Source organism: Trachypithecus francoisi, unplaced genomic scaffold, assembly GCF_009764315.1.
Source record: "Trachypithecus francoisi isolate TF-2019V2 unplaced genomic scaffold, Tfra_2.0 Lachesis_group1, whole genome shotgun sequence".
NCBI classification, from domain to species: Eukaryota; Metazoa; Chordata; class Mammalia; order Primates; family Cercopithecidae; genus Trachypithecus; species Trachypithecus francoisi.
This window is the reverse complement of record NW_022681454.1, coordinates 62,967,841-63,039,929: the sequence shown is the minus strand read 5'-3', so window position 1 is coordinate 63,039,929 and position 72,089 is coordinate 62,967,841. Positions and strand designations below refer to the sequence as shown.

General features: G+C 37.5%; 2 protein-coding genes across 3 annotated transcripts; both read left to right on the top strand.

Moving 5' to 3' along the window:
- Positions 1-15,702: 15,702 nt before the first annotated feature.
- Positions 15,703-22,422, top strand: SMR3B (submaxillary gland androgen regulated protein 3B). The gene is made up of 3 exons (XM_033214517.1): positions 15,703-15,784; positions 17,057-17,124; positions 21,845-22,422. The coding sequence occupies exons 2-3, from the start codon at positions 17,071-17,073 to the stop codon at positions 22,028-22,030; spliced, it is 240 nt and encodes a 79-aa protein (XP_033070408.1). The 5' UTR covers positions 15,703-15,784; positions 17,057-17,070; the 3' UTR covers positions 22,031-22,422.
- A 13,089-nt stretch (positions 22,423-35,511) lies between these two features.
- OPRPN (opiorphin prepropeptide) lies at positions 35,512-48,062 on the top strand. Of its 2 annotated transcripts, XM_033214516.1 has the most exons (4): positions 35,512-35,610; positions 36,840-36,905; positions 37,081-37,136; positions 47,246-48,062. In XM_033214516.1, exons 2-4 carry the CDS (start codon positions 36,855-36,857, stop codon positions 47,520-47,522), a joined length of 384 nt encoding a protein of 127 aa, XP_033070407.1. In that variant the 5' UTR covers positions 35,512-35,610; positions 36,840-36,854; the 3' UTR covers positions 47,523-48,062. The 2 variants fall into 2 exon arrangements, with proteins under 2 accessions (XP_033070407.1, XP_033070406.1); XM_033214515.1 differs by lacking the exon at positions 37,081-37,136 and having other exon boundaries at positions 47,246-48,058.
- Positions 48,063-72,089: the final 24,027 nt, after the last annotated feature.

The window sequence follows — 72,089 nt, the reverse complement described above, 5'->3', positions numbered from 1 at the left end:
GTTATCTAATTTTCCAACCTTTCTCAAAATTTCTCCAACCTTTCTGGAAGGCCAGAAGTCAATCAGGAAATACATGTAGCAAGTATTTTTAAAAATTGAAGTTTTTAGCTAGCTATTTTACACATTTTAGCTCTGATAGTTTTCCCAAGAATCAGAGATCATGAAAGTGCCAACAGTTATTGAGCTCTGACTAGTGGTTGGACACATTTGTATTTACATTTAGAATAACATTTGATCTTCATGATACCCTTAGAAGGAGAAATAATATTATTCTCATTTTAATAAGGAAACTGAGTCAGAAGAGCTATTCAACATGCATGCACCAAACTTCATAGTTAATATGTAGCAAAGAACGCTTTAAACCCAGACAGTCTTCCTCCAGAGCCCATGCTCTCTTAATCACTACACTGTATGAGCTCTCAGGTTTAAATACAAGAATGTTGGCAAACTCTTACACTCAAGAATGTGATTTTATATGTTCATAAAGGAGAAACACTGAAAACAATCTACAATTGTAGTCACATGTAATTAATTACACTTCTACATATCCATATGAATCCATAGTTTGCATCTTTTTTCTAATAAAGAATATTTAATCAAATGGAGGACATTTTCACACAACTCTTTAATAAAATCCACACAGTGGCATATATGCAATATATACATACATACACATACACATATATGCACACAGAATGTTGGCTAGATTATAAATATCACAATATATTAATAGTCATATAATCTCTAGGAACAACTGCAGGTGGTTTTGTTTCATTTTCTGTGCTTTTGTGCATTTCTAAATGCTCTGCAATCATTCAGAACATAAACTGTACACAGGAGAATATGAATGCTTGTCAACTCCATTCGCCAGAAAACTTGGAAGCCATGCTAGGTCTCTCTCTCTTCCTTACTTCCTATACCCCATAAAAAATATTAGCTAGTATTTTGAGTGTTTACTATGTGTCAAACACTAAGTATTTTATTTTTCATTCATAAAATATTTATTAGTCACCTACTATGTTCCAAGCACCATGAAAATGTTTTCAGAAACTGTCGTGAATCAAATGACACTATCTCTGCCTTCATGGAAATTAATCTACTAGGAAAGACAAATTTTAGACAAACAATCTCAATCACACAGGTAGAAATATCTAAATACAAACTGTGGTGGGTGTTTCAAAGAAACAACAAAAGATTATAATTGCAGATGTCACACAAATTTAAAACCAAGAAGTTGTCTCTGAGAGAGTGAGATTTAAGCTAAATACTGAAAAATGTGGAGACATGAGGAAACAACATCTCCAAATATCTGAGGCTAGATTTTTCAAGGATATGAACAGACATAGTATCAGCTGAAAAGTAAGATGAAACTAGAAAGGTAGGCAGAGACAAATTATATGGTGCTTGTTAACCATCCTGAATCTTAACTGTTTGGAAGCCATTAAAGGTTTTAATTATTTTATCCTCAAAATAATCTTAGTACCGAAAGTAGTGGCAAAGCTGAAAAGCAACATTATTTTATAAACTCCAACTATACTTCTTTTCAAGGAATTTAGAGAAATAGATTGATAGTCCCCTTCACGTGGAGGAGACAGGCTCTGAGGCATAAACTGAACTAGAACAGTTAAAAAATTAAAAAATGTGCCCTACAATGGAAGGTAACAGGAATTTGTGGCTAGGGCTTAGAAATAACAAGGTGAACAGAGCACCTTGGCAACTGGTTAGAGACCGGGAAGATGAGTGGCCAGTGAGATTCCTGGTGGTCAATGAATATTTTTCTAAGAAAGGGTGCCTAAGTATCAATTTACATTGTGCTATTTCAAAGCAAAATTTCTCTTTCCCTGAAGTTTGATTAAATGTGAGACACAAGGTCTCGAATATGAAATTCTTGAAAAAATAAATATAGGAAGCAAAGAAGAGACAGCTGAGATGAATAATTAGAGAATGAATATGAGACAGAGTCTTTATTCTCAAATATTCTAAATAGTGATGACCCTAGGAAGGCATGATAGACATACAGTGGGTGGATATTTAGGGTAGCCACATTTCACAGATAACCAAAGTGAAACTGAGAAAAGTCACTGGCCCCAGATAATGATGCTAGTAACTAACAAAGCTCAGTTCCAGAGACCTGAGTGGCTCCAAAATTCAAGTCCAAATCACATTGCTTTGTGTGAACTGTTGAATAATGAATCATTCTAACTCTTTATCTTAACCTCCTCCTTTATTCATTCCCATTGCCACTGCCTTGGTTTAGCCTAACAGCTGTCTTGTAGCTGATTATCTCACCCCTAGTCTTGCATCTTGCTGGTTAATTATGCCCCTCAGCACCCATCTCTAAAGCTTTTGGCTCATTGCCTGCTCACCCTGTGTCCCACATGCCTTGCCAGTTATGTAGAATAAGCACAAAAACCAGTCAGAGGAAAGAGGACATGACAAGGTGTTTTGGAAGGGTTCTGGGGAATAAGCTTCAGTCTGAAGACATTTAGGTCCAGAAGCTGCTACAGCCAGCCATCTTGGGATGACAAAGAAGGAGTTTGCTTGAGAGTAAAGCGAACACTGAGGAAATTTGAGACAAAAAGTACAAATATAAAATAATAAAAGAATTGACATTAATCATACCATGTATTAATAGCTAGACTAAAGAGTCTGCTTATTTACCTGAGATAATGCATTCTCTATTCTACTTAAACAAGTTTGGGTTAAGTTTTCCATTATATGAAACCAAAGCATCTTAATAACTAACAACCTAAGTTACTTCAAGTCCCTGTGTTTTGGGTTTTTTTTGGGGGGGGCGAGGTGGTGAGGGAGAGAAAGGGTCTTGCTATGTTGCCCAGACTGGCCTCAAACTAATGACCTCAAGCAACCCTCCTGCTGCAGCCTCTCAAAGTGCTGAGATTACAGTGCCTGCTGTACTCCCAGGGCCACAGTCTTATGTGATAAATATCATCTTTCATATTCACCTCATATGCCATTAAGACAGCCAAGTATAAAGGGGTCCCTGGAGAAACCCCAACTGGCCTGCACACTGGGAGAATGGGTTGGAGCTATGGAAGTTCACGCCATTTTTAGGGGGAGGACCCTGGTCCCTCCTGTTCCTGTGTGGAAACCTGGGACTCAATCTGGGAGATGGGAGCCTGTCAATAGGAACTCCTCTCACTTTGCTGAGTTTTCTCCTTTTCACCTGATAAATTTCATTTTTCTCACCCTTCTGTGTGTCCTTGAGCCTAATATTTTCTGGTCCTGTGACAAGAACCTGGTTTTTAGCTTAACTAAAAAGAAAGACTTACAACATTTTTGACATCCAGTGTGGGGCTTGAGAAAGAGTGAGCAAGATGCAAACCAAAGAATCTTTTTCTCTTTTGTTTCCAAGCCTTTTTTTCCGCAGACTTTTTCTGAGGGTAAAAGAAACTGTGCCCACACCACCATTTCTCCCAGGTGTTAGGAATGTCATCCTCGGTCCAACCCAGCCTTTCCATGGTCTTTCCTTCCTTTTTCAGGACAGATGGGTAAACAGTGTTTCCCCAACCGCCCTCCCTTCCCCGATGTGGCTGGGATGCATGGCCCAAGGGCCCCATGTGGCTGGCTGGCATTCTCCATCCCATGTCCATGGAGTCTCCCCCTCCTCTCCCCCAGAAGTCCATCTCTGTTCCACAGCAATGAAATGTCTCTCCCTGGTGGAGAAACATTTGCATAAGAATAAGAGTTTCTTGCCCCAAGCATCTTTGTCTCCTCTTCACCCTGTCAGCAGTGTACTTTTAAATAAGGTGTTCCCCCCCCCCTTTTGGAAGATGTTTTACTGAGCTGGGAATGATGGAAATCACTGTTTATATTTTCTGTAGAGTTTTAATTGTGAGAAAGGATTTGTGAGGTTAGTCTTGAGGGAGTTGCTTGTAGCCCCATGGCAAGTCTTTGTTTAGCCTCCACTTGTCCCAGATTCACCTTGGCTTAGGGAATGATTCCCTTCTGGTTTGATATCTGCATGACCTTTTGCTATTTGTTGATTCTGCTCCCCTCAATGAACCACCTTGGATTTTCCTTTCTCTTAGCCTTTAGTAAAGTTTGAAAGCCAGAAATATTGGCCACTTGGTACAGCTAAAGTCCAATAATAAGGGAGTTAAAATGATTTTCTTAAGGAGTGTTCAGCTTAATTAAAAGTAAATATCCAAGTTACAGGTATATTTAAGAGGCCTTTATATTTTTTTCTCTTCTGGGATCTTGCTTTGCTGGAAAAAAAATTTTCTCAGTAACCTGAATTATTTTTCTCAGTTTTTGCCTTACCTCTTTTAATGCTTGCATGATACAGGAGAGACCTCTGTTTTCCTCATGAGACCCCAGGAATTAAAAGTGGATAGATCCTTCTCAAAATCTGTTTCTGACCCCATCTATTCCTGTTTATTAGGCCTTATGTTTTCCTAGCCATCTCTGAAAGGGTTCCACCCGGAGGCCAATAATCCAATTAGAAGATTGGCAAATGAAAAATCTTATCACTGTCAGGTTTTCTTCTGCCTGTCTGTGTAGTTGTATATGTGTTGTGAGTATATTATCTATTAAAAAGAGCTCTAATTAAAGGAAGATGAGCCTAAAGGAAGATAAGCACTTGGATCAAACATTTTTTAAAGGAAAGATAAAAGCTGAGTTTCCTTTAAATTCACATGACTTTATCCTCTGAGCAATAAAAACAGCCTTAAAGATTATTGATAAAAAGCAGGTGTCATCAAAATATAAATAGGTGGACTAAATAATGCCAGTTAGGTACTAGGTTTGCTAAATGTTTCAAGGTTATAAACCAATTTTGGGTTTTTGAGAACTATTCAAAGCTGCCAGACAGAGTTGTTTGCATCTGCAGAGGTTTCTGTTGCTTTTTGTTGTTGTTTAGCTGTGCCCTGTCACCAGAGGTGGAGTCTACAGAGACAGGCAGGCCTCCTTGAGCTGTGGTGGGCTCCACCCACATCGAACTTTCCAGCAGCTTTGTTTACCTACTTAAGCCTCAGCAATGGCGTGCGCCACTCCCCCAGCCTTGCTGCTGCCTTGCAGTTAGATCGCAGACTGCTGTGCTAGCAATGAGGGAGGCTCCACGGACGTGAGACCCTACCGGCCAGGTGTGGGATATAATCTCCCGGTGTGCCGTTTGCTAACACCCTTGGTAAAGCACAGTATTGGGGTGGGAGTTACCCGATTTTTCAGGTATTGTATGTCTCAGTTCCCCTGGCTAGGAAAAGGGATTCCCTTCCCCCTTGCACTTCTCAGGTGAGGTGATGCCTCGCCCTGCTTCTGCTCTCACTGGTCGGGCTGCAGCAGCTGACCAGCACTGATTGTCCGTACTCCCTAGTGAGATGAACCTGGTACCTCAGTTGAAAATGCAGAAATCACCCGTCTTCTGTTTCACTCGAGCTGGGAGCTGGAGACTGGAGCTATTCCTATTCGGCCATCTTGCTCCACCCTAGATTTTAGGTTGTTCTCATTGTTATTAGTTTATCTAAAAATAATTTTTAGAAGGTATAAATAAACTGAAAATTCAATAGCCAAGGAGATGAAACCACCATTGCAAAATTGTAACTGAGACAGTGAAAGAGATCTGACCTAACCAACTCCATCTTGCTTCTAACTTCCAAACTGTCCTTGTTCATTCATGGGCATAGGCTGAACTAACTTTAGAAGGAACTTAGTTGATAGTTTAAAACAAAGACGATAACAGCCTTTTCCCAAAACAAACCTCCTTCTTGCCTGGGGACTAGACTGCCTTTGTAGGACTAACAAATTACCACAAGATTAGAAGGTATGGTTTAGAAGTCATGCAACTGGAGGCTACAAGATTCTAAACCTCCCTAAACTGCTCCAAAGATCAGTGCTTGAGAAATTTTGCAGACCCTGCACTTGATGGATCAGCTGGTACCACCCAGATGGATTAACTGGCTCATCTGATCTTGTGGCCCCAAACCAGGAACTGACTCACCACAAGAAGATAGCTTCAACTCCCTATGAATTCATCTTCTATTTAACCAATCAGTGCTCCTGGCACATTGGCTTCCCCCAACCCACCAAGTTGTCCTTAAAAATTCTGATCCCCAAATGTTAGGGAGACTGATTTGAGTAATAAGAAAACTCCAGTCTCCCATACAGCCGTCTCTGTGTGAATTACTCTTTCTCTGTTGCATTTCCCCTGACTAGGCAGTGGGCTAGGTGAACACACTGGGCAGTCAAAAATTTAGGGACTCGCCCAGAATTGCCCTTGTAGCTACCTTCCCGTGGTTCAGCAGCCTCCCCTCCCCACCCCAGGCAATGGATCCAGAGGCCAGCCCAAGTGGCCACCTAGTTCTCTTGGACTAGGGGCTGGCTCTGATACTCTGTCTGTAGGTGGGGCACTGCCAATCCAATGTGCAAGGATTTAATGCAATAAATAATCCTGGGGAGACATCCCTTAACTGTAGCCCTATCATAGGATGTCTGTCTGTAGCCCCATGTTGGGGTGTCTGTCTGTAGCCCCATTGTGGCATCTCTGGGTTGCTGAGTATCCTAGGTGCTGCCAGTGCCTCCTTCCTTCTCCTTTCTGGTTCTGTTGTCCCATGGTGGGATGTCTGTCTCTAGCCCCACTGCAGGACTTCTGTTTGTAGCTCTACCCTGGGGTGTCTGTCTCAGTTCAACTTCTTTGGGGGGCTCAGTGTGTCTGAAGCCCCTTGCAGGGTATCTGTCTTGGTTCGGTTCCTGAAAGGGTCTCGTTAGCTCTCCCTAACTAGTAAGAAGAGTCTTGGTTCAGGAGACTTCTCTTCAATCAGGAAGATTTTGGGGAGATTTTGCAGACAGATGATAGCAGGATAGCTTGGAAGGGATACTTTTGGAGTTCTTGGTTAGGGATCTGATTTGGAAGGCCTTGTGTCTGGCTTGTCATTGTCTGTGTTTGTATATGTGAAGAGGATCTCAGAACGAATTGCTCATAGAAGTCCAGCAGGCCTAACTCAGAGAATCCTCCTTTTTTGTCTGGTCACATTTGGTGAGCTCTAAAGAAAGCCCAACAGGGATATCTTGGGGTGACTGTCTGCTTTTCTACTTGCCCAAAGACCACCCATTGTAAATTGCTGGTTTGAGGTCATTCCTCTCAACCTGGAGTGGATCAAAGACAACAGGAACCAGCAGAAAACAGTTTGAGCCTTGCCAGGTTGACATTGGAGGCTGAATGAGGTGACTAATATCTGTTTTATGTGTATTTTGCTGGGATGGAAAATGTTAATTCAGTGCCCTGTGCGGCCTGTTGGGCAACATCTTGCAAAATTGAGAATCTTTTGTCCACGGTTTCATAAAACAGAAAAGTTTGATTTTCTTTTGTAAAGTGGCTTGAACCCCATAGCTATGGCACAGTGAGCAGGGTCATCAAAAGCCACTCTATTATTCTGAAAGCTGCAGGGCAAAGGAACCTGGAAACTTGGTATGCCAGCAAAAAGGGTAAGAAACTCCTACCAGCCAAGTTTCTGGCCTCTTTCTCTCTTGGGGTGTGTGGGTGTGTGTGTGTGTGTGTGTGTGTGTGTGTGTGTGTAAACGGTAAATGTCATAGTTTATCTCCCCTGCAAGGGTTTGATTAAAAATAAAAAGGATCTGTGAGACTCGTCTTAGGCTGTAGCAAATCTGGTGTACTTTGTGGTAAGAATTTGTCTTTCTGTGTTGTTCTGTAATGGAGAGAGGAGTATCACAGGATAAAAATGTGGGTTTAGGATGCCTATAAGCCCACTTTTCAAGCCAGCCTGGCAGGCTGATCAGTTACAAATTTTGCCATGGGTCCCTCAAACCAGTACCAGATGAAATTTCTCTGTCTTGTGTCCTTAAGAGCTTAACCTTGTGACCATGTGGGGCTACTTTTCTTGGTTTCTATCACCCAGAAAGCAGGAATTTTGAGGTTCAAGTCATAGTTAGCCTTAAAAATTATCTTGAGCAGTGAAAAGCCTTTACAAATTCAAAATTAATTTATTTAGGCTTCTTCTGGGAAAAGCAATAGAAACTGCTCAATGCTGTGTAGCTCAGTAGCTAAGGCTTTATCTTTTGACAATGGTGGCCCAGGTTTAATTCTTGACTTCTGGAATGATTCCTTTCTGGTTCATTATTTGTATAACTCTGCCATTTATTAAGGCTTTTCCCCCATGGATAACTTCTGGTTTCCTGTCTTGAATTTTCCTTTCTCTAAACTACCCTTGGGGAGATTCGAAATCTTATTTTAAAAGAAAAAAGAAACCGCTTGCCATCTCTTTGAGACCCAGTATGCATCCATGGTTAAGGTATAATCTTAGTTTAAACTTACTGATTTTATGTGGGAAGTTACCTGTGGTAGAAATCAAAAGCCAGAAATACTGGTTATCCTGGCTAGAGTCTGTTAATGAGGTTTAAAAGGATTTTTGTTTGTTTGTTTGTTTGTTTGTTTTGAGATGGAGTCTGGCTCTGTAGCCCAGGATGGAGTGCTGTGGCACAATCTTGGCTCACTGCAAGCTCCACCTCCCAGGTTCATGCCATTCTCCTGCCTCAGCCTCCCGAGTAGCTGGAACTACAGGTGCCCACCACCACGTCTGGCTAATTGTTTTGTATTTTTAGTAGAGATGGGGTTTCACCGTGTTAGCCAGGATGGTCTCAATCTGCTGACCTTTTGATCCACCCGCCTCGGCCTCCCAAAGTAAAATGATTTTCTTTTTTTTTTAGAAAAAAGAGCTCTATGGTTAAAATCAACTTGATTAAAAATGGGTAGATCTAAACTATACGTATTTCAGAGGGCTTTATCTTTTTTCTCTTCTTGAGCTTTGTTTTTCTGAAAAAAAGTATTTGTCTTCTCAGTAAACTGAATTGTTCTCCATTTTGTCTTCTTGCCACTCATAACACCCACATGCGAGAACCTAAGATAAATTCTAATAGCCTGGGACTCCTGGGGAATAGCAGAGAAGATACCACAGACCCCATTCTAGGAAAGACCTCTGCTTTCCTCATAGAAGCCAAGAAATTCAAAGAGAATAGATCCCTCTCAAAATCGAAGGCTCCGTTCTGTTTTCTATTGTGTTCGCTGATGGTTTTGACTTTTGTGGGCATCACAAATTACTCTGCATCATGAGAGAAACTTGGCGCATAATAACTAGTTAGGAAATATACTTTTGGGGGTGGTTTATGGCAGTTACGGGGGTGTGAATCCCAAATGTCTGAGACAAGACTCAGTTAACTTAGAAAGTTTATTTTGCCAAGGTTGAAGATGTGTACCCGTGACACAGCCTCAGGAGGTACTGACGATATATGCTCAATGTGGTAAGGTTATAACTTGGTCTTATACATCTTGGGGAGACATGAGACATCAATCAATATGTGTAAGGTATACATGGGCTCAGTCTGGAAAAGTGGGACAACTTGAGTCAAAGGCAGGACAGGCCAGAGGGAGATAAGAGACAAATGGTTCCATTCTTTTGAGTTTCTGATTAGCCTCTCCAAATGAAGCAACCAGATATGCATTTATCTCAGTGAGCAGAGGGGTGACTTTGGATAGAATGGGAGGCAGGTTTGCCTTAAGCAAACCCAGCTTGACTTTTCCCTTTAGCATAGTGATTTGGGGGCCCCAATATTTATTTTTCTTTCACATTTTCCCCTTTTCTTTTTAAAAATATTTTGGAGAAATAATTTCGGGAGAAAATTAGTCTCTGATCTCAGGATTCATCTGATCTATCATGGCTAGGATGGTTTATTCCTAGAAGGAAGGTCCCAAGTTCTTAGGAAAGTTCATATATAGCAGCTTGTGAAGTCTAATGTCCTATGAAGAGAAAATAGGGTGAGGAAGAAAAACAAAAACAAACAAAGAACAATGCTGGAAAACTGATATAAGCTACATTGTTCTGAAGTTCATACATCAATAGGTAGGTATAAAAGTTGCTTATGTATATTAATAGGTTGCTGTTATTTTCTTCTGAAGTTTAAGTTGTCTGGCTTCAGTTTGCAGAGTTTTACAAAAGCATAGCTTAGTTTTCAATGACTCCAAATTAGGAAAAATGGGAGAAAAAAAGAAAGAAAAGAATGAAAGCATTGTTTTGAAGACTTGTAGCCAAGAAAAATTAGAATTTTGTCCAAACTGTAGAAAATAATAAAAATTGAAAAACATTAGGCAATAATGGAATCTAACAACAGGTGTACTACAGTTTTTGAAACAATTTTTCTCCCTCCAGTTTCCCATTTTTACTGAAGACCAATCATGGTAGAACAGGTTTACGTTATTATAATTGGCCTAATTATTTGTATACAGTGCAGCAAGAACAATTATTTTTACATAGGCTTTTAAATTCACTTTGATGGAACTTTGTTCCATAGAAGGAATCTCAGATAAGACTTTTTTAAAGCTAAGCCCAGCCATGGATTGGATGAATTCCTCTTCTCTTGAGGTTCCATGACAAACTTGGGGCTCCTGTGCCTGTCAGAAAGTGGCATTCTTTACTTACCATAGGTCACAAACCATGTATAGGAACTGTGTAGACAAAGTATGAGGCCAGTTTTCCCAAAGGATTTTCATTGGCTCCAAAAGTCAAGTTTGATTCCTTGAAGGGCAGCACACTATTCCATTCAAAGCCTTGGTAAAACAACCAGTTTCTCCAATTGTGTCCTGTTATAAATTAAAAGAGATTCTTGTTGCACTTATGCAAATAACTGTATTGCCATAAGTTAAGAATACTCACCAATAGTTTCCAAATTCTGGAGAAATCAAGTAGAGAGAAACAACTATTTCTAAATTATGTTTATAGGAGTATACTAAATTTTTAAAAAGCAGTCAATAGCTCAAAAGAAACGTTTCCTTGACTCTGGCAAAAATGAAGGATCAGCAATGTTTTAAGCAAAAAGTCAAAAAGACCACTCCAGTATTCTATTAGTTCTATCCATGCATTTTATTCCTATTTTGCTTGATATTCATGAACATTTCGGTTCTCCACGCATCCTGAAAGTTTTTCTTCTATTCTGATGTCACAATTTTCAAAGTTATCAGAAACTTGTATTCAAGAGTACCTGTTAAGTGTTTTATAGCTGATTGTAAAACCACCTTCGAAAGAGGACCAGAACAAGACAACAATTGTCCATGGATGACAACAAGCTCTAGCGCAGCTATAGTCAAAGACACTATTGACAAGGAAATTTGTTACCTCTGTGGCACACAATAATTTAACATAATATTTATAATTATTACTGATAATGTACACTAAGTCATATCAGAATTATGTTTCCCATAATTTTGGAACACATGGAAAATGTATAATTCTGACATGACTTAGTGTATCAGAATGCAGTGTATCCGAATGGCTACATGTTTAATGGAGCCAGCAATTCAACACAACGTAGATCACACTTTGACTTCAAATGCCATTTCATATTTGACAATGTTTCTTGTATAATTTTTATACCAAATAAACCAAATTATGTCATTTTTGGACTTTAGGGAACCTGATATCTTAAAGGATTAATTAGGTCAGAAACAGACATAATTTATAATTTGATTTTGGAATGTTTGTCAAATATCAAAGGTTTAAAACACCTGAAATCACAGTTCATTGTAAAATAAGTCATTCATTTTGCCAAAGTCAGTTCTGATCTTTTCATTTCCATTTCAGAGAACAATACACAGTTTTCCTCCAAAATATAAAGCTGTAATTTAAGGCATTTGTACTAACTTTTAGGTTAGAATATGTGCATCTTTCATTTTTTAAACATTTTAATCCTTATTTTTAATAGATTTTACTTTTACAGTCCCTCATCATTTTTAATTAACAAATTCTTACCCATAGACTATACATAAATTTTAGGAATAACTTTATTAAACAAGTCCAACATGATCTTAGTACCAATTCTGCCCCTCTCTGATGTTCTTTCTTCATTTAAAACACTAAGACACTGGCCAAGCACAGTGGCTCATACCTGTAATCTCAGTACTTTGGGAGGCTGAGGTGGGTGGATCACTAGAGGTCAGGAGTTTGAGCCTGGCCAACATGGTGAAACCCCATCTCTGCTTAAAAAAAAAAAAGGCTAGGCATGGTGACTTCGTGACTATAATCCCAGATGCTCAGGAGGCTGAGTCAGGAGAATAGCTTGAACTTTGGAGGCAGAGGTTTCAGTGAGCCTAGATCATGCCACTGCACTCCAGCCTGGGTGACAGAATGACTTCTTTCCAAAAATAAATAAATAAATAAATAAGACATTAACATCTTCCTATGTCTCACAGTTATTTTGAATATTCAATGAGAAAATAAATATAGCATGATTAACCATACAATAAATATATTACACTAATAGTTTAAAATTTTTCAAGTACTTGATGTCATTTACAGAGAAAACATGTGTATGACTAGATTTGCTTTTGTAAAAATAATATTATAGCAAAGAAAATATATTTTTAGAATTAAGATGAATCCAGGAATATTCCCCAAAAAGATTTTGAAAGGGGAACTGAATTTATGTGGTTACATGGTTGAGGTTATCAATCTAGCAAAATTCTGATTAAAGGGCAATTGTATCTTTGTTTACATTCACAGTCTGGGAACAACAATTTGGCATTTACTGTAGAAAAATAGACCTCCTGCTTAAAAATATTGGGAAATTTTCCCATGACTCTCAGTGGAAAGGAAAGCTACTTTTCTCAAGAAATTACCATGATTATATTTTATGGACATTGTAAATGTTTTACCTGATTTCTTCTTTTTTTCAACTTTGGCTACTTGGAAGCTCAGGGCAAATTTGTTGTCAACTTCCAGAAAGTTTACAGACCAAGGTGATGTGGGTGTCTTGCAGCATCCATGCTGCACAAGTCAGAGATATTAACTTTTCTTCAGTCTACAAGTTTTATTGTTAATTACATTTCATCATGCTAAACTTCAATCCAAGAGAACACATTTTCTCTCAGAGCTAAATGGCATTATTGATATCCTATACAACAATATTTCCACAGAAATTTTTAAGGTCTGTAAGTTCTAAAGCATGATAAATATTTCAGGTGGCATTACCCCAGAAACAATATCATCTCCTTCTGAATAATTAAGAAGAAACACATACTTTTCATAGGTCCAAAGAAACTATGATGATTGCTATATTTCAGTGGAAACGAGTGTAATACAACAGGAAATCAGACTTCAAATATGTTGCTGCATGACTGAATTTAATTCTGCAAACCTACCTCTATTAAGAAAATATTTTCCATCTGTCATGTAAATCTCTGCACTAACAATAATTTTTCTCTACTGTCACTTTTTTAATTTCCTGTGACCAGAGACATTATCTCTTTTATGTATTGTTCTAGTAAGTATTGAGTCAGGATCTTTTAAAGCCATAAGTTAATTAAAGATTAATTTGAGTGACTGTTTCTCTTTCTTAACAGACATGTGCCTCCATTTGTTTGTGTTATTCACATTCTTTCTGGTCACAACCGACTCAGAAATCATCTTTTGCTTTTGCCAGTGTTCATCCTAAGTCCCTCAGAGCCAATGATCCATTACAACGTAGACCACACTTTGACTTCAAACATTTGGCTGATGAATATGTTGGCATCAAAACAAGAAAGGAGAGACATTCAGCTTTTGACAAACTGAATTACCATCAAAGAAAGAAGTGGAAATTTCTTTATTAATTAGGAACAGAACCATCTTCACTGATGTTGGGGCATGTAATCATTCAGCAACATATTAAGGGCTAAGATTAGCAAACTAGGAATGTATTGTGTTACACGTAATTATGTCATCAGAATTTTTTAAAGGTAGTGAAACTCCAACAAAGTAAATGAAATTAAGTCCAGTTATTCAAAACTAAGATCAACTCTGGAAGTGTAGCTTCTTTATTCCTATCTCACCTCACAAAGGACTTTTAAAACACTAAGCACTTAGATATGCTGTAAGTTCAGCAACTTGCACCATGTCTTACACCCAGCAGGTATTCAATAAATGTGTGAGAGAGGGAGGGAGGGAGGGAAGGAGGGAGGGAAAAAAGGAAGGAAGAAAGGAAGGAAGGAAAGAAGGAAGGAAGGAGGGAAGGAGGGAAGGAAAAAAGGAGGGGAGGAGGGAGGGAGGAAAGGAAGAAGGGAAGGAGGAGAGGGGAGGGGAGGGGCGGCAGGAAGGTTGGTTGTAATCTTCACGATCTAAAAATTATAAATATATACATCTTCAAATGAAGAAATTGAGACACAATGAGATAAAATAGCTTGTCTTATATAACCCAGCAAGGAATTGTTAGTATTTGGCTTTGAAGTAGAATGACCTGACTATTAAGTTCACTTGAGTCATCTCTACAATGTACTGTAACATAAAGTTAGTTAAGTGTATGGTGATTATTAAGATTTAGGGAGCAACATGGAACACTGGTGAAAAACTCACTCAGGCCCAGTGGGAAGACTTAGGTCAAGCCCCACTCAGCTAGTTAGCATCTATGTCATCTATGTGTACAACAGAGATAACAATAGAACTCATTTTATCCTGCCATGTGGAATATGCTAAAGGTTTAGTAAGTAATAGCTGTTATTCTTATATAATAATGTATAAAAACTACAGATTATAGGATCATCTAGCTTAGGAAAAATTATGCTCAAAGCCTAGATTTATCAAAAAGACAAGGCTATGATTTTCCATTAGACATTCACTTCAAAGCAAAAGTGTCCATATAATTTTGCCATAATCAAAAATTTTGCATGTCATTATATTTTTATTTAATTAAATGTCTCAAGTTAATAATGGCAAGGACAACATGATTTTTAAAACACAGTTGTTCTCATTTAGTTCTTCATTGGCAAAAGGGAACTTCCTAAAAAATGCATATATAAGGTCTTGTAAATAGTCTACTACCTTAAAATAATCACAAAGAATTGAAATATAGTTAAGATTGAGAAACTGCATGAACCTTCTGACTATTATCCCTCTTCTACCACTAGATTTTTCTTTCCTGCTTTTTTGAAACTTAGATCCAAATCCTAATAGCAGCACTCATTTTCATCATCCTTCAGAAACATCTACTCAATGAAGACAACTGTGAAAAACCATACATGGGATAAGATACATACAAACTTTCAAGCACAAAACAAAAATACAATGTCATTATTCCAACTAAAAAATAGAAACAAGAAACTCACAACATATAGCACAGTGATCCAAACAGTCAAGCAATATTTTAGATATTCTTTACATTACTGGCCCTGCATCGTACCTGGGTGTATGTGTGTACATGCAGTATTTGGCAACACTTATTTAATTAGGTAATTTTAATTTCAATGATCATTTTTGTTCCTATATGTTCTCCTGATCATGTTAGAATTCAAAAATATTTGTATTTCGCACATATGTAGGCCTTTGAAATAAAATAGAAAATATGATGAGACTAACAAATAACAAAAGACGGCCCATTAAATTACTTGGAATAGAAAAAGCTTGTGCCAGCTTTTCCTTTGAAATAAAGAGGAAATGGTGCACCACAGGCCCAGATTGTTTTTCTGAGATGATAGGATATTATGATTTGTTTTATCTGTTTCCTCAGGAAACAGCAAATGTCAAACATGTCAATGCTTTTCAGGAATGAAAAAAAATCCGGAAAAAGACTGCCAAATTGGCAAGGACAACTTTCCTATCTTTGTTTGAAGAGCATCAACTCGGAAGTTATTTTATTTCCGAACAGCCTTTCTCATATTGCCAACAGAAATCCATTACAATATATAAGAGCTAAGATTTCTTGTCCCTTTTCACCTTTCTTTGCCATCTTTCAACTGGCAAGAGTCATTTTGACCACCAGATTAATCAACTGTGAGACGGATCCTCACACAAAGGTAGGTACTTGGAAATATAAACTTAATAATTTTTACTTTGAATATTAACATTTTTCTCAAAGATATCATTTTCAAAGATAGCATTTTATGGGCTTTTCATAGAACATTCATTATCAGCAAAAACATAAGCAGGTGACATGAAACTATAAGTCATTACATGCATTAAATTTTGAAAAATTCTGGTTTTTACAGGTCAGAGTAAAACATTCATGTTGGGCATTTGGGCCAATCAGTCCATCCAAGTACACAATTGGCTTTTCCTCCTGATGTACCTTAAAGTTCTTGAAATTTCATAAGGATAGAATACTCTCAGGTGTACTCTAAAAGAGAAAATTGTTCTACAGAATATTTTTATTATTGGTTTTTCTTTTGTTTTTCAAACTTCTTTTAAGAATGGATCATAGGAAAAGTAATAGTTGAAGGAATAGCCACACCCACATATATATAATTGAATATTCAGTGAAATTTTGTCCATAGAATTCTTTCAAGACTTGCATTGCTCAGACCACACACTCAACCTATGTGCAGAGCTGACTATCAGGAAGCCAGTTTGCTCAATGGTGCATGGAGTTGCTTTCCCAGAACTCAAGCTATCATGTATTTGAACTATATTGTAAAATTTGAACCAATTGAGAGTAGAATACCTGGACATCTCCATGTTCTCTGCCTTAGTCTCTGATATATGGATTTTTGGAAACACTTTGAGACCACTCATCACAGACTAAATTAATTTGGTAGAATGTTATTAAAACTAGGAAATAGATTATGTGACTCTTCTCTTAGACTATATCCAACAGGGTGATTCCTTTTTTTTTTTTTTCTTATTTTTAAGCTGTTCCAAGAAATTAAATTTGTAACATAAGATCTAGTTAAAATGTTAATATCTCAAACCCATCTAACTATTTTAAAAATATCAAAATGTTCAAATATAAATAAGTATACATTTTAAAGTCGTTACTTCTAAGGGAAAAACCTTAATTATAAAAACTTCTATTGCTCAGAACAATTTATGAACAACTCTTTTGCATTATCCCGAGGATCAGTTTACAAGTCAAAAATAAAAACTACTTCCACTATTTTGAAGTCAAATTTTATAAGCCTACTAATATTGCCCCACAGTAACTCTGAATTCAAAATAATGTTAGGCAAATTCCCTAAAAATGCTATAGTAGGATATTTGTATTACATTATATCCAAATGTTGAGACATTTTAAATACTACTTTTTAATTAAAAAAAAAATCATACTGATCACCTATTGTGCTTACTTTCAGAGGCAACTGAAAGGATGAAATCACTGACTTGGATCTTAGGCCTTTGGGCTCTTGCAGCGTGTTTCACAGTAAGTGTCATTAATCACGGTCACACATCTTTATACTTTTCTCATTAACTATTACTTCAGATTTCTTTTTACATTAATGATGTTACCTTGTCATCAATGGTTAATAACCATTGATGAAACACTGTTTAGGTCTTAAATTTTAAATTTAAAATCTAATTTAAATAGACACACATGTCTGATGGCTGCCATACTGGACAGCTCAAGTCTGTAATATCAGACTGCATCTAGTCAGTTACACAGTAGGTAAAACTCTATAAAAATAAATAATTAAAATAAAACTGTTTTTCCCAGCATGTAGTTTATGGATTATTTACACCAGAGTCACCTAACTCACTTATTAAAAATGTAGTAAAGACCTCATCCAAGCCTCAATAAGAGTATCACGTAATGGGAAAGATGCATTTTACCAAGGATCTACAAGTATCTTCGCATGCTAAATTTTGAGAGAATGCTAAGCATTTATATATAAACAACTACTTTGTATACAAAACCAGGTTAAAGACAAATGAGATACTAAATATCATACAAAATTACAAAAATGTTTTTAAAACACACATATTTCAAAGTAGTAGAATCATACTTGATTTCAAAGTAGTGTTAGATTAACTCTAGGGACAGAAAAAGAAGATTAATTCCAGAGTAATTTCCACCGAAGTACTATAAAATCTACTATATCAAATGGAAAAAATATGAAGCTTTTTTTTTTTACATTATGACTTCCACAAATCAAGCAACATAAAATTATATCATTGTGAAACATGAATCATAAAATAATTCCTCTTTCATCTATTTTCAAAAAGGAACAAAAGCAGGAAATTCTCAGGTTACTGAGGTAGTCTGACCTCTGCTAAATTACTGAGAGCATTATATGTTGACATAATTTTTAATAAACCAATAAAATATATTGACATATTTTAAGGCGATATCTTAATGGCTTGATTATAAAGCTGATTTTCAATATTTTTATGCCCTCAGAATACAAAAGAAAAACATTTTATAATTTCAAAGTATCAGGCTTTTGTTATACAAAATTTTTTTATAAGATTAATTTGAAAAAGATAACTTTCTGGGCCGGGCGCAGTGGCTCATGCCTGCAATCCCAGAACCTTGGGAGGCCGAGCCGGGCGGTAACTTGAGGTTAGGGGTTCAAGGCCAGCCTGGCCAACATGGTGAAATACTGTCTCTACTAAAATAAAAAAATTAGCCAGGTGTGGTGACATGCACCTGTAATTCCAGCTACTCCAGAGGCTAAGGCAGGAGAATCGCTTGAACCCGGGAGGCAGAAGTTGCAGGGAGCCAAGCGAGCCACTGCACTCCAGCCTGGGTGACAGAGTGAGGCTCTATCTCAAAAAAACAAGAAAAAGAAAAAAGAAAAAGATAGTTCTCTGATAACATAAGCAGTATAAGTAGATATAAACCTTTCTCCCAACTTAATTATATGAGATTCATGATGATTGATAATTATGTGAAGGGTAGCATGTCATTTACATGTGTGTGTATATGTACACACACACACAAATAAAGCAAGTCTAACTACTATTAGTCCCATTAAAATACAAATAAATTTAGGTTCAAAGTATCCATGTCTTAGATGTACTGTTCCTAAACAAAGTAATGTAGGAGATTAGTGTCAATTATAGCCCTTTGAGAGTAGTGTTTCTTCTTAACAAAGTATTTTCATCATTTTTCTGAGTTTATTACCTTTAGAAAGTTGTGGAAAGGGAGCCAATCAACGTGATTGGGTATATTTACCACAAAGATTTTTCATTACTTAATATTAAGATCAATATCAGGATATCTTTAGGAGGCAAAGATAGTTTCAGCTAATTTTTTACTTGTTTCGACAATAAAAGTGAATGGAGTATTTTCCCACACTAAGGATTTGTTTTCTTGACAATTAAAAATCAAGTCCTGAACTTCCATATATCCTAACTAGTCTTTGGTTAGGCAGCACTTGGGTCAAATGCCCTGCATAATACCACAGAATGTCAATAGCTAGAAAAGACAAACATGAGGCCAGTTCTACAGAAGTGCCTTGGCATTTTTCGTTTGTTGTATTAGTGATCCTAATAAAACTTTTACTAGCACATTAAGAACAGAAGCCAGGTTGAAGAGCAAATGGGAATTGAGAAGTAGAGTTGGCAAATCTAGAATACCCTTTCATAGAGCTTCGCTTTGCAGGAAAGACATGACAAGAAAGTCAGCGACAACAAGAGTACCAGTGGTTGATACTGAACCTTTTATAAGCAGGGAAATAATAAAACTTGATATTTCTTTTGCAAATGATCTATTTAAACTTTCTGTATATTTTAGGTGAAAGGGTAAGAGTAGAATCAAACAGTCAAATCAAGGTGTCGTTACAGTAACTTGGGTAAAAACAAATGTCTTAGGTTAGAGTGGAAGTAAGAGAAATGATAAGAAGTGGTTAGAATTAGAATTCAGGAAGGGAGATGCAAAACCAGTAGGATTGTGGGGGAGAGGGGTGAGTTGAACATAAATGGTAGTTGTTTTCTGAAGAAAATGAGTCAGTTTATAATTCCTGTCATTTAACTGTCTCATTTTCCTCAGAAAACAAATTGCAATATTATAGCTACAAGAAGTAAAGGGAAGACTGACAGAGCCAAGTCCCTGAGAAGACACTTCTAAAGAAAGAGAAAATTCCTAGCTATCAATGACTCCATGGTTGTGTGGCCAGTAAATCAGGGAAGTTCATTTCTAATTGCCTGAAATATCTTGGTGAAGCAGGAGAAAAGCCACTTTGGTGGGGGTAGATGAGAGCTCAGGATGAGGTGGAGAATGTTGATAAAACTGGCATCAACTTGGAAAATTACAGGCTTCTGGGGAAGTGGGAAGAGATAATCTAAGATAAGATACTCAAAAAAGGATTTCAGGCAGTGCTGAAGGACGCTAACTCTGATGGTACAGTGCTTGTGATATCCTCTAGCGTTGTTAAGAACCTGGAATTAGGAATCCAGGACAGGGATGCTTTACCGTAATACTAAAGTTTAGGATTAGCAAGGATAATGGCCAAATAGGTGAAGGGACTGAGGACCACAGGAAGTAAATGTAGTTTTGTGTCCAAAAAAAGCATCTGCTCTAAGCAACCTGGACTTCTTGCCATCAGTAGAGTGGAACTTCATTCTTACCCAAGAGCATTTGTGTATTTTCAGTCTATTTGGCATGTTTCCTCCTTATTTTATATTCTTTAAGCCTCTTTTCAAATGACTTCTTCTCACTAGAAAAATCCTTCATCATTTTCCTATCCAGAACTGATCGCTTTAACTACCTAATATATTTGTTCCTTGCACTACTTTCCAGCTTTTGTATCTTAATTTTTTAAAATGGAGACAGAATCTTGCTACATTGTCCAGGTTGACCTTGAACTGCTGGCCTCAAGCAATCCACCCACCTCAGCTTCCCAAAGTGCTGGGATTACAGGCATGAGTCACCATGCCCAGCCTCAGTTATTTTTATTCCTAAAAATTGTGCTCTATGTATACCATACTTGAGCCAATCATTGCTCTAAACATTTTACAGGTAATATTTCACAACAAAAATCTGACTATAACCAGAGGAGGTGGGTCCTTTTATTAACATCATTTTTCTGACAAGAAAAAGAGACTCAAAAAGTATCCCACACTCACGCAACCTCTATGTGCCAAAAGCGGAACTCAAACCCTCGCATGAAACCCCACAGACTCATTCCACTCATTTCACTTCCCTTTAAATCATATTTATCCTGCCTTGTATTGTAACTCCTTGGCCTGTAGATTCATAGAAGATCTGTTTGTAACCCTGGCTCCCCACCACAACTCCTACATTAGCTCATTGCACAAAGTAGGTGCTCATGATGTTTTTCACAATTTATTAGTGTTCAAAGTCTGAACAGCCCTGAACTCTTGAATTAGATATAAAAAGACATTTTTCTCATCCTGGAAGGGCATTTATTTCCACTTACAATTTATTTAAATGACAGATTCGACTATAGGCAAAGGGTAAGATTTTTGCTCATTATATAAATATATATATATATTTTTAGTCAATACTATCCCTGCTTTCATAGACAGCCTAGGTAATCAGAAAGCAAAAGAGAAACTTTTTTTCTTTGATAATAGACTTTCAGACTATGTGACTTAGATACAATGTAATGATTTTCTATTGCTGCATAACAAACTACCACCAAATAGTAGCATTAAAAACTCATACATATCTCAGTTTCTTTGGCCATAACTCTGAATTTGGCTAGTTGGCTTCTCTGTTCAGAGTCTCACAAGGCTGAAAAGGTGTGTCCACTGCTGTATTTATTTTTCTGCAGCTCAGCGTCCTTTTTAAAGCTTATATGGTTATTGGTGGGATTCAGTCCCTTGGTTATTGTACTGAAGCCCCTACTTTCCTGCTGCTTGTGAGCCAGAGGACACTCTCAGCTCCTATAGCAGGTCTACAATGTACCTCCACGTGGCCCTCCCCACAACATGGCATCTTGATTCAAAGCACAGAGAAAAGCATTTGCTGCAGCCTCAAATCTCTCTGATTTCTTCTGTCTCTGACATTGCAGAACCTTTTTTAAAAGGGCTCACCTGATAAGGTCAGGCCAGCATGTGCCAGCAGGGAGTAGGAATCTTGGGGCCATCTTAGAGTTCTGCCTACCATAGAAAGCATTCACCCTTATATTTAACTGTGAAATAGGTGAATTAAAATTATTTACTTCTTTTTTCCACAGCCTGGTGAGAGTCATAGAGGCCCCAGGGGACCATATCCACCTGGACCACCGGCACCTCCTCCACCTTTTGGCTCAGGATTTGTTCCACCACCTCCTCCTCCACCCTATGGCCCAGGGAGAATTCCACCACCTCTTCCCCAACCCTATGGTCCAGGGATATTTCCACCACCCCCTCCTCAACCCTAAGGTCCACCACTCCATCCTGATGGCCCAGGTTATCCATAGCCTCCTTCCCAACAAAGACCCTATCCACCTGGACCTCCATTTTTCCTGGTAAATTCTCCAGCTGATCCTACCCTCCCTACTCCTGCACCCCAAATATGAACAACTGCAGCAGGTGCCACCACCACCACAAAAGACACCACTACCCTCGTAACTACTGCTTCTACTACCCAAAATACAAATTCCAACACTGCTTCCAGAAGACTTTTATGTAAAATCGCTTCCATTTTTGAATGAGAATGAAAAATTCCAAAACTGTTGAGCTTTAGGGAGAAATAATCTTAGAAAGAAATTGTAGAAAAACCCCATGCAAACATAACATTTATACCAATGAGGTGAAAATAAAGAATTGAGCATCAATATGAAGTCTCCACTGTCGTCATCAGAGCAACATTTTTCCCCCAGTTATGTCACCTAAATGAATATTAGTGCTGCCAGAAGGTTAGTCTTGTCCCATGAGGCCAAAGGGTAATTAAGGAAAAATGAAATGAGACACTTGAACTCGAAACTTAAGGTTATGAAGTAGGAAGAGTAAGGAACAGGATTCTCTCTTCAGTATGACAACCCATCATACAATTACAAAGCCCAAAAGACGTTAATAGATACTAAAATGAAAGAATCTTAGCCCTCACCATAGCCTGCCCCCTGAAAACTCCTGAGTTCCATGTAATCATTGCTTATAAATAATTGCAAAGAAGAAACACCTTTTAGCAAATCTAAATATCTGAGATGTGAAGCACAAGTCTTAGAATTTGATATGAAAAATCATTTTCTAAGCTGAGACAGAGATAGGAGATGGTTTCAGATACCAATAAGAAGAGGCTGATGGCTAAGATTTCCAAGTTTCTTCTGCTTCTAATTATTAGTTGATGTTTTAATCAGAAGTATTATGATATGACTATTTAGGAAATGGCCTCATGATGTCATGAGAGCTTTATCTTTCATGTTTGACTTTTTCCTTCAGAACACTTAACTTCCCACATTGCCATCAAACACTTATAAATTAAATCTTCTCAAGATACCTAAAGTAAGCAAAAAATTGTATATGTGCTCAGTGCTTTCTTCACCCCCACCCCAGAGACAAGATCTCACTCTCATCACCCAGGCTGGAGTACAGTGGCGCAATCACAGCTCACTGCAGCCACGACTTCCCTGGCCCAGGGGTTTCCACTTCAGCTTCCTAACTGGGACTACAGGTGCACACCACCACTCCTGGCTAATTTTTTTGTAGTTTTAGCAGAGATGGGGTTTTGCTATGTTGCCCAGGCTTCTCTTTCACTTTTGAGAATCTAACAGGGTACAGGGACAGTTTTAGTAGCACAATAACAGCAATATTGAAGGTAGTCAAAGGAACTGTCCTCATGGAGCTTCTATCTAGTGAGATATAAACAAAGTAGACACATGTCAATAAAATGTAAGAAGTGAGAGTGCTTTGAAAAATGATAAATAACAAGTAGGGAGACACCAAGTAGTGTGTCTGACTTTTATGGGAGATAATCAGGGAGAAGCTCTCTGATAAAGTGATATTTGAGGAATGACTTTAAGAATGTTAAGAAGCAAGGTACTAAATGACCTAGAGAAAACATGTTCAAGGCAAAAGAGATCAACCATGTAAAGATCTGAAGCAGCAATGGATTTTGTGTATGAAAAGAGCCAACAAATGTTAATGTGGTTCACACTCAGAAAAGAGGAGAGTGGAAGGAGATGATACGAAGAAGGCAGAGAAAAAACACATTGTAAAGAGATTTGGATTTTGAACTTTATTCTACATGTGATGGGAAGTCATTGCAACTTTAAATGAAGAAACAGCATTATGTGATTAAAATTTTCAAAACTTTATCACTCTGGCTGTTCTATGGATAGAAAACTGTTAGAAAAGCAAGAGTGGTGGCTATTTCGGGAGTCCTGATTAGAGAAGACATGCATTAGACAAGGCAAAGATCAATGGAGATGGAGAGAAGAGGTCAGTTGCAGGGTACAGCTGAAAAAAAAAAATCCAATGAAGTGTGGAATATTGGGTTTGAAGGAAAGTGTATAATCTAGAAATAACTCTGATAATATTGGCCTAAGCAACTATGTGAATAGTGATGTCATTTAGTAAGTTAGGAAAAATTAGGAAAAGATCAGGGTGTAAGGGTTTAGAATATCATGAATTTCAGGACATGTTAAGGTTGTATTATCCATTTATCTTCTGTATTATTGTACTGCTATCATATCATATTATCACAAACTTAGAAGCAGAAAATAACACAAATTTATTATCTCACTATTCTACAGATAGAATTCCAGGTAATAGTATGGCTCAGATAGTTCCTCTGCTTAGGGTCTTGCTAGGTTACAATCAAGGTATTAGTAAGGCTGCATACCTTTTTGTAGGCTTTAAGGAAAAATCTGTTTTGAGGGCGATTTATCTCTTCTACATATCTATTCTTTCTGACTCTTGTTTGGTTATATCTCTCTGACTCCAACCAGAAAAATATATATATGTTTTTAAGAAAATTCATTCTTTGATTATTTAATAAAAGTTAGACTAGAGAAGACATGAAGTTTAATGCTTTGATTTTAAAAATTGGAGGCAATTCAATTGCTGGTAATGATAATGTCTTAGGGGTTACCATGAAAAAGGTTAGGATAAAATAAAATAATGTTGGCTTTTCAAATCCAAATGTTGGAAGTAATGAGGGAATTGGGAGGCCATGGATTGGATGAATCATTTATAAGGATGTTGAAGTCATCAAACCTGATGAATAAAGGGAGAAGACAGTGACCAAAGTGATAAAGTCTGTCAAAATTCCCAAGTAGTGGCTAAGCAGGAAGAAATTACTCCAATAAACAATAATAGTGAAGAAGTATGGCTTTTTTAAAGACTCTTCAAAGTTGCAATGATGGAAAAGAGATGAGATCTAGAAATAGCAATGAAAGAAAGGTCATCTACCTGACCTTGGTGTTGCTATATCCATATTATTTGTAATTGGCAGTGATGTATGATATCACAGTATAACATAACCCTCAGACGGCTGCTGTTATGACATAAGTGTTACAAAGCAGTGCTATCAGTAAATGAAATAAGGAGTACTTAAACAGAAACAAGTTGCTCTGAATTACTCAGCAAGGTCTTGTGTACTAGGCTGACATTTGGTGATGGCATGAGAAGACTGTATATACATGATTCTTCTTAATATTGTTGTTGCAGGAAGTCAGGGACCCCAAACAGAGGGACCAGCTGGAGCCATGGCAGAAGAATATAAATTGTGAAGATTTCATGGACATTTATCAGTTCCCAAATAATACTCTTATAATTTCTTATGCCTGTCTTACTTTAATCTCTTAATCCCATTATCTTTGTAAGCTGAGGATGTATGTCAACTCAGGACCACTATAATTGTGTTAACTGTATAAATTGATTTTAAAACATGTGTGTTTGAACAATATGAAATCAGTGCACCTTGAAAAAGAACAGAAAAATAGCGATTTTGGGGAAGAAAGGAAAACAACCATAAGGTCTGACTGCCTGCAGGGTTGGGCAAAATAGAGCCATATTTTTCCTCTTGCAGAGAGCTTATAAATGGATGTGCAAGTAGGGAAGACATCACTAAATTCTTTTCCTAGCAAGGAATATTAATAATTAATACCCTGGGGAAGAAATGCATTCCTGGGGGAGGTCTGTAAATGGCCACTCTGGGAGTGTCTGTCTTATGTGGTTGAGATAAGGACTGAAATACACCCTGGTCTCCTGCAGTACCCTCAGGCTTATTTGGGTGGGGAAAAAATCCCACCCTGGTAAATTTGAGGTCAGACTTGTTCTCTGCTCTCAAACCCTGTTTTCTGTTATTTAAGATGCTTATCAAGACAATACATGCACCGCTGAACATAGACCCTCATCAATAATTCTGGGTTTGCCCTTTGCCTTGTGATCTTTGTTCTCCTTTTTGTCCTTTGAAGTATGTGATCTTTGTGAACTACTCCCTGTTCTTACACTCCCTCCCCTTTTGAAATCCTTAATGAAAACTTGCTGGTTTTGTGGCTCAGGTGGGCATCACAGCCCTACCGATATGTGATGTCACCCCCGGAGGCCCAGCTGTAAAATTCTTCCCTTTGTACTCTTTCTCTTTATTCCTCAGCCAGCCAACACTTATGGAAAATAGAAAGAACCTACTTTGAAATATTTGGGGTGGGTTCCCCCGATAATTGCTATTTCACCCTGATTCAAGGTGTAATTGTATTTTTATTTGCAAAATTCGTGAGCCTCTAATATGCATATTTATAAAGATAAGTGATCTATACATTTGCTTCCAAGTCCTGTGGGACAGAGTATGGAGAAAATACAACTACCTCTACCAAGTACTGCAGTAGATGCAGTGTACTTGGGACACAGACAAGTTTTCAGTTTTGCCACACATTACTACAAACACACAGAGAAGAAACTGAGAATATAGAGGATCCTGCTGATGAATTTTCATGGGTTCAAGAGAGCAGAGTTGATGTTTGTGTATGGGGGAAAAAAAGAGATTATACAGCCCTCCAAGGATGATGGTCTGGATATAGGTGGATGACCTTAGAGACATGGAATCTTAGAGGAAAAAGATGAAGAAGTGTAAGACACAAGATTAACCCTGATGGCCTCTTAAAGAAATGTGGGTAATACATTTTAATTATATCCTCTTTCTCAGAATTGTTCTCTCAGGATGAGAGAGTCTTAACAAATGCACCCAGAGCTCAGAAAGCCTCTACCTCAATGCTTTCTTAATTTGTTTAACATCATTTACTGACCTCCATGTGTTATGAACTGTGGTAGTTACCTGGGATAAATAAGTGATCAAACTAAAATGTTGCTCTCCTGGAGGTTAGAGAGTATCAACGGGGTGAGGGTTATGTTTTTTCTGTCAACCCTGTGAAAAATCCTTATCAACTCAATTTCACCTTGATGTTATTTGACTGGCAAATGCTGAAAGTACCCACATTTTTGCTTTAACAGTTTTGGTGACTGCAGAGAAAGAAATATATGATTATCATTACATCTTTAAACAAACCCATTTCTCAAAGGTTTCTTGAAATTCATGAAAAATGTATTTCATTAAAACTATAATATCACCAACAAGAGCAGATATAAGGAATACCAATCTATATCCATCTGGGAAAAAAATTATTTAAAAAATAATGCATAATTCTAAGTGTCTGCATTTCCCTTGGAATGCATCACAAGTTTCACATAGGTTGTGTGTAAATACCACAATGAGAGCTGACTCTTTTTAAAATAAGGCGAGTATATGCCTGAAACACTCTCTGCCTCTGACTAGCATGAGAGAAGGACAGGAAACAAAAATTAGCTGGAAAGGTCAATAGATAGCAGGTTTATTGGAAGGGGTGAATAATTAAAGTGAGCCAAAAAAATACAAATAGGGTGGCAGAGGGTCGAATGTTTGAAACTGTGAGTTTGGAGGTCATGCAGAACCTTTGTTTCTCTCCCAAATATTGTCTCTAGGTACTATACGTATGTTTGGATCTTTTTTTTTTCTTAATTTAATATGCACATACACAAACATATACAAGCACCATCTCCTTACTTGCAGCCATTTTAACCACCAGATGTAGCACTTCCCTCATCTCCTTGTAAGCACATATATTGCCCCAAATTTTTCCCCCACAAGAAAGCTCCTTAATCAAAACTCAATTCATCTTACAGTGTTTGGCTAACACAGCTCCTGCACCAAAATCTCTCTGCTTCTTTTCCAAGTCCCTTCATAAAAACTGCTAAACAATTTTTTCAAGTCCATTCTAATCCTTCATTCAATTAGTTTTTGCTACATATCAGAACTTTACAGTCAATTTTGTGTATAAAGTTAATCAGACAGAATCCCTACCCTCAAATTGCTCATTAATTCTTCCTAGTCTGGCATCCTGTTCAGAGAGTCTACGCATTTCTGCCACTTACTGCAATATCCCATTTTATCCACTCCATCTCCTCTACATTGTGAACAGTCCAAGAGCAAAAACATAGATCCCTTATCTTTATAAATATGCAAATTAGAGACTCAGATATTCTGCAAATAAAAATAAAACTATGGGCTGGCCGTGGTGGCTCACGCCTGTAATCCCAGCACTTTGGGAGGCTGAGGCAGGCAGATCACCTGAAGTCAGGAGTTCAAGACCAGCCTAGCCAACATGGTGAAACCCTGTCTCTACTAAAAATACAAAAACTAGCCAGGCATGGTGGCGAGCACCTGTAATCCCAGCTACTTGGGAGGCTGAGGCAGGAGAATCACTTGAATCTGGGAAATGGAGGTTGCAGTGAGCCCAGACCCCACCATTGCACTCCAGCCTGGGCAACAAGAGTGAAACTCCATCTCAGAAAAAAAAAAATTAAGTAATACCTTGAATCAGGATGAAATAACAATATAAAGAAGACATCATGTATACCCATTCCTCTCATCTCATCCCCACACGTCAGCTAAGTACACTGGGCCCTGATGAGTAATTCACAAGGATTCACAAGTAGTTCACAAGCCTGCAGACGGCCTATTATGGGACCTTGTGATCCTGTGAGTTAATACTTAATATATGTATTCCATTAGTTCTGTCCCTTTAGAGAACCCTGACTAACACAGTGTCCTGAAGAGTTAAAGAAACCATAACTAACAGAAATTCTTAAGTTTACAAGATGGCAGATAAGAAAAGAAACAAGTTGCTGAAACACTCCCTCTGCTTATGAGATCAAAGAACTAGCTGAAATGGGTTGGAATCCATATGGCCAAATGAAGCCATAGCAGGGAATTTATTCTCCACCCCAGATAAGAAATAGCTTCAATGAAATATAATTGAATGAAATTAAATAACATAGGATTAGATGGAATTCAATGGAATGAGATTAATAGAATGGAATGGAACAATAGAGCGCATTGTACTTCATACCCCTTGTTCTGACAAATACATTCACCTTTATACATACTGGGACATGTTGTTCAATGTATTTCTTAACTGTTATTCATAATAATAAAAATTTTAATACCTATTTAGGGATGAGAAAGAATGTCACTTTAGTAATCTACTATTGACCCTATGCTGAATAAGGAGAGAAAGGTTAAAGAGAGTTGATGGATGGAGAGAAAGTCATTAGGTCAATCAACTGGTGTTTCCAGTGGGAACAGTTAAACTTGTAAACTCGAAGGAGAGGCAGTTGTCATTCTGGAGTGAGATGTGTGAATGAGCAATTTAGAAACAGGATATGTTAGTGTAATAGCAATCCAATGTGTGACTGCGGCAGTGAGTAGCTGAAATAGAGAAGTCACTGAGGTTACAAGATGTAAGATGAGAGAAGCTAGGGGTTGGATGGGACATCCAGTGGAAACAGACACATAGAACAGAATGGAGAACCCAGAAATAAAGCCACACACCTACAACCATCTGATCTTTGACAAAGTCAACAAAAGCAAGCAACAAGGAAGGGAGTCCCTAATCAATAAATGATGCTGGTATAACTGGCTAGCCACGTGAAGAAGAATGAAACTGGACCCCTACCTTTCACCATATACAAATATTAACTCGAGATGGATTAAAGACTTAAATTTTAAGAATAAATACTGAAACTGTAAGAATTCTATTTTTAAAAGTCTAGGAAATATCATTCTGGACATTTGCCTTGGCAAAGAATTTATGACTAAGTCCTTAAAACCAATTGCAACAAAAACAAAAGTTTACAAGTGGGACCTAATTAATCTAAAGAGCCTCTGCACAGCAACAGAAACTAACAACAAAGTAAATGAACAACCTGTAGAACAGGAGAAAATATTCTCAAACTACACATCTGACAAAGATTTAATATCTAAAATCTATGAGGAACTTAAACAATTGAGCAAGAAAAACAAACAACCCCATCAAAAAAAATAGGCAAAAGACATGAACAGATACTTCTCAAAAGAAGACATGCAAGTGACCAAAAATCATATGCAAAAATGTTCCATATCACTTATCATCAGAGAAATGCAAGTCAAAACCACAATGAGACACTATCTCACACTGGTAAGAATGACTTTTATTAAAAAGTCAAAAAATAACAGATGCTGATGAGGTTTCAGAGAAACAGAAACACTTAAACACTGTTGGTGGGAGAGTAAATTATTTCAACCATTGTGGAAAGTAGTGTGGTGATTCCTCAAAGAGCTAACAACAGAACTATCACGACTATATGTATACCCATAGGAAAATAAATCATTCTACCAGAAACACATGCACCTGGTATGTTCATTGTAGCACAATTCACAATAGCAAAGACATGGAATCAACCTAAATGTGCATCAACAGTGGATCAGATAAGGAAAATGTGCTACATATAAACCATGGAATACTACACAGCCATAAAAAAAAATAAAAATATGCCCTTTGCGTAACATAGATGCAACTGTAGACCATTATCCTAAGCAAATTAACACAGGAACAGAAAACCAAATATTGCATGTTCTCACTTTTAAGTGGGAGTTAATTTGAGTACAGTGGACATAAAAATGGGAACAACAGACATTGGGAACTATTAGAGGGGAGAGGGAGTGAGAGGAGGTGAGGGCTGAAAGTCTACCTATTGGGTACTATGCTTAGTACCTGAATGCTGATATCATTCACACTCCACCCTCAGCATTATCCAATATACCCAGGTAACAAACTTGCATATGTACCCCATGAACCCAAAGTGAAAGTTGAAAGAAAACAACAGAAAAGAAAATTTAAGTCACCCAGCCTGACTTCAAGCAAATAGCAATATAACTAACAAATGAAATGAGAATAGGTGATCACATAAGCAGACGTCAGAGTGTAGAACTGAATGGAACTGGCCTCAAAGGAACCTGTGTTATCTAAGGAGGTGAAGAAGAAATATTGCCAACTACGAAATTTTAACTTTTGTTTTCAGCACTCTGACTTTAAGGGAGTAACAGAAGAGATCACATTTATAAGGGGCATATTGCTGTAGTTTAGACTGGCCATAGTATTCCCATAGAAATATCCCTCTACTCTGAGCCTCTAGCACAGCCAGTAATGACTCATCAAATACATCAGATTTCCGTGCAATCCATATATCATTAAAGTTTCTCTGAACTGAAGTTTTCCAACCACACTCAAACTTGTTTCTCATGACCATATACATCCCAGGTTCAGAATGGCTGGGACATACATAGGAAGCTGTGCCTAAAGTTTACCAATTCTCCAGCAAGGTATTTGTCGGGTGTTCTATATTATTACCTGTTCTGTATACTTTCTAAGTAAATGCTAAATAAACTTGGTATGTGATGAATCTTTAGTCTAGTGAGTTTGGACATCAAGACTATTACTACTAGTGGAGCCTAGTGGGTGTTGCAGCCATCAGTCACTGCATCAGTTATGGTGCTGTCAGAAGGCAGCAATAATATCAGTTATTTTTAAAAGAATTTAATATCAAGTATCATTGACTAGGCAGCAAGAATTGTTAACTGGGTAACTGAAAAGGCAAAATGAGAGCACTGGAGGTACCTCATGGAGGTAGCAACTACAGAAAGAAGCTAAGACTCCTAGGGCTGAGGAAAGAAGGGTAATGTATGAAATTATTGAAATTTAGAAGCTTGCAAGAGAGGTCACACAGTATGAAAAGCAAACCTATGAAAAAGTAGAACTTCTTGGCTTGTGCTGGTCTCTCTATGTGTACAGGAATGGTCCTTTTTGTCTAAGACCTAGTCCAGTAGGGAGGAATGCTGGAAGGCTGGTCCTGGAATCTCTGAGAGGATTTAATGAGGCTGCCTTTGTACATGTTGGAAAAACAACAGAGTTCAACACTGACCAGGTTTCCTTTCCTAAAGGCTTGACTCAAACCTTCATTTCTGAAGTATTTGAATCCTCAGTGGTCATACATTTTCTTGGTTGTAGTAGTTTCCCCTTAATTTTCACCTTTGGACATGAATATACTAAATAGTGCTACAGAGAATCTCCTGAAATCCAGACAGCCCTCTGTGTTCCTCTTTTTTAGCAGCAACCCAATTTCCCCCTTGGTAATCAGGAACAATCCTGCTAACCAGTAGAGTAACACTAACTTATTTTTGTTCAGTGACATGAGGAAATCAAAATGTTCTAATTCCTCCCTTATGAGCCAAGACCTCCAAACTAGCATAACTCAAAGCTACAAAGACAGAAAGCAAAGATTCTATGAGTGGGCTATTCGTTGTAATAATAAGAGGAGCCTTAATTTCTGTTCCCATGAATTCTGGCCCTGGGAAAGCTGGATGCATATGTTGGTCACTGATGGAAAGCATGTACTGCATCCTATAAAATAGAACCTATTCTTAGAGGGTATATACTCTCAACTGGTATCATAAAGTCTTCAGTAGGCCATTGTACTGTTTTATTAGACTAGATGATTCTCTGTGATGGGCTATGTGGTAAGAAGAATGAACTTCATATGCATGAGCTCATAATCACATTATTTTGCTAATTTTGCTATGAAAACAGTTTCTTGATCAGAAATGTGTCATGATAAGTAATTTTATTCACCAACAGCAGTGACACTACACCAGGAACTTGAATTTTCTTAACAAAAGGCAATTGTTGCTTTAAGTATTGTTCTAGAAAATATCTAGTCAAGATCTTTTAAAGCCAGGTGTTAATTAAAATTTCTCTTGAATAACAGTTTTTATTTTGAAAAGAAATGTGCTTCCACCTGCTTTGGAAACTAATCCTTTGTTGACTATGAGTCATGCAGAAATTATTTTAATTTTGATAGTGTTCATTCTTAAGTCCTTCATATCCAGTGATTCATTACAACAACAAATCACATCTTGTTCTTAAAACACTTGGCTGAAAATATACTGGGCATCAAAACAATTTACAACACCAAGCAGAAAAAGAAGTTGTTCACCTTTTTCACAAAATGAGCATGTTACTAGAGAAGGTAACAATTCAGGAAGTATTAGATATTAACTTAAAGGATTTCCTGAGTCATAGAAGGGTACAGAAACAAAACTGTCTATAATCAGCATACTAACAAATGAGACAAGAGTTCTAATTGTCAACTTGTCATTGAGAAAGACAGAGGCAAAGAAAACTAGGTAGTTTAAGATCAATTCAAACTTAATTCCCCATTCACTACCAAAAGCTTTTAAGTCACCTTTTAAATTTGAATGTGTTTTACCCCTTTACTAGAGATTCATCACACCCAGAATATTTTAAAAATCGCATGATGGAAGAAAGACATTCCCACTGAAAAGCTAACACTTACTAATAACATGGGTCACAATTTTCTATCTCCTATTTATTTAATCCTCAGAACAATATCAAGAAGTAGAAGTATTACTATCTTATTTTGTAAATGACAGTGTTGAGGCATAATTGGATTAAATAGCTGATCATATAAAACACAGCTAATAGAAGGAGAGGTGACATTTCAACTTAGGCTATCTGACTTGAATGCTACACACAATCACTAAACTACCCTATAACGAAAGACTCTTACATTTTATTGACTGCAGCTGACAGAAAACATATATTTTACATAATAACCTAGTACATCCACATGTATAACCATATAATATATCCTGAAAAGTACCTATATATAATGCAATCTGATATTTACTTCTGTTCTGCTCTATCCATCCTCTAAATTCGGTTTACTACTCCCTAAATAGATTTCATGTATTACTGATGAGTTACATTCAAGCGTCAATGAGTGCTACTATTAAAAATATATTAATCACTTCAGTGGTTCAAATAATTGGATTTGAGAGACAAAGTAGCATAATTAGGGGGAAAAATCAAGCTCTCAAATATGGCAAATTTAAGGTCAATTCCTATCTCAGCTATTTTAGTGAATTTGAGCAAGTTATGTGACTCCTCTCTAATTTATTATCTAATCAGTAATATAATAATAACATACATTGCAAGGGGTTGTTGTGAGCATGAGAGCTAATCTATATAAAGTGATTAGCACATAGTCTAGGACATGGTAAGGATTCAACAAATTATGGCTATTAGAAAATAAAGCATAATGTCTTCTAGCATATGGTAATTTCCTCTCAACTGAATAGATTTTATTACATATGACTAAATTTCTCAGTACCCGCCTTCATCTTATACATAAAATTGTGTAATTTACTACATCCTTTTGCCATAAATGTAAAATAGATGGTGTAATGTTCCCATACCTCCCATCTTTGGTAGACTAGTGTACATTGTATTTATCCATCTGGTTTAGATAATGGGATAACACCACATATTTACAGAATGCAACATATATTGGAGAATTTATTATCTGTTAAGCAGTCCAGATATTCATTATTAACTTCAGAAAAATGTATTAAGTAATTTCTATCTATTTAACATTTTAAGTAGCTCAAATGCATGTGTATAATATATTTAAATAAAACGATGCATTTGGGAAAGAAATATGAAATTGAAAATAAGAAACTAGAAGGATTCTATTTCCTAATTATCTCCTACCACTAGATATCTCCTGTTATTTTCAAAATTAAGACAAAGAATTTATTTCAACTGCCTACTTTTTCCATTCTTTAAATTCCTTCTTCCCAGATAAGCTTCTTCTCAAATAAACCAACTCTTTATTTATATATATATATACACATACACACATATATATATATGTCAGTTCTAATACATATATATAGACACATTAAAACTTCAGTATCTATAGCATTTAACAGCAGTGGTTCCCAAACAAAGCTTCACTTTGCAATAACTTGGGGAGTTTTTTAATTCTCGTGTTCCTTTGCAGCAACATGCATGCAGGTGGAAGCCATGATCCTAAGCAAACGAATTCAAGGACAGAAAACCAAATACTGCAAGTTCTAATTTATAAATGAGAGCTAAACATTGAGTACACAGGAACACACAGAAGGGAACAATAGACACCAGGGCCTCCTTGATGGTGTAGAGCGGGAGGAGGGTGAGGATCAAAAAACTACCGATTGAGTACTGTGCTCACTACCTGGGTGATGAAATAATTTGTACAGCTAACCCCAGCAACACACAAATTGCTCCTGTAACAAGCCTACACAGATACCCCGAACCTAAAATAAAATTTGGAAGGAAAAAAAACCATAAATAAAATTAATAAAATTTTTAAAACAAAATTAAATTATTTTGCCTGTCTTCCTGCCCCATAACTTTTGATAAATTGTTCTGGGGTAAGGTCTGAGAACTGGAATTTTTTTTAAAGCTCCCCAGATAGTTGTGATGTGCAGTCAAGTTTGAAAACCACTCTACTCCAGCATTCTGTGTGCTGCCCCAGGGCCTGCTAGAACAGTGATTGGATCACAGTTCTGCAGATGAAGCTGCCAAACTGGCAACTGCAACTATCATTTCTTTGTTTCAGTAAAGAATATCAATACAGAACTTTACCCTCTCTCAACCTTTCTCTTAACTCCAATAAAAATCAAGACAGAGGTATTTAAGAAGAAACGCTTTTCCATCAAAGTTCCTTCTCTTCTTGGACTTTTAAATTGTGGCTACCTAAATTGAGTATCTGGCAAGAGTAAGATTAAGCAGTAATTTGTTCCAAAGAAGAATCTTCTACCAAGGTAGGTATATAGAGGTATGAATGTAAGAATTTTCACTTTGGAATTCTAGCTCTTGTTCATATTCTCAAGAATATCACCCTCATGACTTTTGATGGAAATAGTCATGTTACCTAAAAATCTCAGATGTGTTTTAAAAAAAAAATCATTGTCAGTGGTAAAATTCCTTAAAATTTCTGAAAAAGTGTCAAGAACATTCACATTGATTAGTTGCACAATTTACATCCAATTTCACAATCTATTGACTTTTTCCACTGCTATATTTTATGGTCTCTAAAATCAATCCTGAGTAGATGAGTCTTCAAAAGGTGTATAAGATAGATTTGCATTTCTGTTCTTGTTTGAGTTATGTTTCTTATGTACTGCTAAACTGCTTTCTAATATGAAAATATATTAGAAAAAAGCTATTTTAAGGGGGTAGACACATGCACATACAACTATAGGACCTATCAATCTGTCTTATGTTACTTTCAAGGCTAATGCAAATGACAGATACCACATGGACCCCAGAACAATCTGTCAGCCTATGTGCTTGAATTTTGCCTTCCCAGAACCCAGAGTGCCATGTGCTTACTAAATATTGTTGAAAATTATAAACAAATTAGGACAAAAACCTCTTTTTTCTAATTCACACACTGATAGACAATAATTGACTTTTGGAATAACTTGTTAAAAATCATATGAAAGTAATTATACTTCAGGAGAGTGATGTTAAGGAAAAATACACATTACACAATTTCTTTTGCTTCAGACAGATCTAATAGTAATAACACAATAATTGCATTAAGAAGTTGTTTTTTACAACAGTCCTGTCACATTGACAATATTTAGGTCACAAATCTGTGGAAATCTGTAAGTTTTGATTAATTTTAAGTAAACGCACTAACAGTATACCCTAATTAGTTATGTTCCAAGGTAGTCACCACTAAAGGCAACAAGGAATTTCCAAAAATGCTTTAATTTTAAAATGTACTTTCAATAATTATCTGAAAATTACCTTTCATAAAATAAAGTAGTGCCATTTTTTATTTTTAAAAACCACAAACATGACAGTATTGCTGTGCATCTATGCTGCTTCCTTTCCCCAAAATATCAAGCACGTCTTCAAAGGTTATGTTGGTCTTTCTTCATCATTTTACATAACAAGCATTAAAATGCTTTTAAATTTTTTATTCTGAAAAACACTGTTGATTGATTTGGCTAACTGTGGATAATCTTTGGTCTGTTTTTAGGAGCAACTTTAAAGAATGAAATTAAATTTCCTCTTGGGCCTGTTGGCTCTTATTTCATGTTTTACAGTAAGTTCCCTCAATTCTAAATTTACTTGTCATACTTCTTGTTAATCATGACTTCAAAGAAAGTTTTGATGCCAATAATTTTGTCCTGTATATAAAAATAGAGTGTCAAGCTGTGAATCATTATGGACTTGTTCTTGCTTTCCTTTTCCTTTCTCATTTATGAGTAACCATCTAGTCATTGGTTGCTAAGCGTGAAGGGACAGTGGACTGCAGAAAGAGGACACAGGGCAGGTTGTATCTAGGAGAGCTAGCTCTTATTTAGAAACATCTGTTCCTTTTTATTTCTTTTTCAAAAGGACTACCATCAAATTATCAGAAAAATATAATATAAGCTTACTAAATGTTTTAAAGCTGTAGGAAATAAGAAAGTATACAGTTGGAGCTTCATGATAAATTTTCTAAAAAGACAACATGATATATCAATGCAAGGATTGTTGATTGTACAATAGTTTTTTATTGAAAATATTTGTAAAAACTAAAATCAGAAAGCCTTTCTGATGCCTGAAAATATATTCGTTATGACTAAAATATTCCTTTAACTGACTGGAAATTAAAGTGCTACTCACTTGGGAAAAAAAATAAAAACAGAAAAAGAAATCATTCACTCAAGAAGCACTTACCCTAATTCAAACGTTTGAAAAGCATTTGTTAAAGCTTTATAGGAGATCCAAAAATACATAATGCAAAGTAACAAGTGATAAGTGCCATAGCCAAAAACATCACAGCATAATATGAATTTCAGAGTAAGACAAATTTCCCTAGCATATGCTGGGGTTGGGTGGGCTTGCGAGGAGAGAAAGAGCCCTATTTGTCTCATTTCTTAGTAATTACTGATAATCCACTGTGTGTTGGGCCTAGTGGTGGTTGACACAGAAATACCAAAGTCGAATTCCAAATTGGGATCTTCACAGATTAGGTCTTCTTTTCCTAGTATAGTACCTACCTAAGAGAAACTAGTGAATAAATAAATATCAATAGACCCTAGCAATGACACAAATAAAGTAGCATTATTGTTCTGAAACATTTTTTGATATTTAATGACATTTGTATAAATCTCTTTATTGATATTTAATGACATTTGTATTGTTCTGAAGCATATAGTGATATGTAATAACATTTGTATAAAAATTATATTTCTGAGGTTGAAATAAAAGTTTTATACTCCATGAGATACCTATATCAGAAACACCTGATCTACTTATTAAGAATGAACATTTCCAGACCTTATCCCAGACCTGAGAAAAAAAGAATAGCTGATCTTGGGGCCTGGAAACCTGCATTCTAGGATACTCTTACTCATGCTGAAGTCTGAGACCCCTTGAGTAAATTTTCTTGAAATTTACTTCTCAAGCTATTATGTTATAATTGCATGAAACATATGAAGAGAGCTTTCAAGGTAAATTCAACTTAAATCAATCCATCATATGAAAAAATGTAAGTCAATAATTACAATTATTATCAAATTTATTACTCTGGAATACCACGTTTTTGGTAGAATTCCCCAAATATGACTTCTCTGCTAACATTAATAAACACTAATTCAGACTTTATACAATAAATTAGAAGGTAAAGAAAGATCCATGATCAAGTAAACTTGAGAAAGTTGGGGGAAATGAAATAGAGGTTGTTGACTAGAATACTTTTCAGAGACAAAAATAGAGGAAATGCTGTCTTTGTTTCTCTGTCTACAGCCTTCTGTTTCATACTGAGGATAGACAACTTCTGAGGAACTCTACATAAAGCATCCATTTTGAGGATTCATATGAATTAATGGCATATTTTTATTCCAGAAGCCTGAATTGCAAGACAAATGCAACTTAAATTCTTTTCTACCTTGAAAGAGTATAGAATCCCATTTATATAAGAAGCAGAGGATTCCATGTCCTAAAAAAAAGGAGTTTAATACATAAATGTTCTCACGTTAGAATTAAATACTATTGGATATAAGAAAACAAGAACCACAAGACATCATTTTAATGTCACTCTAGCAAAAATTTCTTGTTGTATTCATTGTCTCATGAAAAGTTGGTAAATCTTAACACCAGTCTTAGGCGTTAGTCTAAATAAAGAAACTTTATTGTACTTAGCATCTAAAACTTTCAATATATCAGAGATTATCTATTTTGAGATAGGCACTATCCAGAATTTAAATTAAAAATAACAGTTCGTATTTATATATTTACAATGTACTCTGGAGCACAGTTTTACTCCCAAACCTCACAAAAACCCACGGACTATTTGGGATGCTCCTTTACATAGCACAGAGCTGAACATGAGATAAATCCTCAATAAGTATTAGGGGAATGACACAACGAGTGTGTGGACCTTTGTGTAGTTGACGCCAAGTAATAACAACCAGGTTTCAGAGTCATACCTGTTCATTTGTGCCATTGGATAGGCTATATGAAGTCTGACACAGGGATGGATAATAGGTCAAGTGTAAGTTCAAAAGTAACTTATCTCTTGATTGACAAGGACATCTGCCATGCTCACAAGATGAATAAGGACAGCATTTTTGCCAATACCTGCCATCCCTAACATAGAGAAGCCTTTGTTTGCAGCACAATCTCTCCACTAAACTGCTCTGGTTAAGCTGTCAATCTGGCAGTTTCTAATCTGTAAGGATAGGAAATGGAAGTTTTTAAAAAGTAAAATAAGCTTAAAAAGGGAACATAAACAAAATACTTTACAGAAAGGGCTATGATAAAATAATTACCAAAAGCGAAGCAAAACCTTTAGCCTGAACTAAACCAATGATAAGCAGATATCAAATAACCGAAGACAGCCAGTAGTTCTCAAAACTCTACAAACTCTAGAAACTCTATCAGGGACACAAATCATCTAGGGATTTTGTAGAACTGCAGACTCTGATCCAGTAGGTCTGCCTGAGCCCCATGAGTCTACATTTCTAACAAGCCCCCAGGTGATACTGATGCTGACCTGCTGGTCAGCAAATAACATTTTGAGTAGCAAGGCCCTGGTCAACTGAGAAATCAAACAGAGAAAGGCTGAGGACTTCTTATGGGTTTGTATAAATGCTCAAATGTTGTCATGGGAGAGCCTTATGCTCCTTGCCATGTGCAAGGAAGGAAATGGCATTCTGAAACCAAGTGAAAGAAATTTCTGCTTATCACCAAATACAGGTAATGTATTCAGCCCAAAATACTAATTGAGCACTTATTATTTACCAGGCACTATTCTAGATGCTGGGTAAACAGCAGTGAACAAAACAGACAAAAAGTTTCTAACCTCATGGAGCTTATATTTCTACTTGGGGAAGACAAGCCATAAACAAAATAACTGACTATGTGATGCAGAAAATTTGGGAAGAAGGAATTTTAGTAGGGGGTAGAACAAGGATATGATTTTAGATAGGGTTGCCCAGTGGAAAATGGCATTTGATTAAAGACCTGAAAGAGGTGAAAAAGCCAACCATGCAAGCAGAGGAAACAGGAAGTTCCAAACTCTGGAGTAGGGTAGGGTACACTTGCCTAGTGTGAAGAATAAGGAGGCTAGCATGGCTGGTAGAGAGTGAGGTGGGAAGTATTAGGAGCAGGAGGTGAGACTAGAGAGTTAGAGGAGGGTGAGGCTGCATCAGGTCTCATGGGCTATTGCAGAGCCTTAGTTTTACTCTGAGTGACATGCAACACTTTAGTACATGAAGTCAGTACAAGACCTCAGAAAGATGCCGTCTCTTCCCACACACTTACTTTCCATCATCCATAATGATTTGGAGGAAAAAAATGAAACTTCTAAAATATCTGAATGGCATCCATGAATATTTACTTAATGTCACCTATAGTGTAAGAAGGGTACAAACACTGATAAACATGACCTCTAACTTCAAGGAGTATATGACTGTCAGAGGATACAGGACAGATTGGTAACAATAGCCAGAGCGGGAACTGACAAACTTTTTCTGAAAAGGGCCGGATAAGAAATATTGTAGGCTTCTCAGGGCCTGTAATAAGTGGTCAACTTGGCTGAGGTAGCTTGAAAGCAGCTACAATAAACGAATGGGCATGGCTATGTTCCAGTAAAACTTTATTTACCAAAACAGGCAAACTACATTTGGCCCACAGCCTTAGTTTGCTAACTCCCAGTCTACAGAGACAGTGAACAAGGCAAAATGGCATGTAAAAACCTGATACTTCATTTACAAAATAATTATAAAATTAACCCAACATTATTCATGAGTTTTCAAAAAAATTTATGTTTCATTAAACTGTGTGCATGCAAAAATAATATGCTAAATTATTTGTCATTTTAATTATTTTTTCTAAAGAACATCATGTGGAAGATACTGTTACTTTCTCTCTTTTAAAGATAAGGAAAGTAACGAGAGGTTACATAACTTACCCAAATTCACATAACTTGTGAATGGAGAAACAAAATTTTAACTTGCCTTGATCTATTTGCCTATCTTCTGCCTTTTATTCTATTATCTGGGATGAACTAAAATCACCCCAGTGTATATTAAGACCAACCCCTCAACTTGTACAGTAGATCCCATCCTCTTCCCTATGCAAAGAGATTCCTCCAATTATCCTGCATATCTACTCTAAATCTAAACATCCTACATCAGCAATTTTTCCTTCTCTCTATTGATTGTTCCTACCAGCACATAAATATGAGGTAATATCATCTATATGTTTGTTTTCATTCTCCACTAATCTTATGACTCCCACCATGGTCCATTTGAAAAGGTCGCCTCTGCACATCTTCACTTTCTCTCCTGTTCTGTCCTAAGTCAACTCCAAGCAGACTTTGCTCACATCATTTTGATGAAACCACATTTGTCAAATTGTACTCCAAATGACCATGTGTAAGGATCAGTTTTCAGTCTCCACGATAATTATGTCTAAATTGTATTTGACATGATCAGTTTCCTACTTAAAGGGAGTTTTTTCTTTTTCCTCAACTCCACTCTCCTGATTTTTCTCCTACTTCAATGACGACTCCTTGTTGGTCTCCTTCTCCAGACACATCTCCTCTTCCTGATCCCTAAATGTCCGTGTCCCAGGACACCATCCTCTTACCCTTTCTCCATCTATTAGCACAAATCCAGTTGCTCAAGTCAAAAAAAAAACTTGAAATCATCGTTGACTCTATCACTTCCCAGATCCACTCCTTCAGCAAATATTGCCCACTCTGCCTTCAAACCATCATCTAAATCTTACCCTTTCTCACCACCCTCCTGCTACCATTCTAGGCCAAGCAATGATCACTTCCTACCTGTTGCAACAATAACTGATCTCCCTGCTTTCACCGTTGTCCCTGTAGTTTATTCTCCACACAACAACCAGAAAGATGCTTTTCCAAAGTAAATATTGCCATATCATTCCTTTGTTCAAAACCTTCTAATGGTTTTCCATAACACTTAGAAGTCAGGGGTACAAAGTCCTTACCCCTACCTACAAGACCCTGCTTCGACCTCCCCGCGCCTTAACTCCAATGTATCTATAAAACAAAATTGCATCTAAGCTCCTTAAGTGTTTAACAAATAAATAATAAATTTAAAAATATCTGCCCTCATGGAACTCACACATTATTAAATCATTTTTGATTATTTAAAACCATCAAATGTTAAAACTACAGAGAGAATACAATCAAATTTAAATATAGGTGGGCTGCATAATAATAATGTTAAAGTTACCACTTCCACTTATGGAGTGTTTAACATATGCCAACAAGTATATTACAAAAGTACGCTGTTTAATCTCTCCAGAAATCCAGTGTGACAATTATTATTATTATCCTCCCTTAAGAAATAAGAAAAATGAAACTCAAAATAGCCAGCTCTGTATTCTGTTTCAAATAAGCTTATCATTTGTGGAGGTAATTGGCCCCAAATGTAGACTCCTTTAGAAGGCATTTTCATCATTTGCCTAGGGTTATAAAGTTCACCATCATTGGCCAGTGGACGAGGGAAACTAGCTAGTGAAAAAATTGTGTTAAGAGAATAGGAAAAGATAAAAATAATAAGAATGGAGGTCAGGGGTCAGCTATTTGCTGTAAGGTGTAATTTTTCACATGATTTCTCCCCACCTCTGCTTAGGGTCCAGAGAGCAGCTCATCAAAGCTCACTTTGAACTTAATTTCCATGGCACTGTACCATCTGGGTTTCCTCCTGTCTCTGATTTTCCTTCACTAGCTGCTCAGCTTTCTCTTATTGATGTCCAAGTTTCTGTCTTCAGCCATTTCTTCATTACTTTCTTACTTATTGCTTTGACCCAACAGTGCTTTCCAAATCGATTTCTCCAGTTCTGATATTTCAATCTGCATCTACAAACTTCCATGACTTTTCAAACTCAAAAGGATTAAAACAATTAATTTATTTCCTCTTGGCACTTATGTCTTCATTAATGTTAGCAGTCATGACTTAATATCTCAATTTTATTTGAGTCCACATTCATTTATTCAAAAACATCTACTAAGAACCTGGCCAGGCATAGTGGCTCACACCTTTAACCCCAGCACTTTTGGGAGGCCAAGGCAGGTGGATTGCTTAAGCTTGAGAGCTCGAGACCAGCCTGGGCAACATAGTGAGGCCCCATATCCACAGAAAATACAAAACAAAATAGCTGGATATGGTGACACACTCCCATGGTCACAGCACTTTGGAGGCTGAGGTGGGAGGATTACCTGAGCCTAGGGGGCAGAAGTTGAAGTGAGCTGAGATCACACCACTGCACTCCAGCCTGGGTAGCAGAGCAAGACCCAGTTTAAAAAAAAAAAATGTACTGAGAACCTCCAAGGTGCCAGAAACTGGAGACAGAATGATAAATAATACAGAGACATTGTTTGAAGAAGTTAATAATTACTACACTATACAATATTATAAGTAACTATAAGTATTATAATAGAAGTGCTGAAGCAACAAAAAGAATAAAGACACCTAGCTTACCTCAATTCCTCATACCTTTTATTATTCACAAAGATGCCAAGCACTGACTAAAATACTAAAGACACAAAGCTAAAGAAGATACAACTTACTCCTTCAACAGCAGTAAAATAGCACATGGCCTAAAAGTGGAGAAAAATATCAAAACAAATAATTACTATCACTGTTGAAAGAAAGTGATGGGCCGTGCACGGTGGCTCAAGCCTGTAATCCCAGCACTTTGGGAGGCCGAGACGGGCGGATCACGAGGTCAGGGGATCAAGACCATCCTGGCTAACACAGTGAAACCCCATCTCTGCTAAAAAATACAAAAAACTGGCCGGGCGAGGTGGCGGGCGCCTGTAGCCCTAGCTACTCGGGAGGCTGAGGCAGGAGAATGGCGTAAACCCGGGAGGCGGAGCTTGCAGTGAGCTGAGATCTGGCCACTGCACTCCAGCCTGGGCGACAGAGCGAGACTCCGTCTCAAAAAAAAAAAAAAGAAAGTGATGATGAAGTTTGCTTTTGTCTCCAATAAGAGCTTTACAAAAGTAAAATTTTGGCTGATTTTATATTGTATAAAGGTATTTTCTGTACAATTCTTTTAATTTTCATATCAAAGTATTGGGGGAGGGGAGTGAAGCCACTTAAACGTTTTGAAGGAAGAGATTGCCAAGTGAATGGAAATTAGGGCAGGAGTGAAACATTCTCAGCTAGAGGAATTGCTTTTATGAAGGCACAGGGACTACCAGAAAGAGCTCATTATGTTAAAAGAACTAGTACTAGTTCTACATGGCCAGAGTGAGGAGAAAGAAATGGCAAAAGATGAGATTGGATGGTGGTACAGGCTTTCGTATTTGGTTGCAAAGAAGAGGGTTCCACTCACAATATTTATTCTTGCATTTTTAGGGCTGCCTTAGTTTGCTGTGCTACTTCTAATTTATATTTATTCTTGCATTGACTCCTTTTTCCTTAAAGGAAGGAAACATGCCCGGCCAAGTTCTCAGTAAATATTTTCTTCCTTCCTTAAATAAGGAAGTCAATGCAAGAATAAATATAAAGTAGAACTGGCACAGCAAAAGCAGGCAGCCCTAAAAACTGGTCTCTGCTTCTCATGGCATCCCTGCTTCTGTCTGTACTATTCCTCCCTCACATGTGCTCTCTTTACTCAGAGTCCCTGTGTCCTTATAGCTTAGTTTGCACGTGGCCCTTATTAATTCTCCAACCTCTGTCTGGCTCCTTTTATCTCACAATATTCACATTTTAGTTCCTACTTCTAATTAGCATATCTCAATATTTCCTAGTTCAAGTTACAAAGAGAAAGAGAATTTTATAAACCTGGCTTATTTTTCTTCTTCTGGCCATAAGGCCTAAGATCCTGGATAGCCTGTGGTTTGGAAGTCCATGGATCAATAGTCCAGAAAGAATCCAAATAAATGTGTTTATGTTACAAGAATAAAAGGTGGTAACTAAGACCTGTAGATGTACATATAAGAGGCAAATGTAGATACAAGAGGAACTGATCGTGTGACCAAGACATCACTATGGCTCCCTCTGAAATGACTTGGAATTTTTGAGTCATCACTGATGTTTGCAAGACATTCAGTTGTGTGATGGGGACAGTAACCAGGATAAAAGGGAAATTGGGAAGTGGAAACAGAAAATCTAAACCAGCTTTCCTCACTATCTGGCTAGGAATGGAGAGAGATAAGCTAGTAAAGAAAGCTTCAGTTGTACCCTAGGTTAAGAATGAGATTTTTTTAATACATGAGATATCAATCAATATTATAGGCTGAAAGAATGCAGACAGGGATTAGAAACAGGTTTATTTTACAAGAATAAAAGAGAAGAAAGACCCTAGGGATGGAGAAGATGTAGATATAAAACCCAGGTAAAGAGACTGGTCTTAAACAGGAAGAGAGAACAGCAAGATATTTGTGAGTTTTATAGGTGTAGGGCAAGAAAGTGAAGAAGTTCTCATGTGTGGTGGCCTAAATTATGTAAAATAGAAGGCAAGATCATCTTCTGATGGGTGTAGGGGGGAGCAAGAAAAGTAGAAGTGAGGTATCGATGCTGAGAAGATAGCCTTTTGGGAAAAATGGGAGGAAATGATTTAGCAGTGCTGATGCACCGGACAAACACAGACACTATAGTTCTCCAGTGTTGCTACCATTAGAGATTGTGACATTCATCCAGCAATGTTCATCACCATGGAAGTAGTACTAGGGAAGGTAGTTTGCATAGAGTTGATCCAAAAGTTTGATGTTTCTAAAGGCAGTATGGCAGAGACACAGGAAGGAGTTGAATGTTGTAGGAGAATGACTAGAGTCTTGCACCTTCCTAAAGCTTTTGTTTCAGGCAAACTGGTCTTCTGATGGTTGCTAGAATAGAACCTATATTTTCTTGACCTTGTTCATTTGCTTATGATATTATTCTAATTTGGCTTCTTCCTCCTCATTTCTACTCTGTTATTTTATCCTCATTTCAAATGCTATCTTCTCTACATGGCAATTGGTCCTCTCTCTTTGATAAAAATTAAAATTTTCCTCTAAATCGCTAGAATTGTTTACAGTATTAATCAATTATTTCTTGAATTGCTACCATCTACAAGCTGTGTTTGTTATTAATAGAGTACAAAATAACTCAAAATTATATTGAGCCCTTACTCTACCTTACTATGTCTAAGCACTTTCCATAGATTATATATAATCCTATCTACCACTATAAATGGCTAAGAACTATTTCTAGAACCAGTTGAGGAATGAGGAAACAGGCAGAGATAACCATAAGCAAGTCACCCAGCTAGCATGCAACAGTGGAAAGACTGGTTCTAGGAGGCTCTAGCAATCAGACTCCAGTGTCTTCATTTTAATCAACATACTATACTGGCTCCATAGGCTTTTTGTTGTATTGCCTCGTATTGTCGTTTGAGGGTTATATCTTCCACTGGATTTCAGACTCACATAAGCAGTGTCTTAAATCTGTTTTCTTTGTCCCTAGAAAGAAGTGTTGCATGTAATAGTTATATAATTAACAGTTCAGAGTCTGGAATCTCACTGAATTCTTAGAATGAAGTAAGAAAGAATTTTCCCAGATAATCAACCTGGGTATTTACCTCCACTTGAAACTACGTTCAAAGGTGGTCTTTTCTTATACACGATCAAGGTGATTTGGTTCCTCCCTAAAACCTACAGGTCAGATAGCAAGCTTACCACTTTTTTTGTTTTTTCTGATTTAATACTATTCTACTTCTCTTTGATTATACAGGCATCCAGAATAAACAAGAAATTTTCTATTCCTTATTTTTTCTAACTTATTTTCTCAGTGAAATATATGACTTATGGCTTAGTATGTCCTAATGTATACATAGTATACATACTAATACATAGTCCATCCTAATGTTTGAACTTTAAATGATCAAATTTAGAAACTGTTTTTGCCTTTGTTTTTATCTCCACAGCCCAGTGAGAGTCAAAGATTCCCCAGAAGACCATATCTGCCTGGCCAGCTGCCACCACCTCTACCCTACAGGCCAACATGGGTTCCACCAAGTCCCCTACCTCCCTATGGCTCAAGACTTAATTCACCACTTTCTCTTCCCTTTGTCCCAGGGCGAGTTCCACCATCTTCTTTTTCTCGATTTAGCCAAGCAGTCATTCTATCTCAACTCTTTCCATTGGAACCTGTTAGGCAACCTCGACTCTTTCAAGGTTATCCAAACCTACATTTCCCACTAAGACCTTACTATGTAGGCCCTATTAGGATATTAAAACCCCCATTTCCTCCTATTCCTTTTTTCCTTGCTGTTTACCTTCCTATCTCTAACCCTGAGCCCCAAATAAATATTACCACTACAGATACAACAATCATCACAAATCCCCCTACCAAAACAACCACCACCAGCACTTCCACAAAACCCACAATGACAGTCACCTCCTCAACAGTACCTATCTCTTCAACACCAGAGCCTGCCACCTCCACATCAGCAGCAATCCCCACAGCACCTACTGAAAATACTACTGAAATTCTCACCAACCCTCCTCACACCATATTGCTCAATGCCACTGTCCAAGTTACGACTTCCAACCAAACTACATTAAGCAGCACAGCCTCTAAAAGTTTTTGGCAAAAACTCTTTGCCATTTTTAGTTGAAGATGCAATAAATGATATTTTCCAAACTGCTCTGGTATCTTAGAAGAAATAAACTGCAGTGATTTTGATGGAACCAACCCTGATCTAACTGGCACACGAAATAAATAAAGTATTCGAGCAGTAATATGCACCTATTGCTATCATTATGACTATCACTCTATCCTATATTTTATCACCTACCAAGAGTTGATTACACAGGTTCCCAGAAGGAAACAGAGACCCTTTATGGGAAAAAATTAATGAAAGCTGTATTTAAAGAGAGTGGACAGGATTTAAAAAAAAAAAAAATACAGGGCTATTGAGACATTCAGGGTCTCCCAGTAGAGCTGGTCATGGGCCTATATTTGATGAAGCAAAGGGAACAAACAAATAAGGAGCCCAGAGCCTGAAGAAGAGTTGGGACAATGAAGGAGATTCCACCCAATAAGACCCACTGCGCAAAGATGCGACTACTGCTCCTCATTTGCAGTCCACTCTTCTCTGCCTAGTTCTCAATCCTGGGAGGATAACCATACAAACTCTTACATATAGGTTTTCTTACCTGGGGGTTTTGGTTGGCTTCTGCTGATGAAACAGGTGGAAGGGAGAGGTATAAATCTTTTATATTTGGTATAAAAGATAAAATATGGTCCAACTGTATAGGTCCCTTGCCATGAATGGAGCTAAGCTAAGCTCCTAATAGTTACACAATTAATAGTCTCCTAATAGTTACATGATTAATGGTTCAGAGCCTGGAATCTCACCGAATTCTTAGAATTGAGTCAGAAAGAACTTTCCCAGATAGTCCCACTGGAGTGTTTACCTCCACTTGAAACTACTTTCAAAGATATGACTACTGCCAGGTGTGACTACTACTCCTCATTAGCAGTCAACTCTTCTCTGCCTAGTTCTCAGTTCTCTGATTTCTTAGAAGCTAAGCTCCATTCATGACAAGGAACCTATACGGTTGTACCATTTTTTATCTTGTATACCAAATAGTACCCCTACCTCTCTCCTCCACCTATTTCATAAGCAGTACCCAACAAAAATCTCACAGGTAAGGAAACCCGCATATAAGAGTCTGTATGATCATCCTCCCAGGATTGAGAATGAGGCAGAGAAGAGTGGACTGCTAATGAGGATTTATCAGCACAGAGGCTGACACCACAAGTAGCCTCACTCAGCATCTTGAGGCCAAATAAGTAGTCAAGGAAAAATATGAGGGTTCCTGACTTCCGGCATAGAAAGGGCAGAGACAGCAGAAAAAACTTTTTTATTGCCTTTACCCAGGAAATGTACATATATATAAAAATGCAACCAGGTAACAAAAATATAAGCAAATAATAATATAAAGTAAGAGAAAATAAATAAAATAATTAAAATATCAACTGAATTGATCTAGTGGAAACAGATACATAGACCAATGGAACAGAATAGAGAACCCAGAAATAAAGCCACATACCTGCAACCATCAGATCTTCGACAAAGTCAACAAAAGCAAGCAATGAGGAAAGGAGCCCCTAATCAATAAATTATGCTGGGATAAACGGCTAGCCATGTGACAAAGAATGAGACTGGACCCCTGCCTTTCACTTGAATCCTGCACAGAATCACTAAACTACCCTATAACAAATGACTCTTAGATTTTATTAACTAGACCCCATCTCTACAAAAAAAAAAAAAAAGCTGGTTTCATGACAGACACCTGTAGTCCTAACTCCTGGTTAGGTGGCTGAGGTGGGAGGATCCCTTGAGGCCAGGATTTGCAGGCTGTATGAGCTATGATTGCACCACTACACTCCAGCCTAGGTAACAAAGAAAGACTCTGTCCCCATTCCAACCCTCAACAACAACAAAAAGACTGCTAGCAATAGCAATCTACAAGCTCAAGAGGTCGCTCAGACTCATACCTGTTTTTCTTGGCTTGTATAACATGTTATAGAACTGAATCTGAAGATATTTGGGCCTATATTATTCATTTTCCAAACATTATATACTACTCTCTGTTCTTCTACCTGCCTTCTCCCTTATTTACTTTACCTAGGCCTAAGATTCCTAGACTCTTTAGAGAAAGCAAAATGTTACTATGCTTAAAAATATGTAAATAAGCTCAAGACTATATGTTCTGGATGATAATGCATATAAAATAGAGTTACTTAGGTAAGAATGCATCATCCCTGTTTCCAACTTGTTTGATAGAACAATATAGGAAGTAAAATAAATATTTTACATATAGGAAGTAAAACATATGCTATCTCCATTCATGAATATTCAGAACTAAGATGTAAAAGAATATTGATATTAGCATCTTGACCCTAGCAATTTGCTTAAAGTGCTGTTAATAGTTTTGTTCTGAAGGAAATTATTATCTTTATATCACTCTAAAACTTGACAGCAAGTTTCAATAAAATAATAAAAGATACTAATTGCTCTCCGAAGTTGATCAAAAGGCAGAAGGGTGACATTCAATCTTCTCTCAGAGTCCAAGCATATTTTTATTCCCTGGGTATTTTTATTTATGAAGATATATTTGCTAAAGTTTACTATATTTCAAAACATGGTCACACACTAATCTAATATGAAATTATCTTAATTGCAAAAAGAAACTATAGCTCTAAAAGCCATGATGAGTATCGATTTGATGTGACATTAAATATTTGATTAAACATTCAGAACCTTGCATAAAACTATAAATTTTTTTCAATATTGGATTTAATAGAGAAACACTTTTAAGAGACTGAATTTGAAACCAAATATATATATATGAGTGGAGATATGTATCTATATATACACCTCCACTGAAGTCTCCAATCCCTCAATATCATCCATTAAGGCCGAAGTCAATTTCTTTCAGGCTCCTGTTAAATATTGATATTTGGACTTCTCTTATGAATCACAAATATTTTTCCATTCCTCTGTTCCGTCATGGAAATCACTATCTATGGCAGTTATAGTCTTATGAAATGTGTTTCCATAATAATAAGACTTGAAAGTCAAAATTACTCCTTGATCCATGGGCTGCAGAACGGATGTAGTGTTAGCAGGCATGCAAACAACATCCATCTCCCTGTACATCTCTATGAGAGTTCCTGGGTGTCTTCGTACATTGTCAATAAGCAGTAATATTGTGAAAGGAATCTTTTTTCTGAGCAGTGTGTATCAACAGTGGACTTAAAACAGTAAACCATGCTGTAAACAGATGTGCTATAATCCAGGCTTTCTTGCTCCATTTATAGAGCACAGGAAGGGTAGATTTACCATCATTCTTAAGGTCTTAGGATTTTAGAAATGGCAAATGGGCATTGGCTTTAACTTAAAGTCACTAGCTACACTGGACTCTAACAAGGGAGTCAACCTGTCCTTTGAAGCCAGTCATTGACTTCTCAGCTACGAAAGCATCTTCTTGAGATAGCATCTTCTTTCAATACACTGCTGTTTTGTCTACACAGAAAATCTGTTGATTTTACCTTAGCTAGATTTTCTTAGCTAGATAAGAAATTATCTTACCTAAATTTTCTGGATAACTTGCTGTACTGCTACATCAGCACTTGCTGTTTCACCTTGCACTTCTATGTTACAGAGATGGCTTCTTTCCTTAAACCTCATGAACCAATCTCTGCTAGTTTTCACCTTTTCTTCTATAGCTTCTTCACCTCTCTCCATCTTCACAGAATTGAAGAGTTAGGACCTTGCTCTGGATTAGGCTTTGGCTTTAAGAAAATGTGTCTGATTTTATCGTCTATCCAGACCACTTAAACTTTCACTATATCTGTAATAAGGTAGTTTCACTTTCTTATCATTTGTGTGTTCACTGGAGTAGCAATTTTAATTTTCTTCAAAATCTCTTCCTTTTCATTTACAACTTGAATGTTTGGCTCAAGGGGCCTACCATTCACCCTATCTCAGCTTTCGACATCCCTTCACTAAGTTTAATCATTTCTAGTTCTTGATTTTTTTTTTTTTTTTTTTTTTTTTAGACTTATCTTGCTCTGTTTCCAGGCTGGAGTGCAGTGATGTGATCTCAACTCACTGAAACCTCCGCCTTCCAGGTTCAAGTGATTCTCCTGCCTCAGCCTCCCGAGTAGCTGGGACTACAAGTGACCACCACCACGCCCAGCTAATTTTTGTATTTTTAGTAGAGATAGGGTTTCATCATGTTGGCCAGGCTGGTCTCTAACTCCTGACCTTGTGATCCACCCACCTTGGCCTCCCAAAGTGCTGGGATTACAGGTGTGAGCCACCACACCCAGCCTCTAGCTCTTGATTTAAAGTGAGAGATGTGTAACTCTTTCTTTTATGTGAACACTTAGAGGCCATTGTAGGGTTATTAATTGGCATAATTTTAAATTATTGTTTCTTAGGGAATAGGGTGGCCAAAGAGTAGGGAGAAAGATGGGTGAAAGGCTGCTGGGTAGAACAGTCAGAAAACACAGAACACTTATCAATTACATTGCTGTCTAGTATGAATGCAGTTTGTGGCAATTAACTCAAAAGCAATTACAATAGTAACATCAGTGAGCATTGATTACAGATCACCATAACAGATATAATAATAATGAAAAAGTTTGAAATATTGTGAGAATTACCAAAATGTGGCATAGAAACATGAGATGAGTACATGCTGTTGGAAAAATGGTATCTATGGGCTTGCTCAACACGGGGTTGCCACAAACCTTTAACCTATAAAAAGAAAAAGCACACAAAAGTGTGGCAAGATAAAATGAGGTACTCCTGTACTCTTCATTTCACTGTCGCAAACATGTAGGCATCCTTTTCATTTTTTCCCAAGATGGAGTCTTGCTCTGTTGCCCGGGCTGGAGTGCAGTGGTGTGATCTTGGCTCACTGCAACCTACGCCTCCCGGGTTCAACCAATTCTCCTTCCTCAGCCTCCCAAGTAGCTTGCATTATAGGTGTGCACTACCACATCCAGCAAAGTTTTGTATATTTAGTAGAGACGGGGTTTCACCACATTGGCCAGGCTGGTCTCAAACTCCTGACCTCATGATCCACCCACCTTGGCCTTTGTTTCAAATAATTAGTATAAGAAAATGGTATAAATCAGCTGAACTCTCTCCTACCCAAAAACCTGCCTTAAACAGCAAATTTCCAGACATCCAAAAATGATAGTCTCACTTAAAAAAATTCTGTAAGTGGAGGTAATGAGACACCGAAGGGAAACAGATAAATTAAGTAACTTATCGGAAGCCACAAAGAGAGTAAATGGCAGAGCTGAAGTTCAGACACAGCTAGTTTGTTTCTGGGGACTAATCTCTAAGAGAATAGGACACTAGGGTCCTCTAGCTATATGATTTCTCTATACATAAGTTCAGGAATTACAACGTGCTCATTAACATTTCTCACATAATGAAATATTAGATAAGAATGGTTATACATTAGTGAGAATACATGGACACCGAAAGGGGAACAACATACACTGGAGCCTGTCAGGGGAGTGGGGTGGGGAGGGAGAGCATTAGGAAGAATAGCTAATGCATGCTGGGCTTAATATCTAGGTGATGAGTTGATATGTGCAGCAAACCACCATGGCACACGTTTACCTAGGTAACAAACCTGCACATGCTGCACATTTACACCAGAACTAAAAAGAAAAATTAGAAAAGAAAAAAAGAATGGTCCTACATGTCAAATGAATTTCCTGTTTCTTTCTAAAAGCTAGCAGGTCACAAAGCAAGCACAGAGGAAAGGTACTTTTCTCTGTCTGAGTAGCAGCTCCCAAATCAGCATTCCCCTTCATCAATTCAAACTCATAGAATTACATTTAATCCAAGTCCATCCACACACACAAAAAAAAAAAATTCTAGAGTATTCTCTACCTGTTTAAAACCTCTTGCTTTAAAAAGAACCAAAAAAGACAAAATCTGATCAAATTTACCCTATGCAAGAATGTGTTCACAAAACTCAGTATCACATGTCTTTGTAAATCAAGTTATAATACTTCCAAATCTTGGCCAACTAAACTTGCTAAAAATTTAGGAATGAGATATAACTCTTACCCCAGAAACAATATTCTTTAAAACCCAATTTGATCCCAAATTCCTTCTTCTGGTCAAAGAAATGGTCAACAAAATTAAGTTATAAGCATTGGGCCCACAGAAAACATCAGGCCAATCAAAAGTTCATATAATTACAACCAGAAAGTAAATAATCCAACCAAATAAAATCACAAATTTCACAGCAAGCTAATCAAAGAAAAAAAATTTAAATAATACTAGTCAAGAAAATGTATCCATCCAAAATCTCTGTCTAAAATGTATAGACAAATGAGAATTAAATAGGCAATCTATCAACGCCGGATCTGGACAACTAATTTTCTAACAAAAATTCCCCTACACAATAAACAAGCTACCAAATCAAAACTTATAGAAACACAACAGCTAAGAAAAAATCTACCCCTTATCCAGTCCAAATAGCCAAAATGACACCAAAAAAAAATCTAAGCCCCACTCTAAAACCAATGTTTAACAGAACTCCAAACAACACCTACTGCCTTCAGCTTTAACTAGTAAGAGAAATGGTCTATGCCAAACTACGACACAAGACCTTCAGAAAATACCTGTATAATCAAAATTTCACAAAAATATGATCAAGAAGAAGTGGATCAGTGAAATAAAAATTCCCTTAGAAAAAGCAAACTAAACTAACCAGAGAAAATAGTACTATAACACAACTCAATCAACACAAGGTAGGTTCTCAAAGACACATGAACAGAAGAAATCTAAACAGCCTAAACAGCCACTGAGTGAGCAGAGACCTACCCTATGTAAGAGGGGGCATCATCAACCTCATCAAAAAATTCTTGGTTAAAAAAAATCTCCAGCACAGCCAAGGAGTAGATAATACCAAAATTCTAAGAACTCAGTAACATACAAGAGATCTAGTGTGAGCAAATACCATCCAAGCAAAACTGGTAAAACGTTGCCAAGGAAATCTAAAACTACTTCTAGAAAAAGTATTCAACAAAACTGCAAATAATCTAAACCACATTCAACTTCCATTGGTAAAAGAAATGGACCAACCCAAGTCAAGCCATGAGTACTAGGTCCGTAGAAAACTTCTGGCCAAATAAAACTTCTTCAATCATAAAGAAAAAATACAGTCAAACAAACATTGTCAAAAAACATCAAACTAGTGAAGGATAATATGAGGTCAGTTTGATTAAACACAAATAACCTAGATGCTCAAAACTGAAGCCAAAAGCATCACTGAACAGAAAAGCAAACAGGCAAAACATCATCAGAGACATCTCCCACTATACCGTCGACATCCCTATCCTGGTCAACCAAAACCTCAACCTAAGGTGCCTTCACTTTGGCATCTTGATGTACAAAAATTCTATTCTGTTTCACCTTATTTTTGTACATGTAAACTGTTTCAGTGACAGGGCACACAAAAATATCATCAAAGTCAAGCCAGTAAAAAAACTCCATCCTCACTCATGTAAATATCCCTGTAAGCTATCAATTAAAACTAGACCTCACTCACCTCATCATTATCCTCCAGTAGTGCCCCATACACTTCAACCTGAAAAGTTACTACCAAATCCAACAACTTCTAAACCTGTAGCCTCCACCATTACCAAACCCGTGGCCGCTGGCAACAAAGCTCCTACTACCAAGACATGGCACTTACTACTAAACATCCTCCACCTCTATTCCTATGGAGAATACCACTGAAATGGTCACTACTCAACTTCTGTTAGCTCCCACTAACAAGAATATGAGAGTGCCACCACCAGTTTCACTGTCATTGTCAAACTAGTAGCTGATATCATGAAATTCATCACTTTACTTATAAGCATAAAATGTATCCTCACCACCAAAACTCTGGCCACCAACACAAAAGTTTCTGTATCTACGAGGATGCTCTTCATAATACTTCAACCTTCTCTCTCTCTCTATATATATATATCACCTCCACCTAATCAATTACTGCTAAGGCTACGTCTGCTACCAACTTATCATCAGATGCCACCAACATAAATTCACTTCCCACAAACACTTTCCAATCCATGACAACTGCCTCCACCCCCACTGCCAGTATCACATCAATTTCCACATCTACTACCTGTCAAGTTAGAAGTACTTTCAAAACTGCTGAAACTATCAGCACACTTGCTTCCACAGATGTCACCATAGCTACTGATCTGAAATCTAGAAGCACTACTTCTAATGCCACAACCTTACTTAAGACTTTTGCCACAGATATGATTGCCATCAGCACATCTACTGCATTTACCTCGAAAGATGAGACAGCTAAAGTGTCAACATTTAACACTTTATTTACATATGAACCTACTAACCATATATGGATGATACTACCTCATCATTGTCTTTACAACACCTGTAGTCACTGCTGCCACTACCATATCTGAAGCTTCAGTATCTACTACACCTGCTCTTACATAGTCTCCTTCTACTCCTATTTCTATATCTGATGCTGTTAGTAATCTGTCTATCTGACCACATCTAGGGACTTTCCCCTAACATCAAGTGACATGTCAATTGTCAACATTTCTCCTGCTACCACTCCCCTCAACAACTATACTTGCACGCCTGCACTTACTAATACCAGCCCCCACCACAGTTGCTCTCTCTGCCCCACCTGGCAATACCACCAGCCACTCCCACTGCTACCCTTTACCATCACTGAGGCCTACACTGCCCTTTCAGGCACAGAGGCACAGCTGCCCCTACCAGCTCCAACCCTACTACCACTTCTACTTCCATTTTCCCAGAGGTTGCCACAGCTACTCTCTGCAACATCAGTCCACATCTGTATCATCTCTGATATGGTTTGGATTTGTATCCCCACCCAAATCTCATGTCCAATTGTAATCCTCAGTGTTGGAGGAGGGACCTAGTGGGAGGTGATTGGTTCATGGGGGTGGATTTCCCCTTGCTGTTCTTATGATAGTGAGTTCTTACAAGATCTGGCTGTTTAAAAGTGTGTAGCACCTCCCCCTTCACTCTATTCCTCCTGCTGTACCCATGTAGGATGTGCGAGCTTCCCCTTCGCCTTCCACCATGATTGTAAATTTCCTGAGGCCTCCCCAGCCACGTTTCCTGTACAGCCTGCAGAACTGTGAGCCAATTAAACCTCCTTTCTTCATAAATTACCCAGTCTCTGGTAGTTCTTCATAGCGATGGGAGAACAGACTAATACAATCTCCCCTAGCAAGAATCACATCTTCTGTCACCACTCTGGCTGCCATCACTACACTGGCTTTCATCACAGTTTTACTTATCACCTCTTGCACTTACACCCACTGTTTCTCTTTCTACCACTACACTAGCAGTCACCAATACCTATTCAGCTGCCTCCATCACTGCTACCACTAATACTTGGTCTGCTTCCACCACATCTCTGAGCATTTCATCAGCTTCCATTACATCTGCTGCCTCCAGCTCACAATATCCACTGTGACCACCTTAATCCCACAGACATTCCTACTTCCTCTATCTCAACTGCCTCATCTACACTCTTTGACTCTTCCATACTTGAAACTGATTTTGCCTACTTCCTCTATAGTAAATGCCCTAGTCCCCACAGAGAATGTGACAACATTTTATCCCAGTGCCTTTGATAATATTACACTTGATTATGAACCTGACACCACTAATCTCCACATAAGCACAACTGATTTCATCAGTTCTTCTAATGCTTTTACAAACTCTGACATTACCAATGACTGAATATTCCTACACACAAATAAGCCAACTTCTCATTCCAAACTCTATATACCCACTGCTGTTTTATTCATCACTACCCTCTGCAACACCAGCTGCCACTACTGTTTCTGGAACAAGAGCTTCTTCTATCACATCTGGATCATCTCTGATATGGTTTGGATTTATGTTCCCACCCAAATCTCATTTTGAATTGTAATCCTCAGTGTTGGAGGAGGAACCTAGTGGGAGGTGATTGTATCATGGAGCCAGTAATTCTAACATTTACCACTTTATGTCAATCATGGTGTTGACAGGCGACATACAGATAATCACCGAAAGACCTAAACTGACACTAAAAGCTTTATAATGATTATTTCTTCCAAGAAATGTGTTATGTTGTATATAAATTAAACATATATTTATTTGGTGTTACAAGGAAATGCCATCACTATACTGATGCTATGGACTCATGGGAAAAAACTTAAGTATAGGAAGAATCAATATCATTAAAATGGCCATACTGCCCAAAGCAACTTACAGATTTAATGCAATTCCTATCAAACTACCAATGACATTCTTCACAGAACTAGAAAGAACTATTTTAAAATTTATATGGAACCAAAAAAGAGCTGGAATAGCCAAGACAATCCTGAGCAAAAACAACAAAGCTGGAGCATCACATTATCCGATTTCATACTGAAGTAAGAGGTGGAACTTGACCCCAGAGGCAGGGATCAGACACAGGCCAGATTGAAGACTATCTAAAACAGGAAAGGGTCAAAAGAAGCTTTCAGTCAGACCCATCCACTAGTGAGCCAAGTCAATTTACTGTTGCCATGGAAACACCTGGGAGTTACTGTCCATTTCCATGGCACTCAGTGTTCCAAAAGTTACTACCCCTTCCCTGCATAAACCACCCCTTAAACTGCAGGCAATTAAAAATGGGTATAAAAATGACTGCAAAATTGCCCTAAACTCCTACTGTCTACCTAAAGGAGTAGCCCTGCTCTGCAGGAGCAGTCAAGGAGCTGTACCACCACCAGAGCTATAACACTGCCTGTTCAATTAAGCTGTTTTATTCTACCTGTTCAATTAAGCTATTTTAATCTACCTCTGGCTTGCCCTTGAATTCTTTCTTGGGCAAAGCCGAGAACCCTCCCAGCCTAAGCTCCACTTTAGAGCTTGCCTGCCCTGCATCAAAACTATACTACAGGGCTACAGTAACCAAAATAGCATGGTACTGTTATAAAAACAGACACATGGATCAATGGAACAAAATAGAGAGCCCAGAAATAAGAACACACACCTATGACCATCTGTTCTTTGACAAAGCTGACAAAAACAAGAAATGGGGAAAGGACTCCCTATTTGATAAATGATGCTTGGATAACTGGCTAGCCACATGCAAAAGACTGAAATGGGACCCTTTCCATAGACAAAAATCAACACAAGATGGTTTAAACACTTAAATATAAAACCCCAAAATATAAAAATCCTGGAAGACATCTAGGCAATACAATTCTGGACATAGAAACAGGTAAAGATTTCATGATGAAGACACCAAAAGCAATTGCAACAAGAGCAAAAATTGAGGAATGGAATCTAATTAAACGTAAAAGCTTCTGCACAGCAAAAGAAACCATCAACAGAGTAAACAGACAACCTACAGACTCTGAGAAAAAATTTGCAAAGTATGCATCAGATGAAGGTCAAATATCCAGCATCTATAAGAAACTTAAACAAATTCACAAGAAAAAAAAGCCCATTAAAATGTGGGCAAAGGACATGAACAGACACTTTTCAATAGATGGCATATGTGCAGCCAACAAGCATATCAAAAAAATTTCAATATCACTGATCATTAGAGAACTGTAAATCAAAACCACAATGAGATACCATCTCATGCCAGTCAGAATGGCTATTACTAAAAAGTCAAAAAATAACAGATGTTGGCAAGGTTGCAGAAAAAAGAGAACACTTAAACACTGTTGGTGGGAGGGTAAATTAGTTGAACCATTGTGTAAAGCAATGTAGTGATTCATCAAAGAGCTAAAAACAGACTACCAGTTGACCCAGCAATCTCATTACTTGGTATATACTCAGAGAAATACAAATCATTCTATCATAAAAATGCACATGAATGTTCACTGAAGCACTGTTCACAATAGTAAAAACACGGAAACAACCTAAATGCCCATCAATAACAGACTGGATAAAGAAAATCTGGGAGGGGCGGAGCAAGATGGCCAAATAGGAACAGCTCCAGTCTCCAGCTCCTAGCGCCAGTGACACAGAAGACAGGTGATTACTGCATTTTCAACTGAGGTACAGGGTTCATCTCACTAGGGAGTGCCGGACAATCGGTGCTGGTCAGCTGCTGCAGCCAGACCAGCAAGAGCTGAAGCAGGGGGAGGCATTGCCTCACCTGGGAAGCACAAGGGGGAAGGGAATCCCTTTTCCTAGCCAGGGGAACTGAGACACACAACACCTGGAAAATCGGGTAACTCCCACCCCAATACTGCGCTTCACCAAGGGTCTTAGCAAATGGGCACACCAGGAGATTATATACCACACCTGGCTGGGAGGGTCCCACGCCCACAGAGCCTCCCTCATTGCTAGCACAGCAGTCTACGATCTAACAGCAAGGCAGCAGCGAGGCTGGGGGAGGGGCGCCCGCCATTGCTGAGGCTTAAGTAGGTAAACAAAGCCGATGGGAAGCTCTAACTGGGTGGAGCTTACAGCAGTTCAAGGAGGCCAGCCTGTCTCTGTAGACTCCACCTCTGGGGACAGGGAACAGCTAAACAACAACAACAACAACAAAAAAAAGCAGTAGAAAATTCTACAGAAGCAAACGACTCTGTCTGACAGCTCTGAAGAGAGCAGTAGATCTCCCAACACAGAGGTTAAGATCTGAGAACGGACAGACTGCCTGCTCAAGTGGGTCCCTGACCCCTGAGTAGCCTAACTGGGAGACATCCCCCACTAGGGGCAGACCAACACCCCACACCTCACACGGTGAAGTACACTCCTGAGAGGAAACTTCCAAAGCAAGAATCAGACAGGTACACTCACTGTTCAGCAATATTCTATCCTCTGCAGCCTCTGCTGCTGATAGCCAGGCAAACAGAGTCTGGAGTGGACCTCAAGAAATCTCCAACAGACCTATAGCTGAGGTTCCTGAGTGTTAGAAGGAAAACTAACAGACAGGAAGGACACCCACACCAAACAGAGATAAAACCACAAAGATGGGGAAAAAGCAGGGCAGAAAAGCTGGAAATTCAAAAAATAAGAGTGCATCTCCCCCCTACAAAGGAACACATCTCATCGCCAGCAACGGATCAAAGATGGACAGAGAATGACTTTGACGAGATGAGAGAAGAAGGCATCAGTCCATCAAACTTCTCAGAGCTAAAGGAGGAATTACTTACCCAGTAAAAAGAAACTAAAAATCTTGAAAAAAGAGTGGAAGAATTGATAACTAGAATAATTAATGCAGAGAAGGCCATAAACAAACTGACAGAGATGAAAATCATGACACGAGAAATACATGACAAATGCACAAGCTTCAGTAACCGACTCGATCAACTGGAAGAAAGAGTATCAGCGATTGAGGAGCAAATGAATGAAGTGAAGCAAGAAGAGAAATCTAAAGAAAAAAGAAGAAAAAGAAATAAACAAAGCCTGCAAGAAGTATGGGATTATGTGAAAAGACCAAATCTATGTCTGATTGGGGTGCCTGAAAGTGAAGAGGAAAATGGAACCAAGTTGGAAAACACTCTTCAGGATATCATCCAGGAAAATTTCCCCAACCTAGTAGGGCAGGCCAACATTCAAATTCAGGAAATACAGAGAATGCCACAAAGATACTCCTCCAGAAGAGCAACTCCAAGACACATAATTGCCAGATTCACCAAAGTTGAATTGAAGGAAAAAATCTTAAGGGCAGCCAGAGAGAAAGGTCGGGTTACCCACAAAGGGAGGCCCATCAGACTAACAGCAGACCTCTCGGCAGAAACTCTACAAGCCAGAAGAGAGTGGGGGCCAATATTCAACATTCTTAAAGAAAAGAATTTTAAACCCAGATTTTCATAACCAGCCAAACTAAGTTTCATAAGTGAAGGAGAAATAAAATCCTTTACAGATAAGCAAATGCTTAGAGATTTTGTCACCACCAGGCCTGCCTTATAAGAGACCCTGAAAGAAGCACTAAACATGGAAAGGAACAACCGGTACCAGCCATTGCAAAAACATGCCAAAATGTAAAGACCATCGAGGCTAGGAAGAAACTGCATCAACTAACGAGCAAAATAACCAGTTAATATCATAATGGCAGGATCAAGTTCACACATAACAATATTAACCTTAAATGTTAATGGACTAAATGCTCCAATTAAAAGGCACAGACTGGCAAACTGGATAAAGAGTCAAGACCCATCAGTTTGCTGTATTCAGGAGACCCATCTCACATGAAGAGACATACATAGGCTCAAAATAAAGGGATGGAGGAAGATCTACCAAGCAAATGGAGAACAAAAAATAGCAGGGGTTGCAATACTAGTCTCTGATAAAATAGACTTTAAACCATCAAAGATCAAAAGAGACAAAGAAGACCATTACATAATGGTAAAGGGATCAATTCAACAGGATGAGCTAACTATCCTAAATATATATGCACCCAATACAGGAGCACCCAGATTCATAAAGCAAGTCCTTAGAGACTTACAAAGAGACTCAGACTCCTATACAATAATAATGGGAGATTTTAACACTCCACTGTCAACATTAGACAGATTAACAAGACAGAAAGTTATCAAAGATATCCAGGAATTGAACTCAACTCTGCACCAAGTGGACCTAATAGACATCTACAGAACTCTCCACCCCAAATCAACAGAATATACATTCTTCTCAGCACCACATCACATTTATTCCAAAATTGACCACATAGTTGGAAGTAAAGCACTCCTCAGCAAATGTAAAAGAACAGAAATTATAACAAACTGTCTCTCAGACCACAGTGAAATCAAATTGGAACTCAGGATTAAGAAACTCAATCAAAACCGCTCAACTACATGGAAACTGAACAACCTGCTCCTGAATGACTACTGGGTACATAATAAAATGAAGGCAGAAATAAAGATGTTCTTTGAAACCAATGAGAACAAAGATACAACAGATCAGAATCTCTGGGACACATTTAAAGCAGTGTGTAGAAAGAATTTATAGTACTAAATGCCCACAAGAGAAAGCTGGAAAGATCTAAAATGGACACTCTAACATCACAATTAAAAGAACTAGAGAAGCAAGAGCAAACACATTCATAAGCTAGCAGAAGGCTAGAAATAACTAAGATCAGAGAAGAACTGAAGGAGATAGAGACACAAAAAACCCTCCAAAAAATCAATGAATCCAGGAGTTGGTTTTTTGAAAAGATCAACAAAATTGATAGATCACTAGCAAGACTAATAAAGAAGAAAAGAGAGAAGAATCAAATAGATGCAATAAAAAATGATAAAGGGGATATCACCACCGACCCCACAGAAATACAAACTACCATCAGAGAATACTATAAACACCTCTACGCAAATCAACTAGAAAATCTAGAAGAAATGGATAATTTCCTAGACACTTACACTTTCCCAACACTAAACCAGGAAGAAGCTGAATCCCTGAATAGACCAATAGCAGGCTCTGATATTGAGGCAATAATTCATAGCCTACCAACCAAAAAAAGCCCTGGATCAGATGGATTCACAGCTGAATTCTACCAGAGGTACAAGGAGGAACTGGTACCATTCCTTCTGAAACTATTCCAATCAATAGAAAAAGAGAGAATCCTCCCTAACTCATTTTATGAGGCCAACATCATCCTGATACTAAAGCCTGCCAGCGACACAACAAAAAAAGAGAATTTTAGACCAATATCTCTGATGAACATCAATGCAAAAATCCTCAATAAAATATTGGCAAACCAGATCCAGCAGCACATCAAAGAGCTTATCCACCATGATCAAGTAGGCTTCATCCCTGGGATGCAACACTTTTTCAACATACACAAATCAATAAACGTAATCCAGCATATAAACAGAATCAAAGACAAAAACTACATGATTATCTCAATAGATGCAGAAAAGGCTTTTGACAAAATTCAACAGCCCTTCATGCTAAAAACGCTCAATAAATTTGATATTGATGGAACATATCTCAAAATCATAAGAGCTATTTATGACAAACCCACAGCCAATATCATACTGAATGGCCAAAAACTGGAAAAATTCCCTTTGAAAACTGGCACAAGACAGGGATGCCCTCTCTCACCACTCCTATTCAACATAGTCTTGGAAGTTCTGGCTAGGGCAATCAGGCAAGAGAAAGAAATAAAGGGTATTCAGTTAGGAAAAGAAGAAGTCAAATTGTCCCTGTTTGCAGATGACATGGTTGCATATTTAGAAAACCCCATCGTCTCAGCCCAAAATCTCCTTAAGCTGATAAGCAACTTCAGCAAAGTCTCAGGATACAAAATTAATGTGCAAAAATCACAAGCATTCTTATACACCAGTAACAGACAAACAGAGAGCCAAATCATGAACGAACTTCCATTCACAATAGCTTGAAAGAGAATAAAATACCTAGGAATCCAACTTACAAGGGATGTAAAGGACCTCGTCAAGGAGAACTACAAACCACCGCTCAGTGAAATAAAAGAGGACACAAACAAATGGAAGAACATTTCATGCTCATGGATAGGAAGAATCAATATCATGAAAATGGCCATACTGCCCAAGGTCATTTATAGATTCAATGCCATCCCCATCAAGCTACCAGTGAGTTTCTTCACAGAATTGGAAAAAACTGCTTTAAAGTTCATATGGAACCAAAAAAGAGCCCACATTGCCAAGACAATCCTAAGTCAAAAGAACAAAGCTGGAGGCATCACGCTACTTGACTTCAAACTATACTACAAGGCTACAGGAACCAAAACAGCATGGTACTGGTACCAAAACAGAGATATAGATCAATGGAACAGAACAGAGTCCTCAGAAATAATACCACACATCTACAGCCATTTGATCTTTGACAAACCTGAGAAAAACAAGCAATCGGGAAAGGATTCCCTATTTAATAAATGGTACTGGAAAAATTGGTTAACCATAAGTAGAAAGCTGAAACTGGATCCTTTCCTTATTCCTTATACGAAAATTAATTCAAGATGGATTAGAGACTTAAATGTTAGACCTAATACCATAAAAACCCTAGAAGAAAACCTAGGCAATACCATTCAGGACATAGGCATGGGCAAGGACTTCATGTCTAAAACACCAAAAGCAATGGCAGCAAAAGCCAAAATTGACAAATGGGATCTAATTAAACTAAAGAGCTTCTGCACAGCAAAAGAAACTACCATCACAGTGAACAGGCAACCTACAGAATGGGAGAAAATTGTTGCAATCTACTCATCTGACAAAGGGCTAATATCCAGAATCTACAAAGAGCTCAAACAAATTTACAAGAAAAAAAAAACAATCCCATCAAAAAGTGGGCAAAGGATATGAACAGACATTTCTCAAAAGAAGACATTCATACAGCCAACAGACACGTGAAAAAATGCTCATCATCACTGGCCATCAGAGAAATGCAAATCAAAACTACAATGAGATACCATCTCACACCAGTTAGAATGGCAATCATTCAAAAGTCAGGAAACAACAGGTGCTGGAGAGGATGTGGAGAAATAGAAACACTTTTACACTGTTGGTGGGATTGTAAACTAGTTCAACCATTATGAAAAACAGTATGGCGATTCCTCAAGGATCTAGAACTAGAAGTACCATATGACCCAGCCATCCCATTACTGGGTATATACCCAAAGGATTATAAATCATGCTACTATAAAGACACATGCACACGTATGTTTATTGCGGCACTATTCACAATAGCAAAGACAGAATCAACCCAAATGTCCATCTGTGACAGACTGGATTAAGAAAATGTGGCACATATACACCATGGAATACTATGCAGCCATAAAAAAGGATGAGTTTGTGTCCTTTGTAGGGACATGGATGCAGATGGAAACCATCATTCTCAGCAAACTATTCCAAGAACAGAAAACAAAACACTACATGTTCTCACTCATAGGTGGAAACTGAACAATGAGATCACTTGGACTCGAGAAGGAACATCACACACTGGGGCCTATCATGGGGAGGGGAGGGGGGGAGGGATTGCATTGGGAGTTATACCTGATGTAAATGACAAGTTGGTGGGTGCTGATGAGTTGATGGGTGCAGCACACCAACATGGCACAAGTATACATATGTAACAAACCTGCACGTTATGCACATGTACCCTAGAATTTAAATGATAATAATAATAACAATAAAAAAATAAAAATTTAAAATAAAGAAAATCTGTACATATACACCATGGAATACTATGCAGCCATAAAGAAGAATGAGGTCATGTATTTTGCAGGAACATGAATGGAGCCTGAAGCCATTATCCTTGGCAAACTAATGCAGAAACAGAAAACCAAATACCACATGTTCTCACTTATAAGCGTGAGCTAAATGATGAGAATTCATGGACACAAAGAAAGGCATAACAGACACTGAGGCCTACTTAAGGGTGAAGGGTGGGAGGAAGGAGAGAAGCCAAAAAAATAACTACTTGTTGCAATGCTTAGTCCCTGGGTGATGAAATAATCTGTACAACAAACTCTCATGATTTGAGTTTACCTATAAAACAAACCTTCACATGTACCCCTGAACTAAAGTAAAAGTTAAAAAAAGAAGGAAAAAAAATCTGGAGATGAAATGCAAACTACCCAGATCAACTAATATTAGATATAAGAAAAGTAAGATATTTTAAAAACTGATGGTAATATCATCAAGAACAACTTCCATCAGACAGAACCAAAAATTTTAGTGAGCCTACAAAAGTCTGAAGGGGTTATGGCTCTGTTCACAAGGCATCTGTTTTTGTTGTTGTTGTTTTTTCTCTATTTCATTTATTTCTGCCCTTATGTTGTTTTCTCTTTTTTCTTGATGTATTTTGTTGCTTTTGCCAAGTTCTTAGAGATGCTAAAAGTTTAGCTCATTTGTTTTCAGTCTTTCTCATTCTTTTGTAAATATTTGAGAGCTAGAGGTTGCATTTCCCTTTGTATCCCATAAATACTGGCTTTTTGTATTTCACTGTAAATATTTTGTAATTTCCTTTATTAATTATTTTATAGTCTCAAATGTTTTCAGTAATATGTGATTTTTATTTGTATGCATAGAGATGTTTTTAGCTAGTCTGACTTCTATTGATTAGCAAGAGAGTCTACTATGGCCCCAAAGATAATTGACACAGATACTTCTATTCAGAGCACATACTTAACAAGAGGAAAATATGCATATTAAGACAGAACTCATTGTTTCTCAGGAAGTAATCAAGGTACAAAGGACAACTGTCAACTGAACAAACAACCAACCATTCTTAGTATAAAAGCCTCCATCCACAAATGACCTTTACTCAATTCCCATTCCTAAAAGAATCTAGTAGGAATGCTATAAGAAACTTTCTCTCACTAATCTTTCTTATTTGCCAGCTTAGATTTTAAGTTGCTTCTTGGCTACCAGAATGCCTAGACAGAGTAACTGACAAGAATTCAACTGACAGGTAGTTTGACCAGATCTGGAGGAAGGATTCCTTCCAAGGTAGGTACCTGAGAATTCACAAATTAAGACTTTTGAATAGAGAATCAAGGTTATTTTCTTAAACATTGCATTTCTAGTGGTTACTGTAAAAATTCACTGGTAGAACAGCATTTCTAAATGTTCTTTTAGATTAAAATATGATTAGTGATACCATTTTATTTTTCTAATCTTCAGTGTAATTTAACTGTAAGACAAAAAAAAAATTCATGAGATTTCATAGGACTAATACTAGTGAAATCCACATTCTACCTCATTTACCATGTCTTGATTTTCTCTCCTACTGGCAAATAATTTTTTAACATTAGTGATATTTCCTGTCTACCTGACATTAGTCGTAATATAATTCACTGTATGGGGAGCTGTGTTGCTACTTTTCAGTATGTAATGGTTATATCTAGTTTACTTACATTTTTGGCTAAGAAAAACTCCAAATATAAGAAGGAAGAAAAGATCAGGAAAATCTTTGATCTCCCAGAGGAAAAAAAGCCTTGCCCTAGATAAGGTCTTAGATGCAGTGAAACCAAGAACATATGAGAAAAATGTTTTTACAATAGACTTTCTTCTTTGTATTGTATTTACCTATAAATACAAAAAAAAAAAAAGACTGTAATGCTTCATTTCCTGACTTACCACTATGTCTGAATTAAGCCACAGAACTTAGAGTTGAAAAGTCCTGATTCAAATACTAATTTCTTCACTTTGTAGATTTGTGGCTTTGGACAAGGCAATTAAACCTTTTCCTTGATTAATTGTGAAGATAATACCAGCTCATCTGTAATTCATAATGATTAAATAAAGGATGTATAGAAAGTACATGCACATGGGAATAAAAGTCTGATACTCTTTTCGTAAAACTGCTAGGGCAGCTAGAGTTGCCCTTATCCTGAGTAGAGAAATAAGATCATCTCCTAAATTCTTTCCAATGATACCAATCTATGTTTCTAAGATTCTGAATTCAATAGGCAATCTTTTAATTATACCAACTATCTATTAGAAATGTAGACCAATCAGCCCTCAGAAAATCCACACATAACATTTATATTTGATTCTTAACTACCCTATATGGTTGCACTTGAACATGATAACAGATATTTATTAAATCTAATAAGATTTAGCTACATGTTTTCCCTTACTATTCATAGCATATTGTGGAAATATTTTTTGAAATTCAAAACCAAGACTTTTATTTATTTATTTTTAAGCAGGGTTTTTTTACTTTTTTTTTTTTCTTTTCTTTTTGAGATGGAGTCTCATTCTGTCTCCCAGGCTGGAGTGCAGTGGTGCCATCTCGGCTCACTGCAACCTCAGACTCCTGGGTTAAGCAATTCTCCTACCTCAGCCTCCCAAGTAGCATGGATTACAGGTGAGCACCTCCACACCCAGCTAATTTTTGTATTTTTAGTAGAGATGAGGTTTCACCATGTTAGGCAAGCTAGTCTCAAAATCACAACCTCAGGTGATCCCCCTGCCTTGGCCTCCCAAAATGCTGGGATTATAGGCATGAGCCACCATGCCCGGCCTTTTTTAACTTTTATTTTTAAAAGTTCAGGGCTACAAGTGCAGGTTTATTACATAGGTAAAGTTGTGTCATAAGGGGTTTTTTGTACATATTATTTCATCACCCAGGTATTAAGCCTAGTACCCCTTAGTTATTTTTCCTGATCTGCTCCCTTCTCCCATCTACCACCCTCCAAAAGGCCCCAATGAAAGTTATTCTCCTCTATGTGTCCATGTGTTCTCATCACTTAGCTCCCACTTATAAGTGAGAACATGTAATATTTGGTTTTCCATTCCTGCATTAGTTTTCTAAGGATAATGGCCTCCAGTTCCACCTATGTCACTGCAAAGGACATGAACAGACACGTTTCAAAAGAAGACATACATGCAGCCAACAAACATATGAAAAAAAAAGCTCAACATCACTGATCATTAGAGAAATGCAAATCAAAACCACAATGAGACACCAGTCACAATGGGTATTATTAAAAAGTAAAAAAATAATAGATGCTGGTAAGGTTGTGGAGAAAAAAGAGTGCTTATACACCATTGGTGGGAGTGTAAATTCATTCACCCATTGTGAAAGACAGCGTGGCAATTCCTTAAAGACCCAGAGGCAGAACTACCATTTGACCCAGCAATCCCATTACTGGGTATATACACAAAGGAAATTTTTAATTATTAACAGTCAGTTTACCAAAAATGCTGTAGTATTCATTCTACTATAAAATATGTATATAGTAGCATATTTCCTAACATTAAAAAAGAATTAAAATATTCTATTATACTTTATACAGTTCAATACATAGCACATTTGTCTACAATTCTAACAACTATGTCTCTCAGTGATTACTTTGTTAAACTGTTCTTCAAAACTGTCATTATTCTGGAACAAATAAAGAGGATCTTTTACGACAACTGAAATGGACATTTCTTGTGCTTACTTTCAAACAACAGCTAGAGGCAATGAGAATGTCCTACCTGACCCTGAGTCTATTGGCTTTTATGACTTCTTTCTCAATAAGTACTCATGAGTCAGTTGATCCACCTTTATATTTAATTGTAAGTAAAAAAAATAATTAGTTTGGAGATGGATAGATAGACCCTTTTGCAACTGAAGAAGAGAACATACCATGGCACTTCTGATTTCACCTTTCATATTCTCAGACTTAATACTTGGGTGTTGAATTTTCTTAACATTGTATTTTACCTTTTTCTACTGTTGACACCCTATATTTATGTGTATGGCACTTAAAAATTATATAAAAGGCCATAAAAATATAACTTCTTTTGAATGTCTATCTCTATTACATATAATTTAATGTCTGTTGGTATGAGTGTCTCAGAATAGAAAATAAAGATAGAATTTATGGGAGCTGCTTTTTTTAATATTATACTTTAAGTTTTAGGGTACTTGTGCACAACATGCAGGTTTGTTACATAGGTATATATGTGCCATGGTGGTTTGCTGCACCCATCAACTCATCATTTACATTACGTATTTCTCCTAATGCAATCCCTCCCCCAGCCTCCCACCCCACAAAAGGCCCCAGTGTGTGATGTTCCCCTTCCTGTGTCCATGTGTTCTCATTGTCCAACTCCCACTTATGAGTGGGAACATCCAGTGTTTGGTTTTCTGTCCTTGTGATATTTTGCTGAAAATGATGGTTTCCAGCTTTATCCATGTCCCTGCAAAGGACATGAACTCATCCTTTTATATGGCTGCATAGTATTCCATGGTGCATATGTGCCACATTTTCTTTATCCAGTCTATTATTGATGGACATTTGGGTTGGTTCCAAGTCTTTGCTATTGTGAATAGCACCACAATAAATATACATGTGCATGTGTCTTTATAGCAGCATGATTTATAATCCTTTGAGTATATACCCAGTAATGGGATTGCTGGGCCAAATGGTATGTCTAGCTCTAGATCCTTGAAGAATTACCACACTGTCTTCCCAATGGTTGAACTAATTTACACACCCACCAACAGTGTAAAAGCATTCCTATTTCTCCACATCCACTCCAGCATCTGTTGCTCTCTGACTTTTTAATGATCGCCGTTCCAACTGGCATGAGATGGTATCTCATTGTGGTTCTGATTTGCATTTCTCTGGTGACCAGTGATGATGAGCATTTTTTCATATGTCTGCTGGCTGCATAAACATCTTCTTTTGAGAATTGTCTGTTCATATCCTTTGCCCACTTTTTGATGGGGTTGTTTGTTTTTTTCTTGGAAATTTGTTTAAGCTCCTTGTAGATTCTAGATATTAACCCTTTGCCAGATGGATAGATTGCAAAAATTTTCTCTCATTCTGTAGGTTGCCTGATCACTCTGATGATAGTTTCTTTTGCTGTGCAGAAACTCTTTAGTTTAATTAGATCCCATTTGTCTATTTTGGCTTTTGTTGCCGTTGCTTTTAGTGTTTTAGTCATGAAGTCTTTGCCCATGCCTATGTCCTGAATGGTATTGCCTAGGTTTTCTTCTAGGGTTTTTATGGTGTTATGTCTCACATTTAAGTCTTTAATCCATCTTGAGTTAATTTTTGTATAAGGTGTAAAGAAGGGGTCCAGTTTCAGCTTTCTACATATGGCTAGCCAGTTTTCCCAGCACCATTTCTTAAATAGGGAATCCTTTCCCCATTGCTTATTTTTGTCAGATTTGTCAAAGATCAGATGGTTGTAGATATGTGGTATTATTTCTGAGGCCTCTGTACTGTTCCATTGGTCTAGATATCTGTTTTGGTACCAGTACCATGCTGTTTGGTTGCTGTTTTGGTTACTGTAACCTTGTAGTATAGTTTGAAGTCAGGTAGCATGATGCCTCCAGCTTTGTTCTTTTTGCTTAGTATTGTCTTGGCAATGCGGGCTCTTTTTTGGTTCCATATGAACTTTAAAGTAGTTTTTCCAGTTCTGTGAAGAAAGTCGGTGGTAGCTAGATGGGGATAGCATTGAATCTATAAATTACCTTGGGCAGTATGGCCATTTTTATGATATTGATTCTTCCTATCCATGAGCATGAAATGTTCTTCCATTTGTGTGTATCCTCTTTTATTTTGCTCAGCAGTGGTTTGTAGTTCTCCTTGAAGAGGTTCTTCACATCCCTTGTAAGTTTGATTACTAGGTATTTTATTCTCTTTGTAGCAATTGTGAATGGGAGTTCACTCATAATTTGGCTCACTGGTTGTCTCTTCTTGGTGTATGGGAATGCTTGTGATTTTTGTACATTGATTTTGTATCCTGAGACTTTGCTGAAGTTGCTCATTAGCTTAAGGAGATTT

What these genes read in the sequence shown, in the direction of transcription:
- SMR3B (XM_033214517.1), top strand. Translation starts at nt 17,071, where the DNA reads ATGAAATCACTGACTTGGATCTTAGGCCTTTGGGCTCTTGCAGCGTGT. An exon ending in CTCTTGCAGCGTGTTTCACA is followed by an intron (nt 17,125 to 21,844) that starts GTAAGTGTCATT and finishes TTTTTTCCACAG; the next exon opens with CCTGGTGAGAGTCATAGAGG.
- OPRPN (XM_033214515.1), top strand. Translation starts at nt 36,855, where the DNA reads ATGAAATTAAATTTCCTCTTGGGCCTGTTGGCTCTTATTTCATGTTTT. An exon ending in CTCTTATTTCATGTTTTACA is followed by an intron (nt 36,906 to 47,245) that starts GTAAGTTCCCTC and finishes TTATCTCCACAG; the next exon opens with CCCAGTGAGAGTCAAAGATT.